Source organism: Leiobunum rupestre, chromosome 3, assembly GCF_980474605.1.
Source record: "Leiobunum rupestre chromosome 3, qqLeiRupe1.1.hap1, whole genome shotgun sequence".
Classification (NCBI taxonomy): Eukaryota; Metazoa; Arthropoda; class Arachnida; order Opiliones; family Sclerosomatidae; genus Leiobunum; species Leiobunum rupestre.
This window is the reverse complement of record NC_143386.1, coordinates 67,748,537-67,820,625: the sequence shown is the minus strand read 5'-3', so window position 1 is coordinate 67,820,625 and position 72,089 is coordinate 67,748,537. Positions and strand designations below refer to the sequence as shown.

The following is a 72,089-nucleotide window of genomic DNA, read 5'->3' as shown; positions in this document are numbered from 1 at the left end:
CTCGCCTGCCATACAACCTCAATTGATAAAGTCGTTGTAAGAACCAATAACAGTAGAGTTACAAAACCAGCTCGAATACACAAATAAAAGAAAAATAGAAGCGTATGTATGGGTCGCGGAGAAAATACGTTTTTTTTTCAATCACTCACATATCAACGAATAAAATCAGCTGACAGACCGTTGAAGGCACGGAGCCAGCGCCGAAATATTTTACTTGAAATTGTATTCCAGGGAAGCTAAGGGGTAACTTTTGGATCTTACTCGGGCTTTAACTGTATCCTACAAACAATTTTACGGAGATGATCACTATGAAAGATCCAACGAGGTTGCTTTAAAATCATTCTTTGCCTTATTAGAACTCTGGGAAAGGCCTAGCTGATGGAAAAATTGTCGAAACCCGACGATTTAAATTTTGTATTGCCAATGGTGTGTTAATGCTGGATGAAAACTGGGAACAGCTCCTTCTGCGTATAGTTTGCAACTTCTTTCCTCACTGCTTAAAGGGGTTTTCCCCGAGTTCTTCTTTTTCCCCTTTCCATAAAAACCTGTAGAGGTTAACGGTAATAGTACGTCTACGGAGCTGTTGGTTCGCGTGGTATGAAGGGCTTGCCAACACCTTACTACGCAATTTAACCCTGCCACCTGAGTTAAAGACAATAATTGTCACTAGATGACTTGGGCCTAAGGTGGTGCCAAGGGTATTAGCGTAGCTGATTATTATTATTATTATTATTAAATTTCAAAATTATTATTAATTCCCTAGCCGGCGATGTATAATTTTTAGGGCGATTTCTTTCTAGAATAATGAGACATTTTCGATGGCCTAAAGCATTTAGTTTAAAAGTCGCGCGTGTAAGCAGCTGTGATATTTTGCTTTTCTAAGGGAAGCGACAAAACATAACAACTGCTGATTGGCGCACGCACACTCTAAAAATTACAGGTTTAAATATGGCATATAATTCGTTTAAATGGAAATTGTATACCATGAATGGCGAAAATTATGGATGTATAATGGTTTGTAAATAATTTAAACAACTTTAAACCATAAATGGATTACCTGCTGTACTGGTTCTAAACCATAAATATAGTTAAAATTCTTCCATTATTGGGTAGCATTTAGTGTGCTGCTGAAAGCACTATATTGGTTTAAAATTAAGCCTTTAATATACTAGCAGGAAGCCTTTATTATACTGTTGAAAACACCATAATGGTTTAATGGTAAACTCTTTTTATATTTGAAATAAACCATTATTGTGCTATTTAAGTCAGCATAATGGTGGGAAGCTAACCATTATTGTGCTATTTAAGTCAGCATAATGGTGGGAAGCTAAACTATTCTTCCATTTTTGGGTTACCCTTAGTGTGCTGCTGAAAGCACTATACTGGTTTTGAAGTAAGCCTTTAATATACTGGCAGAAAACCTTTACTATAAAGTTGAAAACACCATAATGGTTTATAGTTAAACTCTTATTATATTTGAAATAAACCATTATTGTGCTATTTAAATCAGCATAATGGAGGGAAGCTAAACTATTCTTCAAATATTGGGTAACCCTTACTGTGCTGTTGAAAGCACTATACTGATTTAAAAGTAAGCCTTTAATATAACAGCGGGGAACCTTTACTATAAAGTTGAAAACACCATAATGGTTTATAGTTAATAGGGGTGCAACGGATAACCGGAACCGGAACCGGAACCGATAATATAAAAATTTGATAACCGTATCCGGAACCGGAACCTATATTTGTAAAAAAATGATAACCGAAACCGGAACCGGAACCGAGTTTTTAATTGTTTTAAACGGTTCTATAACTTTATTTACCAACATTTAGCGCATGTTGAAATTTAGTAATTTAACTTCCTAATTTACTATTAGTAAAAATGTCAGCTGACAACTTGAAAGATTTTTGTCGGACGAACAAGGCGGGTAATGTGAACGTGTCAGTTGGTTAGTGTGAATGCAAAATAAGTCAGGCTGACTAGTCTGCCTAATTTGGTCAGCTGACTAAAGTTGGATAGTTAGAATGAGCCTTAAGGGTGATTTCAAAGTGAACTGATGAATAAAAACAAACATTTAGAACTTTAAATCAGTACAAATGCAGACCGAGTAAAAGCACAGTTAACGCGTAACGTTCAAGTCAATGAGGCAATGTAGAAATCCACAAAAAATGCATAGAAAATGTTGTCAATAAGTAAAATAAAAAGGAACTGTCCAAGCCTAAATATAATTTTCACAATCAACTATTACTATGTAAATCGTGTTAGGATATAAGACCGTTAAAGGTCTTTGTTATGTACAGAAACGTCAATTAAGGCCGCTAAATTCAAGACCACACTGACCTATAGGCCGAATTAGCGATCGCCCTTTTGCCCTGGTCTCAAGAAGCAGTTTTGCCGACCCAGTTTGAAACCCTACTGCTGACTACAGCAACTTTCACCTGAGTCTTTACGTACCCAGTCCAACCCTAGCTTAGGCAAGCTACACTAATGCAATGAATACATTTAATTTAGTGCTCCAGGAAACCACATTTGTTTAAACGATTTATTGTCTGGGTTTAAAATAAAGGCCAGCTATAATGTACAAAACGTTTTATATATTCATCACCATCCATGATTATCGCTGAGCAACCACCTGGTTGCTCCCACCCCCAAAGAACGTCCTTGAATGCCTCAAATATAATACAGAATAATATGAACCTAATATCCATTTTTAGAAAGGTGTTACGATATGCGTTCCTTTAACCTTAGAAAGTAAGCTTTCGAGCTATTAAACAGCGAGCCAATGGTTTTTTCAAGCGAGGTCACCTGATTCGTTTCAGGGCTCAACGTTTTAGCTCGTAGTTCGATGCGTTCGCCAAGAAACTAGCTCGACTCGTTGCTCGTTCGCCACGAAACTAGCTCGACTCGGTGCTCACTCGCCAAGAAACTAGCTCGACTCGTTGTTCGCTCACCAAGAAACTAGCTCGACTCGTTGTTCGCTCGATATGACATAAGCTCGGTTCGTGACACGGTTCGTTTTATGCTGATGAACGAGCGAGCTCTAGAACTCGGCTCTATACGTTTTTGCTCGCTTCGACACTCGACTCATTTATAATAATAATAATTATAATAATAATCAGCTCGGCTCGTTGACACCTCTAGTGGCGTCGTTAGGTTAACGTAAGCCTACCTCTTTTGTTAATTATTAAATTTAGGTTTCTGTATTTAAATGGATTAAATTTAATTATAATAAAGATTAAAGTTGTTTAAATTAGAATCACCTACCTTACACTAGCAAGGAGACTACCCGAAGTGTAACTCACCGATTTTGGTTAAATTCAGGGATTAAGTAGACCTTCGTTTAACTTAAAAAACCCCAAAGGGAAAAAATGCGATAGTATTTAGTTTTACCATGGCAAATGAAAACGTTTTTGACAACTAAAACTTATATTTCACTATGTAAATTAACATGGCAAAATCGAAGATTCCTAAGGGTCCCCCTTATGAAATTATTAATTTTTTTTAAACAAAGGTGGTTAAATTTGGGTAAATATCAAATTTTGGGTAATTGTCTCAATTTGGGTCGGTATTTAAAATTGGGTATATAAATTTAAATAATAATTAGGGTAAAATCTACTTTACGTTTTCTGGTAAATAATGCTAACAGAACAACCATTACTGTGTTATCAAAAGCGCAGTAAAGGTCTCCCGCCAGTATAATAAGAGTTTAAACACCAACCATTAAGATGCCACTAGAAGCGCAGTAAAGGTCTCCCGGCAGTATAGTAAGAGTTTAAACAACAACCATTAAGATGCCACTAGAAGCGCAGTAAAGGTCTTCCGCCATTATAGTAAAAGTTTAAACACTAACCATTAAGATACCACTAGAAGCGCAGTAAAGGTCTCCCGGCAGTATAGTAAGAGTTTAAACACCAACCATTAAGATGCCACTAGAAGCGCAGTAAAGGTCTTCCGCCAGTATAGTAAAAGTTTAAACACTAACCATTAAGATACCACTAGAAGCGCAGTAAAGGTCTCCCGGCAGTATAGTAAGAGTTTAAACACCAACCATTAAGATGCCACTAGAAGCGCAGTAAAGGTCTCCCGGCAGTATAGTAAGAGTTTAAACACCAACCATTAAGATGCCACTAGAAGCGCAGTAAAGGTCTCCCGGCAGTATAGTAAGAGTTTAAACACCAACCATTAAGATGCCACTAGAAGCGCAGTAAAGGTCTCCCGACAGTATAGTAAGAGTTTAAACACCAACCATTAAGATGCCACTAGAAGCGCAGTAAAGGTCGTCCGGCAGTATAGTAAAAGTTTAAACACTAACCATTAAGATACCACTAGAAGCGCAGTAAAGGTCTCCCGGCAGTATAGTAAGAGTTTAAACACCAACCATTAAGATGCCACTAGAAGCGCAGTAAAGGTCTCCCGGCAGTATAGTAAGAGTTTAAACACTAACCATTAAGATGCCACTAGAAGCGCAGTAAAGGTCTTCCGCCAGTATAGTAAAAGTTTAAACACTAACCATTAAGATACCACTAGAAGCGCAGTAAAGGTCTCCCGGCAGTATAGTAAGAGTTTAAACACCAACCATTAAGATGCCACTAGAAGCGCAGTAAAGGTCTCCCGGCAGTATAGTAAGAGTTTAAACACCAACCATTAAGATGCCACTAGAAGCGCAGTAAAGGTCTCCCGGCAGTATAGTAAGAGTTTAAACACCAACCATTAAGATGTCACTAGAAGCGCAGTAAAGGTCTCCTGGAAGTATAGTAAGAGTTTAAACACCAACCATTAAGATGCCACTAGAAGCGCAGTAAAGGTCTCCCGGCAGTATAGTAAAAGTTTAAAAACTAACCATTAAGATACCACTAGAAGCGCAGTAAAGGTCTCCCGGCAGTATAGTAAGAGTTTAAACACCAACCATTAAGATGCCACTAGAAGCGCAGTAAAGGTCTCCCGACAGTATAGTAAGAGTTTAAACACCAACCATTAAGATGCCACTAGAAGCGCAGTAAAGGTCTTCCGCCAGTATAGTAAAAGTTTAAACACTAACCATTAAGATACCACTAGAAGCGCAGTAAAGGTCTCCCGGCAGTATAGTAAGAGTTTAAACACCAACCATTAAGATGCCACTAGAAGCGCAGTAAAGGTCTCCCGGCAGTATAGTAAGAGTTTAAACACCAACCATTAAGATGCCACTAGAAGCGCAGTAAAGGTCTTCCGCCAGTATAGTAAGAGTTTAAACACCAACCATTAAGATGCCACTAGAAGCGCAGTAAAGGTCTTCCGCCAGTATAGTAAAAGTTTAAACACTAACCATTAAGATACCACTAGAAGCGCAGTAAAGGTCTCCCGGCAGTATAGTAAGAGTTTAAACACCAACCATTAAGATGCCACTAGAAGCGCAGTAAAGGTCTCCCGGCAGTATAGTAAGAGTTTAAACACTAACCATTAAGATACCACTAGAAGCGCAGTAAAGGTCTCCCGGCAGTATAGTAAGAGTTTAAACACCAACCATTAAGATGCCACTAGAAGCGCAGTAAAGGTCTCCCGGCAGTATAGTAAGAGTTTAAACACCAACCATTAAGATGCCACTAGAAGCGCAGTAAAGGTCTTCCGCCAGTATAGTAAATGTTTAAACACTAACCATTAAGATACCACTAGAAGCGCAGTAAAGGTCTCCCGGCAGTATAGTAAGAGTTTAAACACCAACCATTAAGATGCCACTAGAAGTGCAGTAAAGGTCTCCCGGCAGTATAGTAAAAGTTTAAACACTAACCATTAAGATACCACTAGAAGCTCAGTAAAGGTCTCCCGGCACTATAGTAAGAGTTTGAACACCAACCATTAAGATGCCACTAGAAGCGCAGTAAAGGTCTCCCGACAGTATAGTAAGAGTTTAAACACCAACCATTAAGATGCCACTAGAAGCGCAGTAAAGGTCTCCCGCCAGTATAGTAAGAGTTTAAACACCAACCATTAAGCTGCTATTAGAAGCGCAGTAAAGGTCTCCCGGCAGTATAGTAAGAGTTCAAATTCAAACCATTAAGCTGCTATTGGAAGCGCAGTAAAGGTATCTCGCCATATTAGTAAGAGTATAACTTTAAACATTTGTGGTATTTGCAGTAGCATATAAATATATTTAAAATGGTTTATATACAAGCCATTATTAAACTCTAATATTAAATAAATAGTTTTATATTGCTACAGTAATGGTTTAAAATTAAACCAAATAAATAAATGTTAAATTATCTGGAAATATAAATGGTTTAGAACTAAACCAATTAAATTTAGAATGGTTTTTATGAAATCCTTCGATGGATTGGATTTTGGATAAAAAGTTTATACACATTAATGGTTTAAATTTAAACCCTTAGTTTTTAGAGCGCACCGGTTACGTTTTTACTTTCCCACTAAAAGTGCCGTAATTAGGCATTGGTTGTTTTGGCCCCCACCAAGGGTCCGTGAAGGGAAAGGGTGCCGTTTGGCATTCTAAAAGCTTAAACATATTGCCAACTAGACCTACTTTAAGCCCGATATCCGTAGCAAAACCATGGTGGGGTTGACTCCCGCCAAGGGCGCAAAAATGCAAGGGGCGCCATTTAACACTCAAACTATCTCTAAGTTCACCATTAAATATTAATTTATGGTTAGAAATAGGAATTTAAAATTCAAATTTCGCGGGCGAGCTGAACCGATTCCGCCAAAATGTTATGTGGGCTTTGTACTTGTCTACACGTTTCAGAGGTCCGTCTTTACTTCATTTCATGTTAGCTGGTCTACGAGCCAAGGCTGCTCAATATTAGATTAAATAAACAAGGAAATCCGAATCCACTGCGGCACTGCCACATTTTTTTCTAGAAATTTCCCACTGAAATGATTGAAGCAATGGCCTTTGATTCTTAAAATAAAGACAAACACGAGACGAAATCCAATTAATTCCATTCGTGGAACTTTCAGCGAAGCTAATCTAGAGGTTGGCGACCTTTATTCGACTAATTTTAAGCTGCTTTTAATTTTTTTTGAAGTTTCCAAGAAGTGTAGATTTAATACAATAGACTTCACTAGCCTCTAGAATAGCTAGGCTAATACCTTAGGCCTAAGTCATCAAACGACTTTTAAAGTTCCTAGACTTAAGTCAAGATCCGCTTTAATTTTAATTCGTCACGTGTTTGTCTTTACTCTAAAAGTTTGTTTTAACAAACGTTTTAAATTGAGATATAGCGCACGTGAATCAGCGTTACGACGTTATCTTTAAATTGCTTCGTTCAATTTTGGTGCGTTGGATTAGTTGACTAACTGTGACAAACTATGTCGCACAATGTCGGCTTTTATTAAATTTTATTTATAAAATTATTTATATATTTCCATTTTTTGTTGTTATTTACATTTATTATTCATAAACGTGAAATGATTTTAAAAATGAGAAAAGCGGAGAAGGAGAGCAAAGGGCAAAGAAGTTTCTGAAGGTAAAAGGAAGCAATTGTTTTTGGGCTTGAAGCTAGAATGGGTTTGGTCAACTAAGTTCTAGGAAAAGGGAACGGCTACGAAAGTAACGAAGACGTAGCAAAAACGTTGGAAGAGATTGCAGAGGAAGTGTCAGCCGTTGGTATGGAGTCAAAAAGAACTGGCCCACAAACTAGAACAAAATGGTCTGACTACAAAAGCATAGAAAAAGGCCCAAGATGAAGAAGAAATCATAAGTATCAGAAAAGCGACAGGGGGTGGACCCCACCAGCCAGAACAAGTTATGTTTTTATTGGTATGCCAAGTGCGGGGTGTTTTCATATTACTCCTATGAATACTCCACCGAGCGTGTGTGGTAATACTCCCCTTAATTTGGCGTGGTCAAATATTTCTAAAAATAGAGAGTGTCACTATTTAATTGAAATTTAATTAAGCTTCCTATATAAAAAAATATTGACAATAAAAGATATTGTCAATGATTTGGGTATATAGGGTGTTACGGAAAACTATATCATAAATTATAGGGCGTATTCTTTGGATGCTACTGAATTGAAAATGTCTCATGAACATGGGTCCTAAAGCGTTTCGTTTCAAAGTTATGGGCCCTCGAAAATTGGCCGTCAAAACACAAAAACCACTTTAAAAGTGAAGTCCTCTATTCTGCCTTGATCCCAATTGTTTTCAGTTATTACACATAAATTAGTATCAAAAGCGAATTATTTCATTAGAAGTAGGCTACGTGTATTATTGAATTTAAAAATGATTATGGTCAACGCAGTTACAAATAAAGAAAAAAACATTAGACCCCGTCACCCGGTCTGTAGTAAATAATCAAGAATGATTCTAAAAGAAATGGTAGCCCAAAGAGAGCAAAATGCACAATTTTCTCTCGCCTAAGTTTCGAGTCATTCGGACAATACCAATACCCACTCCGTCTGCGTTGAGTTTGCAAGTTTTCTCCCCACTGGTTTAAGGAGTTTTCCCCCGAGCTCTTCGGTTTCCCCTTTCTTGAGGTTAACGGTAATAGTTAGTGTAGGGAGCTGTTGGCATTGTAACCCGTCTACCTAAATTAATGGCTTTAAAAGTCGCTTGATGAATTCCCTTACGAAAATTAAAACTGTATTTGTTGATCTTAAAAAAGACTGCCACAGTCCCAAATACATCCTTAAGTCAGACGTAATTCATACATACTTTTATACTAAATTTAGATTTACATTCGGTTGCACGATATATATGAATTTAAGTTTTAAATAAGTTGGTTTAAACAAACTTCGCTAAGACGTTTTTAAATCTGCCATATTCCCAAATACATCCATAATTAAGTTTTTATTAAGTCTTAGATTTAAAATTCAATTATTTGTGAATACCTTTACCAAAAGCGAAGTTGCAATTTTTAAAAACAGACTCCTTTTAAGCTGCCAAATATATCCTGCCTTCAGAGATAACACATTCATATTTGGAGTGAAAATCGAGACTTATTTAAGATTACTATATTTTGGTTTGTTTAAGTTTCAAATTAAAACTTGGTTTAAGGGGTTTTACCCGGGTTCTTCGGTTTCCCCTTTCATAAAACCTGGCGAGGTTAACGGTAATAGTTAGTTTTGGGAGCTGTTGGCTCGCGTGGCATGAAGGGCTTGCCACCACCCTCCAACGCATTGTAACCCGGCCACCGGAATTAATGGCTTTGAAAGTCGCTTGATGACTTAGGCTTAAGGTGGTGCCAAGGGTATTAGCCTAGCTGATTATTATTATTATTATTCCTTTTTGAAACTGCCACATACAACCTAATTTAAGATTTATTTCAGCTCTGGGATAGTCTTATTTAAGACTCCTAATAACGGTTAATTTCAGTTAAATTGAAGTCTGATATTTCCCCTCTAAATTTAGTCTTGTTTAAGATGAAAAAGAAGGCATGTTTAAGATTAAATTTAAGCGTATATTACTAGGGTTATTTTAAACTTATTACTAGCTGCAAATATAATATTAATTTTATTATCAATTCTATGCAAAACAATGCATATTTTAGTCTTGATTTAAACTGCAAAAATAATGCATATGCTAGTCTCAATTTAAACTGCAAAACTAATGCATATGGTGGTCTCAAATTAAACTGAAAAACAATGCATTTGAAAGAATCAATTTAAACTGCTTATATAATGCACATTGTAAGAACAAATTTAACTGCAAAACTAATGCATATTTTAGTCTCAATAAACATTGCAAAAATGACAGCAAATCTGGCCTTCATTTAAACAATAATTTAATTTATTATGTTTTAAGATATTAGCTTCAAATCCATAAATGTGTATGATGACGGCTTGTAAGCACATTTATTTCCTACTAAATTCGATACTCATTTAGGATTTATGTTACAATGGACATAGAGCCAATAAAACCACACTCTTCAAGCCGTTGATCTTCTTATTTAGCGATAAACCTAAAGGAAACAATACTAATATTTTGGTTTCGAATTCCTTAGTATAAAATAAAAAACTATTGGATTTGATACCAAATTGTGTATGGGGCACTGTTTATACGAATGGACATTCAAATAATAATTTCTTGAAATTAATCGGTTTTCTAGGAACGAACTAAGTTGTGCGATTTAGAGCTAATTTATACCAATAAGAAATTGTTAAGTCCATTATGAATTTTTTTTAGGTTATAAAGAAAACCGTTTCGGCTTTACAAATTTTGCTTTTAAATAATAAATCATAAATGGTTTGAATTTACCCACAAAACGGTTTACGCAAATGCAATAAATGTAAAGGTTCATAGGTGTAAAAAATGGTATGAACATTAAGTTGTGTCAAAGGTATGCCCAAAGGGGGTTGGGACTTGGAAGACCCCCTTGTCTATGCCACTAGAGCTTAACGAAAATCCTAAGGCACAAAATGAAGAACAATTGCTGTAACCAACAACTTTTGTTGAAAGTGCCAAGAGAAACATTTTGTTAAATTCATTAATTGAGCGTCAAAGTTAGTTTTATAAACAATGTACTGCCAATCTTATATAAAGAATATTTCAAGGTTTAAGTAAGGATATTTTACATTCCATTTTTGTATTTCATTTATGTTATTAAGGCTGTATTTTTAAATCTAATTCAAGACTCTTTCATATCTTATCTTTTGAGATTTATGTTTAAGTCTTATTTTACACTTGATGGGAAAGAATAGAAAAACAGTCGTAGTTAATAGCTATTTAAGTCTTATTTGAGTTTTAAATTTATTTTTAAAAACGCTGTAATGCCAATCTTATTTAAAGACTACTTTAAGTTAAAAATAAGGATATTTTATACTATATATTTATTTCATCCAGGTTCCTAAGTTTACTTTTGAAACGAATTCAAGATTTGTTTTTATATTCATTCTTAAGATTTATGTATTCCTAAAATCGAGGGGTAGGGCAGTCTCATATAATCTGTACACCGAGTTCGTGCATTTAGCACTGTTAAAGGTACATATTTTCAAGAGTTCGTGAGTTCCATTTAGCACTGTCAAAGGTACGGCAGTGTACACCGAGTTCGCAGAGTGTCTTACCCCTCGCCTAAAATACTCATCTTCCAGTGTTATACAAGTCTTCTTTTACACTTGATTTAAAACAAAGAAAGAGCTAATTAAGTCTTTTTGAGTGTCAAAATTGGTATTTCAAAATATAACTTGTTGAAATTTTATTTTCAGCCTACTTTCTTTCTTAAATCCCAATTGATTCTTATTACAGCCTAAAATAAGTCTCCTGTTTTGGTAAGGGCGAACCATGCAAAATTATCGAAGGGAATTAAAGTTGATAAAAGATAGAATTGACGGAACTTTTATGTAATGTTTAATTCAGAAACGAAATTTCGATTCCAACAACCAACAATATTAATATTGGTTAAGACCAATGTATTTTATAATTTATTGTATATCTTAAATTAAGACTTTACCAAGGTTGAAATAAGAATAAGTTACACTGCGTGATTTAGTTTTCATCGAGTGTAATTAGACCTTTTTTAACTTAATTCAAGACTTGTTTTAAGCTTAGCTTTTGAGATTTATTTTACACTGAATTAGCTTTTACTACAGTACATTTCAAATCTTATTTAAGACTTGAATAAAACCGAATGTGTACTTAAACCTCAGACATTTTTAAGAATAAAATAAGTCTTATTTGAGCCTTAAATTAAATTATAAAAATGCTGAATTGTAAACCTAATTCAAGACCATTTTTAAGCTTAACTTTTCTGATTTATTTAATACTGAATATACTTTTTTGACAGTACTATTTTAAATGTTATTTAGGAATGTTTACTAAAAATCAGGATCATTTAAGAATGAAATAGGTGTAATTTGAGCCTCAAATTAAATCTAAATAAGGATAACTTACACTGCACATTTTATGTTTTATCTAAGGTATTTAAAACGTTTTTCAGTCGAATTAAAGGCAGTGGCTGCGCCGTGGGTAGGTTAGGCAGGCAGTAGCTTATTTTCATTTAATTAGAGGCCCACAAATCGACTTTAGGGACCCCGTATCTGAAATTTGTAATGACACTTTATTATTATTACATTCTCGATCTTGACATTCTCGGTACTCCTTAGGGGTCGGAGTGTGCAATAACTGGTGGCTTTACCGGGGAGTCGGGGTCCGGCTCTTGTAACCCATAAGTGCGGTGGCGCACTGAGAGATGTTAGCTCTGATCAAATGGTCATATCTCCACCTCCGACTTCGGTCAGGTTTGGGCTGGATACTGAACTTCGGCTCATGATAACGGAGAGGGTCCAGGCAAAGTGGCCGCCTCGGCGGATTGGGTAGCCTGCTGTGGGGCGGCGGGCCTCCAAATTCGGGCACGGCGGTCCTGTTTCTCGGCTTTTTGGGGTCCACTGGGATCTCCGGTGCCAGCTGTGCCGGGTTACTTGGGCTGCTGTGTGCTCGTCGTTCCTCTTTAGGAGCTCTCTCCAAAGGGTTTGACTCTCTCCCTTCATAGGTAGGGTGTCGGCCGGAGTTGCTAGAGCATCCGCTCTCAACGCCACTGCTGTGTGCGAAGTGGCGAGTTCGTCGAACCATTGCTGCACCTTCTGCTGGGTTGAACGGCTTGCGTCAAGGGTGCGACCATCAGTAGTAGAGTTCTACTGCCCATTCTGGTTTTGTCACCTGTCAGGGCTTGTGGACGCTGGCGTAGGGCATTCTGATGATAGACCTCCGGTGGTGTGGTTTCAATCTTACCGGTACACCGGGCTACAAATTCTGATACATGCTCCTTAGTGGTTGATTGAGGATTGAATTTCTTAATTTGTTTGGGATTATATTCCCTTTAAAACATAAAAGGGGCCCCATAACTGATAACAATTATTAATCTACACTGTTATTCCAAAAAGTTGACAACTTAACCATAAAAGGTACAAAGCAGTGAAACCTATACTGCACCTTTTTCGGTTCGAAATTGAACTTTTGAAACTGCAGATAAACTATTCAGATTTGAACTTTTGAAACTGCAGATAAACTATTCAGATTTGAACTTTTGAAACTTCTTCAGATTTGAACCTCGAAAACTTGTTCAGATTTGAACCTAGTAAACTGGTTCGGATTTGAACCTAGTCAACTGGTTCGGATTGGAACCTAGTAATCTGGTTCGGATTTGAACTTAGTCAACGGGTTCGGATTGGAACCTAGTAAACTGGTTCGGATTTGAACTTAGTAAACTGGTTCGGATTTGAATCTTACTTTAGGGTTCTATTCTGCCACTGAAAACGGAACCATTTAAGTTCACATAACCACCCATAGTAAGAGCACCTCTAAACCTCTTCACCCACCTTCAGCAGGATCAATAACGAGGCTCCTGAAGTTCAATTACCCGCCTTTAGTACGTTCGATACCGAACCTTTCGAAGTTCAATTACCCGCCTTTAGTACGTTCGATACCGAACCTTCCGAAGTTCAATTACCAACTCTAAATAAGATCAACGCAGAACCTCATTCGGTGCAATTATCCACCTTCAGCAGGATCACTGCCGAGCCTCCTGAAGTTCAATTACCCGCCTTAGTACGCTCCATACCGAACCTTTCTTAGTTCAATTACCCGCCTTTAGTACGTTCGATACCGAACCTTCCGAAGTTCAATTACCAACTCTAAATAAGATCAACGCAGAACCTCATTCGGTGCAATTATCCACCTTCAGCAGGATCACTGCCGAGCCTCCTGAAGTTCAATTACCCGCCTTTAGTACGCTCCATACCGAACCTTTCTAAGTTCAATTACCCGCCTTTAGTACGTTCGATACCGAACCTTCCGAAGTTCAATTACCAACTCTAAATAAGATCAACGCAGAACCTCATTCGGTGCAATTATCCACCTTCAGCAGGTTCACTGCCGAGCCTCCTGAAGTTCAATTACCCGCCTTTAGTACACTCCATACCGAACCTTTCTAAGTTCAATTACCCGCCTTTAGTACGTTTGATACCGAACCTTCCGAAGTTCAATTACCAACTCTAAATAAGATCAACGCAGAATCTCATTCGGTGCAATTATCCACCTTCAGCAGGATCACTGCCGAGCCTCCTGAAGTTCAATTACCCGCCTTTAGTACGCTCCATACCGAACCTTTCTAAGTTCAATTACCCGCCTTTAGTACGTTCGATACCGAACCTTCCGAAGTTCAATTACCAACTCTAAATAAGATCAACGCAGAACCTCATTCGGTGCAATTATCCACCCTCAGCAGGATCACTGCCGAGCCTCCTGAAGTTCAATTACCCGCCTTTAGTACGCTCCATACCGAACCTTTCTAAGTTCAATTACCCGCCTTTAGTACGTTCGATACCGAACCTTCCGAAGTTCAATTACCAACTATATTTAGATATTATTTTGTATTTCGCGCGGTTTTTTCGAATTTCTCGCGTGCTTAGTTCCCTTTTCGTAATACAGATGGCGCTCAATGTTCTAAATACCTTTAACAAAATGTAAACTGCTTTTCCAAAGAACTGCACTGAACTGAATTAAGAATATCATCGTCTGCTTATTGATCTGACTTCACTGAGGCTAAACTTTGCCTCTTATATTAAATCAAATTTAAATTTTATTTATGCATATTTTCCAATATGTTCCTTTATTATCAAAGATAATACTCCTATATTTTCCTATAAATCGACTGTTGAATTTCCTTTATTCCTATAAATTTTATGGTGTTTTACAGTCACCACTCTGATAAATCAACAATTGTTAAAAAAATCTAAAGCCCTTTCAGTAGTCACAGCAATTTCTGCAATTGGGGCATAGAAAATTGGGCATTAAATAAATCCGAGAGCGTGAGGGGAAAAATATAAATGTTAAAACGTTATATATTCCGCTAAGGTTCGCCTTTTCGACTTCTTCGGTGGGTATTACTTATTAGAACTCCGAGGTGATATACATAAATTGTAAGTTGAAAAATCTTATTCATAAATGGGAAGCTTTGCCGTTGCCAGGGACGTACCTTTGGGGGGGGGGGGGGAGGGTCCGGTTGGAGGCTCCCCCCAAAGCTTTGTAGAGTTTGCAAATGGAGGTGGACTTGGTAAAATGAAAATTATTAAACATGTTAGTTATTAAAAACTACTAAATTGATTGTAAACGATGTTGCAACAAGTCATTTAGAATTTCCCAGCAATTTACTTCCCTGAAGTCATTAACTATGTTTGAGATTTCTATGTAGTTGCTTCTCCTTATGTATAACTTACAAGACCTGATTTCTATGCTAGTATATAGTTCCCTGAACTCCAGTCTATCAATTTACATTCAATCCTTCGGTACTTCGCGTGTACATCCCTAATATCAAAACTTACAACTTTACGAAAATGAATGTACGTAGGTACACTAAGTATAGTAATTTTAAGAACCATTTATTTGTAAAGATAACATTAAAGATGCAATTTGGATATAGTAGCGCTCGCGAAAAATTAAAACTAAAAAATAAACAACTGTCGCAGAAAAGTGACTCGTACCTTTGAAAGGAATAAAAACAGCAGTGTCGTTAAGCCAATCACTCCCATTGAATATTGGAAAATTAATAAATAAATAATAAATTATATCGCAAACAAATTACAGAATTTTCTGATACGAAATAATTTGGAGGCCCCTTAAGACGACTTTTGGAGCCCCCTACCAAAATTTCAAGTAGGCCCAGGCCAACCCCGGCTTGTTGCTGGCGCCGCTACTGCCTGGAATAACGGTTTTCTTGGGGCCATAATTACTGTTTACCGTCGAAACTCATTGTAATAAACTTAGTCGTCCTTCAACCTCGATCTGGCTTGCACAAGGCTTCGCTGGAATATTTAATTTTATATTTTTGCTTTGGTGTTTAATTTCTAAAGCGGGTTTGCAACCCCGGACGTAAGGCGTCTTTAATTTATAATGCGATACTTCGGTACTTTTGATAACTACAACGATTAAGAAATTATAATAATTTAATTGGATAACAATACGACTATTTGTCACAGTCGGGTATAATAATAATAATACTAATAATAATAATATTTATTTCGTAAAAAACCAACTTTGCAGGCAACCACAGAGGCAAAGCCTAAACGTGATGGTTACCGGACCGGGACAATACAAACAAATAAATTAGATTACAGAACGCAAAAAAAGTTAAATAAATAAAATCAAAATAAAAAATTATTAAATTAAACATAAGATAGATAAATTTAAAAAATTTTGTGAAAGCCAAATGCCAAAAAGAAATTCTTCCCGATGTCGGCGGGCAACGAGTTCCATGTACGAGCACTCCGGATGAAAAAGGACTTTTCCAAGGACGAGCATCGGGCAAAATTTACACAGTACGTAAGGCAAGACTTCCGGGTACTAAATGTCATGTAATCGCAAAGATTGAATGTCGCTGACCTGGTCAATTTCAAGAGTGTGATCATATCACAAACGTCTCTGCGAACAGTTAGTGGTAGTAGATGAACGTCAGCTAGGCTAATACCCAAGGCAACGCCATAAGCCTAGTCATCTAGTGACTTCTAACGCCGGGTTACAATGCGGAGGACGGTAGTGGCAAATCCTTTTCGCCACGTGACTCAACAGCTCCCTACACATACTATTACCGTTAACCTGAACAAGTGTTTATGGAAAGGGAACCGAAGAACTCGGGGTGACTTAAATATTGCTCATAATCAATGAACAGGGATTTTAATAAAGCGTGGTCATAGGGGATTTTTAGTCAAAATTGATCTAATACCGAAGGTACCACCTTAGGCCTAAGTCATTAAGCGACTTTTGAAGATATTAATATAGGTGGACGGGTTACAATGCATGCCTATTACCGTTAACCTCTACAAGTTTATATGGAAGGGGCACCGAAGAACTCGGTGGAAAGCCCCTTAAACCAATGGGGAGAGAACTTGCAAACTCAACGCGGAAGGAGTTGTTCCGAGTTTTCACCCAGTGCCACAAGCTGGGATCGAACCCGGCTCCTCTTGCTGCGAGGCGAAAGTGCTAACCACTACGCTAACCCCACTTAAACAACAAATGATTGAGATTCGCGAAACGGGTATAGGTGGCGCCACAGTCGTAACCCCTGCAGCTTGTTTGTCTGCGTACTTTTTTGATCAAAACAAACGATTAATATGGCGGATTTTAGGCGCTAAGGTTTCATAAATTGCGAAGTACCTTTTTGTAGTAATACTGCCCTTAAAAATATTACAATTCGAGTAAATGGTGAGAAAAGAACGTTGGAGTTATCGTTTCACAATTTTCCGAAATGCAAAATCTTTTTAATGTGTGGTTAACTAATATAAAATCAGGGAAAATGCCTAGTTAGTGGGCACAGATTTGCAGCGCCCATTTTAAAGATAAAGACTTTTTAGAAAGAAATGGAGATACACAAATTTTACTTGTTATTACTGATTTTAAAGTCAATATTATTAAATATTTATCATAATAACTGTCATTTAGATGAAGAGAGTTCAAGACACGCGTGAAATGCAGTGCCATTCCAAGCAATAATTTACCATGTAGACTTATTACAAATCCACTGTAACTAAATGAAAAGATAGGACCCTACGTTTTGTGAATAGTTTTAAGGGTTATCTGTTTTATAATACACTGCAAAATAAAGAAATGCTAATGAATTAAATTAATTTTAGGTCCAGCCATTCCATTGTCATTATCGCTGGAAAATATTACATTGAGGCTCACAAAATTATGCGTTAAAAGGGCATATTCTTCTATTTTGTGTTGGACCCCAATTTTCCTATCTTTGCCACCCTGATGATTTGGTATGAGGTTTCGAGTTGATTAATAACATTTCGAGCTATTGCCGCAGATCCTAATATGATTAAAAATAATACTGTAAATTCAAACGGGTTTTATTTTTAATACTTATTTGCATATCTTAACATTTTTATTGATCTAGTTAAGTGGTTTCTTCAATGAATTTCAATTGCTTTTAAATTCGAATTAATTCTATAATACATTTGTTTTTGCCTTTTTAATTACCATTTTTGACTTTGAGTAGAAAATTCATAACATAAATAGTTCAGTTCATTTGTTATCTACAAATACTAATTGGCCAAAATTTAAAATATTAACTAATTTAACATATTAAAAATTCCTTCCTTTCCAACTTAGTTTATTTTGTGCCACTGCCCCTTCAATTGATATTATCTTCGCTACAAATGGACTCTCCACAAATATTTCATCCCGACTAAAGGCTAGAAATAAATTTTTGAGACTAACAAAGTGACCAAATAAGAGTACATCCACCTTTTTAAGCCAGGCAAATTTAACCCTCAAAACTCTAACCATTTTATTTCCGTACAAAACCCAAGGCACAGTTAGTTCTTTTCCTTTATTTTCCCCCACTTCTAAAGTCAGAAAGTTGGGATAGCTCTCAGTATCTTTATATATAAAATAGACCAGCAACTGCATGTTTGAAAAAGCCTGAATTTCTAGAATAATAAGTAAAACAGGTTACATTAAACAATTGGGTTTTAATAAAAAAAATATATTTACCCACTATTGCATGAACAATGGACACTTTCAATGCTGTGTTTTCCATCACGGACTTCAAATTTTAACTTTAAAGAATGTGGATCCCCTTTTGTTTGGCTCGATTGTATTGCATATCCTTCAATAATAACAAGTCCATCTTCTTCGTTTGAAAGAAAAAATTTCAAAGATCCTTTCGGACTTCCTTTAAGCATCCGCACACCTTGTTCTATGGATCAAGAGTAGACTACTCTCCAATATACTTAAAAATTTCAAGCATGGAGCGATTCACTAATATACCAAATAAAATTATTTAAAATACATTATACATCATATTTGAAAATGCTAAAGCTACTAGTCTATGAAATTAGAACAATCTGGGCTTGTTCTAATGAGAATATAATAATTTAATAAATTTCCTACATACCTTTAAAACTTTAAAATTCAAACTGATCCCGTGTATGAATTCTCCAAGGCCTACTCATAGTATTATTAAACTCTATATTACGAATTTAATACCTATTGACAGGTCAAAATTAATAAATAAATGTCGTATATACACCTTTGCTAATACGAAACATTCGAACACGCTTTAAAAAATATGCTAAAATCGTTAGTAAAATGTTTTAATTGATGTTATAAAACGCGCATTTTCGCATAACGCCATTACCCGTATCACCCAAATATAGTTCTAGGCAGCTGTAGTTTTCGGTGGCGAATAATGTTTTTAATATACCGGGTGGTTAAGAAAACCCTGATTTTCGACATAATTCCTCTTCGGTTATTATAGTACATTTATTAAGTTAATGTACAAGATGATTAAAAATTGGTATAAATTTAAATTTCATATTCGAAATATATTTAATACATCGGAAAGATTGGGTGTACTCAAATATCCGTGACATCTTGTTGTTACTGGAACCTTTCGAATGATTAAAAATATTAATGAATATAAAATACTAAATTTAATTTTTTCATTAAACAAAAATTTTAAATTTTGCATCAATTAAAAACTTTTAATTTAATATAGAAATCTCTTGGAAAGGTTTTAGGATTCGGATGTGAGAAAATATAGGATTCTGCACAACTTTAACTTAAATTTTATAATGAAATGGTGATCTTTGAAATAGGAAATTTGGACCCACCTGTTTTATGAAATTGCGAACGACATGTGTCTATTTCAACTACGCTTGAATCGAAAATTGGTTCTAAAGTGCGTCGGATGACGTTGATTTGTCATAAATTTCCCGTACAAAATCCCACTTTTTTATTGAGCATAAGACAGAATTATCTCTAACATAATCTTCTAGATTACCGACGTTATTAATTAAAAATGAAGAAAGATAGAAAGTTTGAACTAATATGCAACAGAAAACCAATTGCTTAATAACCACAAATTTCTTACACTATAATTTTACCTTTATAATTTTCTTTAATATTTTGTGAGTTAAAGCGTTGATAATTTTTATATTTTATATTGTGCCAATTTACCTCACCCTGATAACTTATATTGAAAGCTAATCTGATAAAATAAGCTACGAAAAGAAAATGTGGGAGTGTTTGGTCTTACCAGAAGTAAATCACTGCATCTAGTTGCTGGTAACCTAACCAACTACCTTATTAAAGTAAATGATTATTGTTTATTTTAAATTATAATTTTGAATATTTGAAATTTAAAAATTTGTTATATAATGCACCGATAATTTTATTCTTAAAAAGATTATAACCTCAACTCAGGCCAAACGAGAAGAGGGGGTGAAACCGTTACCAATTACCGGGACCCGTAATACCTCGGGGCCCCGCATTTGAAGACTCCTTTAAAGTTTCTTTAAGTAAACGTAACAACAGATCCCTTGAGGGCAGGAATTATTGGTTTACCAAGGCTCGGCCAGCTTTCGGCGGCCAATCTTCGAACTAAAAGACCCCAACAATTTTAGCGACCACCATCGTGAAAAGAGAGGACTGAAAATTTTAGCGCTCAAAAAGAGTGAAAAGAAAGGAGGTACCATTTCGCCGCTCAAAATTTCACAAGCGTAAGCGGATATCACACGAGTTAGCGCAAACGGTGTACTAGTTGAGCTGCTCTTTAACAAAAGTGCCCATCACTGACTACTAATTAGTGCCGATAATCTCAAAAGTCATAGGATAGCGACTACCATTGGAACCCTTTGGACCCGGCAACATAAAAACTTAAGGTAATATTTTTACTTGGTTATTTTGTCATTGATGTTGTAGTCTTTTAAACGTAGTCTAATTATAGTATCACAAACTAGCTCTATAAAAAAATAAAAAAATATTAACTAATTTCATGGAATTATTGGATTAGGAGGCCAAGGTGGATATTAATCGTTGCGACAATTGGGGTAATAAGGCTTGCTTTTAACACGCGCTATTTCACAGATAAGGATAATCTTATTTTCCATGACCAGCGAATTTATTTTCGAATTACCGATTCTTTGAGAACTAAAGCATATGCGGTGAGTGATAAGTGGGAACGTATAAAAGGACCTAATGTTGTTTCGCAAAGGAACACGAATAACAATGACGCGCTTCGGGCTGTGTCTGTTTCTGTGCCTCGTGGCGGCCGTGCCCACGATCAGGGCCGATGACGAAGAAAAAGTTGATTATACCGGGTAAATATTTCAATGATAATTAGCTAATTTTTATATTCTACGTAGTGATAGTGTGTATTTAAAAACCTTTAAACAACATTTACAATGCAATTTGATAATTTTATTTATGCAATATTAAGATTAATGAAATATAAAAATAATTAGTTAATTATTTAATCTTGATAAAGAGGATGGTTTTTCATAAAGTGGTATTTCATGAACTTCATTTTTGGCAAAATGTAATTATTCGATATTTTGGTGTTACAATCAGTTATTTCACTTATTTTGATTAAGAATGTTACGTTAATTATAATGGTATTTTATGAATTTAATTTGAAAATAATTATTAGAAATTGTTGTTTTAAAGTATTGTCTTTTAGTTTAATTAATCATAATTAAATAATTAATTAATTAATAAGTTTAAAAAGATTTCGTTTATAGCAGTGTTATTTTTAGAAATTAATTCCCGACTAAAATATAAATATTCTATGTGTTCGGTGATGAGCTTTAAGAATGACCCGCAACCATCGTAATTTTGGTTGCCGCCGAGAACGGGCCAGGGCCAAACAATAATTCCAGACATAAGAGTGCCGACATTAGTGTAAATATCATAAAGTTTTCAGGGAGCAATTTGACAGAAGCATCAAAGGCTGTACGGCCACCGATAGTTTGTAGAAGTTTCGCAAAATATAACTAGCGCCAATTTCTTCTTGCTTCTCCTAAACATTTTGTAAGAAATTATAAATTTTGTTAATATTTAACTTAATACTCCGTTAAAGAAAGGAAACAAGAATCGTGAAATGGCGCTTAGATCGAGCGAGTGAAAATGTAATGGTCTAAGCGATCGACCGCTATCGATAGCTGTTAACTCCCTATTTACAAATGACGCAAAGCAATTTGTAGCAGCGTTATTAAATGATACAGGGGAAGGGATCACGCAAATATATCACTTCACATATAATTTTTAAATACTGGAATCGAAATTATCAATTAATTTAGAGTACACTAGCAACTTTTCTCATTTTAATAGAATGTTAAGCTTCGTAAATCAATAAAAAGGATTTAATAATTTCAAGGCTTTGGGGTTATTATATTAGCGATTTTATTTAGGGTGTGGGTTCTTTCCAATTTTTACTATTCGTAACGAGGGGGAGTGTTTATGCAGACAATTTTTAGAGTAATTGATTATAGACTTGATTTTTACCAGCTGAAATATAACTATACTTTAAAAAATTAAAACACTTTTATCGTAAAATTATTTTAAATTATTAAATTTATATTGCTATATTTGTAATTTTTAAAGTTCTTGTATAATTTTGTTATTGGTCATTTATAGATATATCGTTGTGAGAGTGACAGTTTCGAGACAAGAAAATGTCAACTTCTTAAAGGACATGGAAAAATATTTCCTTAATGAGGTAAATAATGAATATCGATACATCAAATGAAATTACAGTTAACTTGACGCACCCCTGGTGAGCCACTGATCTGAACTGCTGATAACCTATTTTTTTTCTGTAGATTACCTTCTGGAACGAACCCAACCTACATCAGGGGTACACCTTGCTTCAAATTCCACCTCAGCACAGGCAAAACGTTCTTCTCTTGCTCCAACAGAACGAACTGCCGCACGAGATTGTCATTCCGGACTTACAAAAGTAAATCACGTATAATATCATTTTAATTCCTATAGTTTCCCGTAAGAGTATTTACCCTACTGTTATTATTGGAACTAATTAAGAAGATCATCAAATTAAAGGGGTAAATATTTAAAATAACTCTTTACGGAAAATGCCAACAATTTTCGGGATTATCTTCTATTAAGGGGGAAGACTGTGGCCATTGTCTACTTTCGCGCTATTTCAAGCTAAACTCTTTTAATTTTGTATTTTAACTTATAAAATTAATATTTAAAAGAAATTAAGTTATTACGTTTTAATTCGGACCCCCGGAGCTAAACAAGTTGGGCAAGCACCCAAACTAGCCTTTAGTTAGGACCTTATATCTCGTTAACTATTAATATTAGAATTATCAAAATTATTTTAAGCACTAGAGGAAGGTTCAGCCTAATTAGAAAAATATAATTCAATTATGTAATTGTTAAAACAGAAACGTTCAGCTTGAACAAAAAGGAGCTTTTACTATATTCTTCCCCCTTCACTTCTTCTTATTAACAACTAAGCACCTCCGAAAATATCCAAATCCTTAGGAAGGAGCGGCCAATATTGAAACCCTTTAGGGGGTGACAGAAATACTAGTGGATATCTTTATTTTAAGAACAAAGGAAAGTACCATTGTTCGTTAGATTACTAATATTACCACAGTCACAACGAAAATTAATACTTGTTGGATAAGAAGCAAATATAATTCTTAGGTTTTTTGTACTTCATCCTTTCAACAATATCGAAATAAGCCCACCCAGTAGAGACTTCCGGGAATGTAATCGTGCCCGATTGCTTGTTTAAAAGTGAGCCTAAGGGTTAGCTACATTTAAAACGCTTTGAAAATAAAAACTGATTCGAAACATTAAATTGTCCTTTTTTCTCAGTGGCGCGAAGAAGTATCGAAATAGTGGCACTTGGCAGCCACTTCGTGACATATGCTTCAGAAATGTTATCGCTTCAAAATGATGACAAATTTTTATTCTGGCTAAACAATATATAAATTAATAAATCGGAACGTAAATTTTATGATTAAAATATTAGCTTTAAGATTTTTGGTAACGAAAAATGTGCCGTTGTTGGAAGCGTGCCGTTACTTTAACCTTATGACGGAAGCGATGATTATTAAAAGCTACGTTTTCTCCAGGGCCATTGACGAAGAAGCGAGGGCCAACAAAGCAACACCCGAAGATCTTTCGTACCTCGTTCAAAGATCCGTGGCTAGCTTCAACTACGCCAAATACTATACTCTCGAAGAAGTAAGATTGACTTCGTTACTTTCGATCGCCGCACATCCAATTTAAAAATAACTATCACAACTTAAAAACTTGCTGAGGTTAACGGTATAAGTTAGTGTAGGGAGCTGTCGGAAGGGCTTTCCACCACCTTCCTACGCATTGTAACCCGGCCACCGGTAAATCAGGCATTGAAAGTCGCAAGCTGACTTGGGCCTGTGGTGGTGTTTAGGGTATTATCCTAGCTAATTATTATTATTATTATTTTAGACTAATTTCACGCCATCAGTGAGGTCGTTTGATGTAATAGTAAGATCCTCAACTATTTCCCCCTGACTGTCCTTGTATTCAACATTATTGAAGTCATGTGGGATGTGGGAGAGGGGGGAAGCATTATCTATTAACGTTTTCTTTAATTTGACAAAATTAAGTCATTGCCAATATCATAATTTTATGCCAGAACCTATATAATAAATTAATAAATAATTAATTAATTAATAAGAATCGCAATTTGAAACATGTTTTCTTAATTATACAAGTATGATTCTTAGACAATGATGTAGTTAGTCAAATTAAATTATAATTATGACGCGACAATAATCAGTAATTTAGATGTGAACCAGTTAATCGTGATATCCATCACAGTTCTTACAAAATAAATCAAATTCTTTCTATGATTGTTACTATGGGAAAATGACAAGTTTTAAGGATTCTCCTGTCAAAAGTTTTAAAAATTGCAAAAAAAAAATTTTTTAGAAAATCATTAAAATAGCATAAAATAAAATTATTGGATTTAGTTGAAATAATTCTGGATAAATAACTCCGAGATATTTTCGTTTTCAGTTGTTTAAAACCATTTTCAGTTTTTAAACAACGTTATGATCTCGGAAAAATAATGAAGGATCGAAGTTGTTGTAAATCAATGGTCCAACGCTATAATGTTCTCAATTCCCACCAGTGAAGCATTATCGGAACCCTTTTACTTTCAGATTTATAGTTTCTTGGACACCGTTGCAGCTGAATTCAGCCACTTGGCGCAAGTTTTGACCATTGGAAAGACTTACGAAGGGAGAGCCATCAAAGGAATTAGGGTAAGTTTTATTACTGTCGCTTCTACCAAGAGTAGATTTACGGTACTGACAAACGTACGACCTAACCAGTTTACCGAAGCAATAAATACTACCGATTCCAGACTGAATCCGTAACGTCATCTGTCGGATACTTAAATATATCTTATTGATATAATGAAAAATAATCTATTATTTTACTATTGCGATGAATTTAATTAATTTTAATGTTAAATTTAGCTTAGCTAATTTTACGTGTCTTTACTATCGAAACAGGATGGTGCTATACAAGTGGGAGGGTCTCAGTTTGAGAGATGAGCTGAACGTTATCAGAAACCGAGATACACTTTTCTTTCTACCTCATGCCTTAGCGAATCTTCAACTTAATTCTCGTTTTGTTTGGTTGTAATAGATCAGTACCGCCGCACCAGGAACCCGGCCCGCCGTTTTCATTGAATGCGGAATTCACGCCAGAGAATGGGTCAGCCCCGCTACTGCCTTGTACATCATTGGACAGGTAATATTTTTCGCTCTCAATTTTCGTTATCGTCTGTTAAGCAAAAAGAAAAGAGAATAAAATAGAAATAAAAACCAAAATTTATGAAAACAATCCCGCAACGAAACGTTATTTTTTAAATATCCTGGATATTTTAAAAATTCCTAAACATACAAAATTAAGAAAAAATATCTTCATAAACTCTTTTTCAAATCTATTTGATTTTTGAAAAATACCTGAAATCTTCGAAATCACACAAATCTTTACAAACCCATAATTAAGACAAACACCCAAAGAAAAACTCAACGAAATTCTTGTAAAAGCTAAATAAAATATTTTTAAAATACATATACAGAAGAAAATTAAAAAAATACTGTGCATTGTTTTTCTGAATGTGCGATCCCATCGGTTTTCTTGATTCCCTGCTTACGAATTGTTAGATAATGTTTAATATTTGCAGTTGACTGCTGGATATTCGAACGACACCAGTGTGAAGCAATTGTTGAACAAGTACGAAGTCTACGTTATTCCAAGCACCAATCCCGACGGATACGTTTACACTCACAAATCGGTATGAAAGTAATTTGTTTCCTCAATTTGTTCTCCGTTTAGAATTTCTTGCGCATCGCCTTCAGTGTTTAAAGAGAGTAAAAAAATATTGAAAATAGGGTATAAAATTAGTGGGGGAAGTAATTTAAAGAAAGTTTAAATGCATTATAAGTCGCTAGATGACTTGGGCCTTAGGTGGTGCCTTGGGTCATGGTTTAATAATAACTCACAGGGATAGTTCTCTTCGAAAATAAGTTTGATTCAAACGCCATTGGTCCTAGCGGGTGAAATCAGAACTAGGCCTAAGCGGAAACGATTCAATAGGCGAAACTATAAAGTCCAGGGGGGCTGAAAAGATGGTAGTCAAGCGACTTTGTGGAGAACCGCAGCGCTATCTATCCTAAGAAATACGAACTATTATTCATGTTATTTTTCTAATTTTGGTTTAAATTTTGATCGATTCGTCTAAATTATCTGTTTATTATTATAATTTAAAACATTTTGTAATAGAAAAGTGTAAGTTAATTAGCTGTCTGCAGTATATGGAAGGAATAATTTTTTTCTTTAACTTCGCACGGCCAACTATGAACACGAGTTAACGAATCGAAGTTGGCTGTAAAAAGGTAGTCACGTGATTTTGTTTTCCCATTTTAACAAGCTGGTTAAGACCAAATTTACTTTATAGTTTCGCCTATTCGGCGAGCAGACGGGTAGTTTTTTTGGCGCCGCGAAATCCAAAGAATTTTTGCATCGCGTTTCTGTTTTTAGTTTTTTAAATGTTTGCATCAGATAAATAATAACTGTTAAATTTTTATTGATGTAAAGCTAATTGCTATTTACCTATGTGATATAAAAAAAATACGGCTTAAACAATGACATAAAAAACCATGGTGTCGATTTCAGATACGAGATGGCGTTACTATATCCGGATTTGAATCGTTTTTGGGGCGGAAAGTGGGGAGTGTAGAGCTGTAAGGGGGGAAGAGTTTGAAGCAAACGTATTTTTGGCTGGCAATAATAGTTCTATGTAAGAGAACTATCCCTGTGAGTTATTGTTAATCCATGCTTGGGTATTAGCGTAGCTGATTATTATTATTGTTATTATTAAATTTCAAAATCCCTATTTTACGCTTTGGTATATTGCGATAGAAACTTTCAAAAATTTAGGAGGTGAGTTGATTAGTAGAATCTTCTTTGTACTATGATGGAAGGAACGCATACGGAATAGGCGCAAGTGCCAGAATTTTTGGCTCCTACTAATCTTTCACCTAAAAACTTGATAAACGGCTCTACTAGTAGAAAAAACTTGAAATTTGTCGATCTGCCATTGAACAACTTACTTTATACTCCCTTTAAAACTTTTCTTTCCGACCCAACTAAATATTTTAATCTTATTGAAACAAAATAATTTCTTAAAGAACCGTAACTGGAGGAAAACCCGTTCCAGGAGCAGAGTCGTCTCACTGTGCTACGGAGCAGATGCCAACAGAAATCTCGATGTTAACTTTTGCGGTAAGTTATTTATTGAACAGAATAAGTAAAAAAATAAGGTTGGTGAAAAGGTTAAGAACCTCAAGATTTTAAGAAAGCGAAGAAGTAACAAAGAATAACATTAACGGGAGACAACTAAAATAAATAATTAAAAGACTAACTGAAAATTACATTCAATATATGGTTTTTCAGATAGTCTTAGCAGTCGTTTAAACCGATTATATTATATCTAATGATGCAAGGGTAATATAAGCCTTCCTGACATATGAAACCAATATCGGCATTCTTAAATAGTGCAGACAAACGACACAAGTGAGCTTGGCACTGTGAGTAATATCCAGGGTAACAAAGAATATCCTTCGGCAGCAAATATTTTGCCCGTTGAAAATAAAACGCTTTCAAAAAGAAAATAAAGCCGAAATCATGATAAATTATTGAATTGGAACATGATATTGACGGTTTTTAATTTATTTTAAAATTGTTTTAATTTGTTTATGAAATAATAAAAGCCCTGCTTATTTTGAAATTTGTTACAAAAAACTTGTTTTATCTGATATTGATCGCAATCAAGCTAACCTGGTAGCCTAATATCCGAAATACAGTTATTCGTCTACTTGAACGAAAGGGTTTCAGAATCATTTGAAAAATTCGACCCTACTTTTAAGAGGCTTTTCCTTGCGAAATAAAATCCGACCAATGAAATTCGGAAGACTTGGGCAAGAAATTAATGAAACTAGAACGATACCGTGTCCCTTTAAAAACCATTTGATTTCGCCAAAAATTAATAAAAGTGAAGACTAATTTAACAACAAATGACTTCGTCATTGCAGGAGTCGGAAGCAGCAGCAACCCATGCTCAGACACCTACTGCGGAGACGGTCCGTTTTCGGAACCGGAAACCCAAGCTTTGAGGAACATCACCCACAGCATTGGGTCTCGCTTGAAGATCTACTTCAGTATTCACAGCTTCTCCCAGCTTTGGATGTATCCCTACGGATACACCAAGTCCTTGCCCGCCAACTACGCTGACTTGGTCAGTTTAGCATAAGTCTATAATTAAATTCCATGAGTGTGTCAGTTATTCGAAATAATTGCTAATAGCTATGTGGAGAGTGACGTATAATTGACGTCATACCATTACGATTAGCGTATCTTCAAAAATAATTCAAAACAAAATCAACGCCCTTCGAACACGTCGGCCCAACTATGGCAGCGAGGGAAAATTGACGCGTATTTGGCCTAATGAATTTAGCGTGATGTCCCGCGAAAAAGTGTAGTCGTTCTAGAAATGACTCTCAGTAAAGATTTAACACGTGGAAGACGGAGAACTGACACACTTATGTAAAGGTCTATTCACACGAGCCAACTTTTTGATCCAACTAGATGAGTCAACTTTGAGTTGAGTAAACTAGTTGGTTCGTGTGAATAAAAGTTCGATGAGTTGATCCACCAAAAAAGTACGCGAGAAAAAATGGATCACTGATCCATTTTTGCTGACTCAGCATTTTGATTTGAAAAGTTGGCTCGTGTGAAAAGGTCTTAAGACGAAATAATAAAGTCGTTGTTAACTATTTCCCAGAATTTGAGAATTAACTGGGCGAGAAATTTAAATATAATTTTTATTCAACCTCTTTCGTTTATTTACAGGATAGGGTTTCTCGAATTGGAACCACTGCTCTCCGAGCAGTTCACGGAAAAACTTATCGACATGGACCAATCGCCACAGTCATTTGTAAGTAAACCAACTTTTTTAAAAAGATCAATCTTTTTCTAGTAGCATGGGTCCTAAACAGTCTGAAGACACTAAATAAACATTAATATGTTTAAAAAAATACCAGCTTATTTATCTCTCTGTAAATGCAATACATTTATTGCTTAATTAAGTCTAAAGCTAGATTTGCCCCGTCAGGTATCCCGCAAACACTAAACTTTATAATCTTTTAATCAGAAAGATAATTGTATGGATTTCCAGAGCTGCTTAAAATTATAATGTTAAGTATGCGTCAGCGCCAAGAGTGACAGAGTTCCACATTAATAAAATGAGGTTATATTCGATTTAACGAGATGCACATTGGCTATAAATGTCGTGTTCTTAGCAGATATCATAACGCAATAGTGAAGATAAATAAATATTTCCACCTAGTACAATCAGACGTGAATAAATAAAGTTCTTGAAAATATTATTAGCTCAATTGATGTTGAAGTACAGCCTGAATTGCGGGTGAGTGTTTTCGGGTATAAATTTTAATTGTTATATAAAAGGGCGTCAAAATTTTAAGCGGTGGGTGAGCGCATCCAATCTAACCTTCGCCACTGCCAGTTTCATCTGGGGACTACGGGTATTTTTACGCAGCCAACTATTAGGAAAAGAGAAGCCGTTAGGTGGCGATAGTAAAATTTGTAAAATCCGTAGCGCGTGAAATTTGTAGGGCAATGATTCCAGTATGGGAAATGTTAGAGTTATAAGTCGTAACATTACCAAGACCTATTTTTCCAAATAAAAGATTAAAAAAAAGTTTTAATTCCTTGATTAGCCTAATATTGTTCGCAAATTTAAATTTCGCAGCCTTTTCGCCTAATTATTTTGAATCCAAAAGTAAAGCAAAACCTCTAGACTAGTCTAGAAAAAAAAACAATGAAAAAGTAAAATGTTTAATTTTTTTTATTGGTCCGATTTGATAAATTTTTCCGCATTTAATTTTTCCTGAAAACTAAAAACTCTAGGGAATATAGTTTCAGATAACTAGTTGTAGTAGTATACTTTTGTTTTTAAATTTCAGACCAAGCAAGTGGCTCGACCATCGACTACGTGTACGACCGGCTCCAAACCCGATACGCCTTCGCTTTGGAGCTTCGTGACACTGGGACCTTCGGATTCTTGCTGCCTCCGGGACAAATCTTGCCAACTGCCAGGGAATCCTGGGCTGGCATGAAAGCCGCTATTTTGGCGATTTAAGTGCGAAAATAAATCATTCGTTTTTAAAAATGACTTTTGGTTTGTTGATTTAAATGCTAAAGATGGCGCCATTAGAGTCAAATTCCGTCGAGCTGCTAAAAAATAGGAATATGAAAACCTCCTAGCTAAAACCAGGCTGATTAAATGGGCTACCTTTGAAATTTACGATGTGGAGCTTTTAAATGTTGATCTAAACCTTCAAATTCCTCATCTCCAAAATCTAATAAAATTTTTCAATTAACAATAAGTACTATGGACCGGGCTTTTTCGAATTAAAAATTTTCCCTCTTTCAAACTGGAAATTTATACCTTTTTAATACCGAGATGAAAATGAGTTACAAAGAACCATTTTGATATTAATTTATACTTAGTACCTCACACTTGCATTACACAATGGCGTAACTACCACCGGCTTGGCAGACACGTTTCCGTAGGCCCCGCCAGGTAAGGGCCCACAAATCTATGAACCATAAATAGAGGTCGGCGTTTGGATGAAAATTAACCGTTTATTTGGATAATATCCATAAACAGAAATTATCCAAAAAATAATCAGTTATTTTTGGCTTTTTCCCATATTTAATTGTTTCTATCCATGGATAATATCCATGGATAAACGGCAATTTTTAGGATTAATCAAAATTTTGCCAGTTAATTTATCTGCTCCGCCAATCTCTAACCATAAAGAATCTATTCTATGAATTTCATGTAAATAAAAATAATATATAATTATACGAATTCGAGAGCTTTTCCGGCGAATTGACGTACACTAGATTCACTGTACACATTGAATTGCGTATAGTTTTATCTACCCAGAAACACAATTATTTTCTTGAGACATTTCCAGTTGTTCTTGAATTTATCTCCTAACAATTTATTATTAAAGAACATCTTTTAGTTTGGGGTAGGTTAGGCTCGCTTTAATTTTAAAAATGTTTTGGTTGAGGGCCCCTTTTTCATGTGCTCCAATAACTATAGCTACACCACTGGAATAGAGGTCGGGGACGGTTAATCATTATCCATGTTTAAATTGATTTTTTTCGGGGGAAAAATGTAAACAAAGATATTTACCGGTTAATATTTCGGAAAATGATTAAAAAACATGTATTATTCGTAAAATTTGAGCTTTTTATCGAAAAAAACGTCGTTTTCCGATTAATTTTACAAATTTATCAAAAAATTGATCGGATATTACAGAAATATAAATTACTTGATCAAAACATTTTAGGAATAATTTTGAGAGCTTTGTCTATTGAATAAAAGTTAACCATCTCCGACCCCTACACTGGAATTGAAAAACTACTAGTATTCTTAAAGATGGTCTTCGCTACAGCAAGGATAATAACGACTAAATGGTAAGCATGAAATGGAATCCTATGAGCTGTTTAACATTGCTGTAGGATCGGAAGCCGGGTAAATCTACAAATAAAATTATTATCACCCTTCTATGCGCTCTATATCGACATCATCATAAATTATAAATATTTCGCATTTGTAAATATTGGAAGGAAACCACATTTGGAAATTATGTCCATTTTGAATCTTTATTTTTAGAATATAAAAACAATATACTATATTTTGTGTCCAATCTTTAACTACGTGCACAGAGAGATGTTAAAGTTAGATTTATATGTGCGTACTTTAATGTAAAAATATAATAAGTACATATTTATTATATACGGTACACAAAAACTCCCAATAATGTATTTAAATCTTCTCTTTTTTCGGACCTGAATTCCACGATATGAAATGAGATGAAACAATAATTAATTCGTTACTACGTAGATGCACGAGCTTAAGAATCAAGAGGGTTATAGATATACCCCCTCCCAAAAAAATCGAGAGTAGCATCTGTAGTAATTGCCAAACCCAACGTTTTGGCCGTTTCAAAATTGAATCTTAAATTAACCCCAGACAAAATATATGAAAGCCTCTGGTTATTTAATACATGTATTTATACTACCATGAGTAACATAATAGAATAGAGAAAGTATGAAACTTTATATTATCCCACCACCCAAAAATCATAACATGAAGAGGAACTGATACCTCTACTGAATCTACGCCAAGTAACGACGGCGAGGAATCAACTTTGATAGCTTACTTTCACTGAAGGGCAAGGCTTATTGAAAATTAAACCGATATCAAAAGAAAAATAAAGCCAACTTCAGCGAAATAACGGTTAATTATATTGAATTATTGTATTTTAACGTTTTTGAACATTAGATTCGTTTCGAAGGATATTTTTCCAAATGGTTGAGGTCAAAAAGGCGATTTTATGGTTAGCTGGTGGTCATTTTCGAACTAAAGTCAGGTCAGACTAGACCTTAAACTAAGACTTAGTCGGTTGGAATGCCAGTTTTTACCAATAAATTTAGAAAACTAAAAAACTAATTTCAAACAGTAGTGTGACCGTGCCTTAAGTGCAATAATCTTTTAGCTTACTCTCAGAAACCAGTCTATATATGCTTTAAACATAAGGTCTAATAATTAATGGGAATTTGGTCTGACCATTTCTAAATTTTTTTGGTTGAAAATACTAACCGTACAGAGCTTGAATTCCTCTAATATCATCTTCATCGAGCTCCAAATTGTCTTTGCATTTTGTATATTGGAAAAACATGATTGCTGACTTATTTTCAGAATGTCCCAAGCCAAGCGCATGTCCGATTTCGTGAGCTGCTATTGATAGAAAACAAACACCTACAACAGGGTAAAAAATCCATGTCAGATCACGAAATTGCAGCAACTAGTTACCATTTTTAACAATCCCTAATAATAAATTACTCGCTAAGTGGAAACTCCCACTCTATCTGTCAGCGATTTTTTTGTAAGCTGGAAAAGCAGACTGAAAAGAACTAGCGCCGTCTGGAAAGCTTAAGGACCGAAGTTTATTAGCAGTGCTATAAGTTTCCTTTCCTTTTTGTATCCATGGTTTCATCGCGGTTTTTTTTATCTATTCGGTCTATCATCTTACTTAGCCTTTGACAGTGCCTCGCTATTTTAATAATTACTAAAATTACTATATTTGAGGAAATACCATAGTTTTACGCTAATGGTTTTAAGGTGAGCTTCGTAATTTTTGTCTTTATATTTGTTTCCCCAACAATTTAAGGGAAAACCCTGTGGGTGTGACGATTTTTGTCACGCATTGATTAGTGTTCCTGCCGTTTGCTTTCTTCCTTGGAGATCTATTCTCAAATCGATTTATTGCAATTCTTTCACTTGCACACCTAATTATTGTTTTAGCCAACTAAAAATCATACATTTTGACAGTTCATAAATCCACATTTTTATGAAGATGTGGTCGTGATATGAATTAATTAAAACACTGCGTTCATTTGATAAAAAATGCGAAAAGGTGGCTCGTATTACACGTATCTGAACATTTTGTTTATTTATGCCTATTTTTGGTCAATACATCTCTATACGGGGGAGTTCTCACCCCATTTCATGACGGAAAACGTAACGGAACCTTTCAAGGAATTGCCAAAATGTACATAACGTAAATGTAAATTGTCGTTATATGAAATTCCTTGCCATCTGTCACGTTGAATTCCCAAGTCTCATCGTCGTCGAAATGAATGTCACCGTGTGGTGGGATTGAAGAGTGCGCCAGAACACCGTGCTCACCATCGAACGGATGTCCATCGCCGTGGTCTCCAGTTGCAAATTGGATATCCAAATCATGTTTTCCGCTTTTCGAGTATTGGAACTGTAAATTGGCGTACTTACTCCACATCTGTAATGCAACGTAGATAATTTCCAAAGGTGATTAATAAAAGACTTTCAAGCGCAGTACGTTAAAGGAAAATTGGACGATATTTAAAATACATTTTTGTTCCTCAACGTTTTTTGGGTAAAATAAACTCAATTTATATTAAATATATATTTGTTTAATTATCTCTATTAGTTTAAAAATATCAAAGATTATAGACTTGCCCCAAAAGATATGAACTTGATGGGCCCCTTATTTATTTTCATCATGCAATGTAAGAATAAAAAAAGCTATCCAGTTTCTTTTTAGCCAAAACATCTATAGGGTCTTTCCACGGCGACGTCACGTGCCATATACCATGGGTTAATTAACTATTTTCGCAAAACAAAACCCGTAAGTTTGGTACTCTGAACACCACCAAGGGGAAATTGGAGAAGGTTCATTTGTAGATTTAACAAAACCATGTTTTGAGACGAAGCTTGAACTTCACATCCACTACGTCAGGTTAAATTATATTAAATGTGATGTGAAGATCAAAGTTTTGATGTTAATCATTCAGATAAGCTAGTCAATAATTGATTAATCCCTTAAAAATAAATAAATACAAACCGCAAAAGCCTTCTTAATTCCTTCTAAGACCTGAATCTTGTCATCCAACTTTTTCGAAAATTTCGTAACTCGGTAGGTCAGCACGTGTTTGCTCCATTTTTCATCTAATACAATTCAATCAATTCAATTCAATAAATGCAATTCAACCTTAAGAATGTATACTATTGTGGCTAGCCACTAGATGGGGTATGAAGCCCGCCCCTCAGCTTAGCTTTATATTGACAAGATAGGATAAAATAAATAGTCTCCAGTCCTATACGAATAAGAACATGCACTCATATCTTTCCTATCTCTTTCCCTGATCAATTAAGTTTATTTTGGCTTGCCCAACTTGTCAATTTTTCAAGTCACGTTTTTCAGTGAAAAATAGTTCTTTTTCCATCGCACCAAAGATATTCTTACGTTTCAGATGATGCTCTACAAATTCTCAATTGACAAAACTGATCTAGCTCCTAGTGGTGAGAAAATAATTTTACGAAGTGTTAAAGTATTTTCAATAAACGATGAAATTTCCCAAATCAATGTCCCCCAATGTATTTACTTAACTATATAAATTTAAAATTTATACCTTAAGCAGAAATACCTTAAGTAGTTTTCGTAAAAATCACTTGTCAAAACAAGAAAAAACACCCGGTATATAATACATTAAGGGTTTCTCAATGTTAGCTTGCTTTCCAATTTATTAATTAAGTTGCCACCGAATCGTCACGATCAAATCTGGGCAATCCCGAGATGTTTCTAGTTTAGCTGAATAAATTAAACGCTGATTATGTTTATCTTTATATGGTTATATCGAAATCAGAACTTAATGATAGACTATGGCTCATTGAAGTTTTGTTTATCTTCAATGCACCACAGTCAATTCCGTTACGAGTCCTAGACATCCATGAACTCATTACTGTCCTGCGTCAAATACAGAAGGATATCGTTCGAAGCATCATCACGTGGACCCAAATAATCGTAATCTATAGTTGGGGCCCATGAAAAGGGAAACATATGCGATTATTTTGTCTATTTAACGTTCATTGTAAGAGCACTATTAAAGGTGATTAATTTCGCACTTAAGCCAACATCTTTGCTCGAAGGTGAATAACAATAACCATTCAAAAAGCTATATTAATTCACTTTCAGAAGGTACCATAAAGGATTTGCCTCTAAAAACCTTTAAAGGGATAATGAAAAGCCTATATAAGCTATATTTTATCGATTCCTACTCGTGAAAGAAGTACAAAAATGATACTCACGTTACGAGATAATTTAAATTCAATTTTTAATTAATTTTTAATTTCGTTAAAAACGAACCTTGGCTATAACCGGGTTTTCTCAAATTCTCCGCCACTGATAGTTCTGTCAATTGGAGAGCGCGCTTTATCTTCGTTTCTGGAAAAGACGGGAGCCATCTCGGGAGCCACCCTAAAAGCCGCTGCAGCTCGCTAAGCCTAGCTCTTGTGTTTTGATATTTTTGAAGGTTAATGAATAGGCCTTTCTATAAAGTAACACTGGCCTTCTTGTTTTGATGTGGCTGCTGCGTCACGGGTGACGTATCGATGACGTTTCACTACACTCTTAAAAAGGTTGGGTTAAAATTCAACCCAAACCTGGTCCGTATTTACCCAGCCCAAAATTGGGGTTGTTTAGAATCAACCCATGAAAGGTTAAAAATTAAACTCGATTTTGGGTCGAAACTTTATTAAACCCACCTTCTGTTGAACACTACCCCAACTTGGGTTGAAAACTACCCCACTTTGGGTTGAATATTAATCGCGTGTTTTCCCGTGCAGCTAGGTAGGAAAATTTTAGACCTGGAAATTTTCGTCTGCAAAATGAATGTCCCTCTTAGATAAGAAATTTTTAGAGGATCCATGGAGAAATTATAGGAATGAAATTTAAACGAAGGACACATGGATTATTATTTCTCAAGGTAAAAACTGTCTTGAGCTTTCGACCCGCGGTTCTTTATCAAACTAAATTGAACGAATCCAATTTTCTTCTATATTTCATTTCGTAAAAACCTACAAAGTTATCAATTGTTAGAAATAAAATTTTTTTTTACAATATTGATAACTTTGTATGCTTTTTGCGAAACGATATATATATAAGAAAATTAGTTTCGTGCAATTTAGTTTGACTATGACCTGAAGGTCGAAAGCTCTAGACAGGTTTATACCTTGAGAAATAATAATCCTTGTGTGTCCTCCGTTTAAATTTTATTCCTATAATTTCTCCATGGAAAAAAATTCATATCTAACAGGGACATTTCTTTTTTCTTATATAGGCAGATGAAATCGTCAGTTCTTAAAATTTTCTTACCTAGATGCACGGCCAAAGACGCGATTAAAATTCAACTTAAGATGTAGTAATTTTCGACCCAATATGGGTTAGTTTACAACCTAAGGTGGGGTAGTTTTCAATTCAAGCCGGGGTTAATAAAATTTCAACCTAAAATCGAGTTGCATTTTTAACCTTTCATGGGTTAGTTCTAAACAACCCAAATTTTGGGCTGGGTAAATACGGACCCAGGTTTGAATTGAAATTTAACCCATTTTGGGTTGAAAACAACCCAACCTTTTTAAGAGTGTACGAAAATTCGACGAGGCACACTGTTTTTAAATATAAACTGAGCTGAACTTCTAGGTATTTCGTGACGAATGGGCTACATAAAAACCAGTTCAGCAAGCATAGTTTATTTTAGGAAATGCCTATTGTACCTGGAATTTCTCAGGTTACAGCATAGATATAGGAAAAATATATAAAGGTCTAGATAAAATATTTCAAAGGGAGTGAATACGGAGGTGACAGCTAGCAAAAACGCGTAATTTCTGCAGGCTATCCTTATAAGGCGCTATCTAAAGGTAAGAAAGCTAGTGCTATCGTCGCGAGAGCCATTGTCTCCTGCTTTAACATTATACTAAAAGTCACCAACAGATGGTGTCTAAAGACTACGGCCTGCGGAAAGGTCAAGCACTTAGTACTAAAATGTTAAGAGCCATTGTTCACGTGCCTTCCTCGGTGTCTGCTAGGTGTCAATTCCGTATTTTATGTCAGGCTTAGACGCCCCGAAATTTATCTAGACGTTTCTATACATTTCTTATATCTATGGGTTACAGTCGCTAAATTTCGGAAATTTATTACAATTATTCGGTTCGTTTTACCTCCTTTTTTTACGTGGTTGTACTAAACAATCTAAATAATAATCGAAAAAGTTATTCGCCAAATTCACTTACCGAAGAAATCCAAAAAAGTACTAATTTTAATAAAACAATATTGCAATATTGAAATCGTAAAAACGAAGATGATACCAAAATCATACAAAAATGAAACGATCTAGCTATTATTTATAATAAATTTTAGGATGGCTCCCGTCTTTTCCGGAAACGAAGATTAAACGCTCTCTCCCATTGGTAGAAGTAACGTTGCGCCAAAATAACTTCCCATTGGCCGTAAGAAAGTGAGTACAAGAACTAATTTATGTATAAGAACGATCTAGGAGCCATATTTTCTAGGCGTCAAGTACTACTTGTTTTTATTTTATGGGCGGAGTTTCGTATTTCGGCATTCGATATCGCCATCTACTGAGGAATTATGGCCGCCTTCCACAAAGGCATTCTTTACAGCGCGCGCACTTCTGGCGACCATAAGATCGTAAGTTTTCGCCCGGCTCCGGACGGAACGGTTTTTACTATAAAGTTTTTCAAATTAAATTTTATAAAACTGAAATTAAACTCTTCTAAACACTTCATAATTATAATTCTCTAAAATATATAATGTTTAACAATGTTAAATTTGTTTCATAAAATATAAATTAATAAAACTCTGTAGTAAAAACTGTTCGGTCGGGAGCCGGGCACGAACTAACGATTTTCTGATTGCCATAGGGAAGTAAAAATGGCACCGTCTTGTTATTATTATCGCGAAACTGTTTGGAATTTCACAATTAAGAATTAACTTAACATTTAAGTCATTAAAACATATATCACCATTTACAAAAAGAAACGATAAAGCCGGAGTTAACGGAATAAAAGATCTACGGATCCCTCCTTGTTAAATCTTGTTTAATAGTTCCACAGTGGCTCGGCAGATGGCGGTCTGTACATAAAATAAAAAGGGTGGAACTACAGTGTGGAAGAATTTATAGCCCGGTGTACCTAGTAACAGAGACCATACCACCGGAGGCCTATCATCATAGTGCCCTACGCCAGCGTCCCCAAGCCTACTACTGATGGTCGCACCTTCGCCGCAAGCCACTCAACCCAGCTAAAGGAGCAGCAATGGGTGGACCAATCCCCACTTCGCTCACAGCAGTGGGAGTAAGAATGGATGCTGTAGCAACTCCAACCGACACCCTACCAACAGAGGTAAAGAGTCAAACCCTTTGGAGAGAGCTCCTAAAGGGGAACGACGAGCACACAGCAGTCCAAGTAACCCGGCACAGCTGGCACCGGAGATCCCAGTGTTACTCCAAAAGGCCGGGACAGAAGAAATATGTTATAGTTAGGAAATAATATAGGATTAATTAAAAATCAACTCATGGGGGGTTGGCGGAGTGGTTAGCACTTTCGCCTTGCAGCAAGAGAAGCCCAGTGAAAATCTGGAACAACTTCTTCCATGTAGAGTTTGCACTGGTTAAAAGGAATATAACCTCTAGTATTTCAGTCACCCTCCAAGGGTTCCAAGACCAATTAGGGATGTGCAAATACCTTTTTTAGGGACCAAATCAATTATCAATTTTTTTTAAAGATCATCAAATACCAAATCAAATATTTGAAAAGTCAAATAATTTGGTCAAATAGTATTTGGTTAAAAATATTTGATCAAATACCATATAGTATTCAAATTTCATATACTAGATCAAATATCAAAAAATTTGGTTTTCAAATAATGGCTAATAATTTGACAATTCGGTTCTCAAATAGTGTCAAATAATATGCATATTTGGTTTGCAAATTAACAAATTGTTAAAATTAAGCGATAAAATTAATGAAAACACTACGAAAGTTTTATTTGATTTGGAACTATTCGACCAACTACCAAATGATTTGATATTATCAAATATTTTATAGCTATTTTGAAATATAAAATTTTGGTCCCGTGTCCCAGTCATATGCCTTTATAAATGCTACAACGTACTTGAGTGCAGCTAGCTTCAAAGGTACAGTAGATCGTTTTTATACATAAATTAGTTCTTGGTGAGTATCATTTTTGTACTTCTTTCAGGAGTAGGAATTGATAAAATATAGGTAATATAGGCTTTTCATTATCCCTTTCACACTGGCAATTGTTTTACATTATATTTAATTTAACTCCGGTAACATCTTATGAGAAAGTACTATATAGAATAAATTTTAAACAAAATGCTATACAGAAATTAATACAAACAAAATATTAAGTAACTTAATAAAGATGTTCAGATGGTGGCGACACTAATTTCGACGTATTTTTCGTCAAATACATTATAAATATTGATTTGATTAAGTAACGGTTTTTCTTACCGAGAAGCACGTAGTTATTTGCCATTCTCGTTCGGTTTGGACTAAGTGCCCGTTGATTTGGCTTATTCAAATCGTAAATTTCACACCTTGGTCTTATTGCTATGACTGAAGAGTCACCTTTCGAAATAGCTAAGAGGAAAAGTCAGAATAGAGTTAACAAACAGGTTAAGATACATTATAAAACGTATTTGGGTGAGGATGTTGCGTTACTGTACACAGACTGTTTACCCTCCACGTTCTCTATACGCATTTTCTTTGACGGGTCTAATCTGTTTATTATCTTCATATTTCGAATTGCTTTTAAATAAGCTTTTTAAAAGGAAATTTTTAACAAAAGGCTGACGCTTTGAGGCTTATTGTAAGATCCTGATCAGTGTTCCAGCTAGGAAAATGAAGGCTACGCATCCTAGAATAGAAAATTGTACTCCCCCAATACGGGCTAAGGTGAATAAAACATTTGGACACACTATTTTTAGCGCTATCCCATGACAGCCAGAGCAACTACCTTTTTTTTTGGAATTTTGTTCTAAACTTTGGAATTTTGAATCTCCCAGGCCGTAACGGATTTAAGTCGCGAAAAAACTCCGAACGGATTTAACAGTGTTTAAATAGTTTAAGTACGTATAATGCGTTTTATGGGAGTTAAATAATGGTTAAATACTGCTGCTTTGATAATTGCCTTAGTGATTATAAGAATGTAACTTTTTACCCTGTTCCTAATCCTGGTAGGAATAAGAAACATTTAAGTGTAACCAAAAATGGCTTGAAATTATTAATCGTGTGGAAATTAATAATCCGTTAAAAAACAAATAAACATTCCCACTGGTTTTAGACTCCCAGCCCGATTAAATGAACCCAAGCAGAAATTTTTTTAAAGTTGCCAATCTTCTAAGCTGGATGTCAGTTTTGAACTTAGGTCCAAGAGTTTGAGGTTGGCATTCATGCTGAACCCCTATTTCCACTCCAGAAGTCTACTTTCATCTTCTTAGATTCCAGCCCTTACCAAAATGGTGGATTAAATTTGATTGAAAACTTATGCCCAAAATTGTGTAGATACAAATTCGACCAAATGTGTTATTTAATATAATTTCAATACAATTTAATTCCGATTTGATAAAAATTATTTGACACAAATTTATGTTGTATAGTTTTATTCCAATTTGATCCAATTTGACAAATGGATCAAGCCATTTTCATAAGGTAGTATAGTCGGCGTACGACAATTTCATGTGGAAGTTACTAATTGGTAGAGCAACAACATAATTTTTAAAAATAAAACGTCAAAAATAGGGGAAATTAAAGTTTATGGAAATTTGCGAGACACCTAAAGCTTATTTTGGAAGAGGGTGAAAAACATAATTATTTTATCATCAAATGCGAAAACGTACATGTATTTGCTACTTGCCTCCTAAATCACGCGTGTCAACCATTATCACGTTCTAAAATTGTACTTCATTATAAAAAAAAAGAAATGAACTCACCAATAGCATTTGATGAAATTTGATTTCTTCCTAGCATGATGAAAATACATACAATAACTAGAAAAGTACCTTTACACATTTCGTGGCACTCGGTTTCTTTTCAAAAACTTTTATCAGAGTTTATATTTAAGTGAAGTACTAACAAAAGTTCATATATATTCTCTAACTCTCTTGCTGTGTGGGAATTTAATGCCTGGTTTAAAGTTTGTAACAATCGAATGTACAGATGAAATAAATGGTAGCAAATACGCGGATGAGATATGTATTGCGCGCGACAATATTTTTCTTGTCATTTTTAAAAGAGATGCCTGTTACAGTGGCAATGTTTGAACATGCTTTAATTTAAATAAGCGTGATAACCTAAGGTGTCTTTACTTTTAACAGAAGTGTATAATATATATTTTAGAGAGTAGTATACATCGCTCTACAGATACTTCTATTTGACTCAGTAGCGGCGCTAAGGGTGGGCTGAAGTGGGCTTTAGCCCCTTGCATTTCTAAGAGGGGCCACATATTTATATTAAAAGGGCCACATATTTATATTTAAGAGGCCACATATTTGAAATTTCTTTATGTTTTTATTGCCAAGTAAAGTTTTTCGGGGGGAAAAATCTTTAAAAGTCAACTCGTTTACTCAAAAGATAGTAGACCATAAACAGATAGATTCGGGAGGCGAAGGGAGCGGAAATGGAGAGAAAGTTTAATCAAAGACTATAGAAGCTTACGCTACATAGACTGGAAACTTAATGTTCCAGAAAGGTTGACGAAATAACTGGTAGCGCCACGTAGTGGTGGTGGAAGGAACTAAAACAAATTATCCGTCCTGCCATCTATCTTTAGTTTAGAGAAACAAAAAAGGGCGGGATATTTCATTTTGTTTATTGAAAATCGCTATTAGAGGCTAAACAACTTCGATTTGATCCGTTTTTTTCACTGATTTGTGAAAAAGATGAATCAATATTACAGTTTTCGGTTACAACATATTAATCGTTTATGTTATTGACCTTATTTTAAAGTGATTAAAGTCTGCTGAAAAAAGGTGTGTAGTAACTAACACATGTAATGTTTAAAATCTTGGAAAATATTTATTTGTTTGAATTTGTACTTTGTAGGTTTTGCTTTGACATAAAATAGCAATGACAAAAATAACGATTATCGCAAATTATGCTGAAACCGACCACAAAAAACCAAACTTGGAAGTTTGCTTTTTGAAAATTTGTACTTTTGATGTTAGAATGAAATTCATTGAAAAGTTATCACAATTTTGATGAGGAACATTTAAGATGAAATAAAAAAATAAAATGAGTCTGTTATTTCAGATAGTTTTTATTTTTTTAACTTGCAAGATGTGATACTTTCAATAATTTTGAATCACGTTTACTATCTTTAGCCATTTTGTTCTTTTTCCTATTTTTTTATCTCTCCTCGGCAATCTCCCAATTTAAAAATATAACAGCATAGTATATTCTCATTCTTAAATATACTTTAATTATTTTTTCTTTAAAACCAGGAAATATGTCATTTCCCTCAATGTTTTTGGTTTCGCTTATTAGCTTTGCTAAGATGGCAGGTTCGTGCATCTTTTCGTTGAATGTTTTAATAAAATTTTTTTCAATTTGAAGCATAAACGCTGTGACAAAATCCGAGGGAGAAATCAAACCCCCAAAATCTCCCTTTTTAGAGGAATATGCCTTTAGGTGTATGAATGTCTGACTTTGATCTTCGAGACATTCCGATTCCGTGAAAAAGCGACAAATAGTTTTATCGCTTTCGCAATGATGTGAATACCTAACTTTTCTGATGACACTTCCTGTTACATAAGATAAAGCATTCATGTCAACAGTGTTTCCGAACGCCTCTGCAACAGTTTTTCCATCAATTTCTATCAGACCAGAAACCCTAGTTTTCTTCTTGGGATTCGAATTTGTTGCTTCTAACTCATCTGTAAAGGTTATACTTCGTGTGGGTTGTTTCAGGGTCTTCAAACTAAGAAGTACTTCACCAAAATCAGTCTCACAATTCTGTCCATCACTACTCGGTAGAAAAGACTGAGTTAACAGCTGTTTGAAAGTGTCCTGGAACTGTGCGGAATTTGGATTTTGTCGGTTTCGTCCTTTTTGCCGAATGGAACAAAAAAAATTTTCCAACGGATCCTGTGTGAAACGTCTCGTAAACAGGAAATTTGTACCTTCGACATGAAGATCTTGCCACAATCCTTTTATCGATGCAATGGAGATTAGCCATCCATCAACGCAATATACTCTGGTATTTGTTTTGGGCAAAACAAATTCGATAGACTTCAGCATCTTTATTGAATTATCTAAGACTTGGTGATGAGAAGAACTCTTTGTCATCATTCTTCGGAGATCTTTTGAATCGTGGTATTTGGAGGAATTAACAGCATCAAACATCCTGTCAACTTGACCGATGAACTCAGCGGTGTAAGCAGCTTCCGCTTCAAGGATTCCTTAAGTTTGAATGAAACAAAAAACATTATTTAATTTATTTAGTTTTATATTACGCTGAATTTAAAATTTACATACCAAATGAAATACACGTTGACATACCAGCCGATACTGTATGAGAAAACACTTGAGCCGCATCCTTAACTCTCATCTTGGAGAAAGGCGTCGGATGAATGTGCCAGTTTTTTAATTTTGGTGCTAAGCGAAGAGGTCTAGTTTTGTCGTATTTGAAAAATTGATTAACATAATGGAAACGCACCTTTTTGCCATTTACTTTCATCAAGTATGTCCTAAAATTGTTTCTGAGACTTTTCAGTAAGTGCGGTGGATCATATATTACATATATTTTTTTCTCATTATGCCAAAAAAAGGTTGTTCTTCACTGATTTTTAAGCTGTTGAAGAGACTTCTATTTGAAGGCCCTTGATCAGAAATGATTGCTCGCACATTAAGTCCAATACTTTGTAATTTTGTAAGGCATGTTTTTAAAAACTGTTCCATTTTCCTTGCATTGGTGGATCCTCGAGCAAAGGTAAAGCTTATGACCTGTTTCCATGGCTTGAAAATCCCATGAAGCATGATCACACAAGCTTCATTAGCCAAAACCTTTTCCCTGTCGCCTGCACCATTGTCCAAAAAACCATCAACTTGGTCTTTAGAAGGGTTATATGACATACCAGCCATTAATGCCACTTCATCCATTAAAAGTACACAGTTTTTATTCTTTAGGGACATTTTCTCGGTTCTCTTACGTACTGCGTCAAAGATGTTGTCGTTCAAACCTGGTTCGATTATAACATCTTCAAGCCATTTTCTTAAAGTTCTCGGGTTTGGTAACGCAAAAAATTTCGATAAAAGTCTATAAGTCCTCGGACTTTGATAAAATACAGACAGTGCTATCTGTTTGTCCATGTCAGACCATCTTCTGCCTCTTTTCGGACGACCGTTGTTTTTAAGTTGAGATTCAAAAAAAATTCTAATTTTTTCCACCCGAGTTTTGGGTAGCTTTGATTTTAAATGTAGTAGCCTCTTTTTACTACGACTAAGCAAAGTAATTTTCACCCCAGTTTCTTTTTCAACTTGACTTTGCGTGGTGTATCAGCGGGTATTCTCCTTTTCTTTTTCATACTTGGTGTAGTTTTCAGGCTTGGAGTAGTCTTTTCCGTGTTTGAGGTAGTCTTTTCCGTGTTTGGGGTACTCTTCTTTTGCATGCTTGGAGTACTTTTGCCTAAAATATCAAACTATTAAATCCCAAAGTAAATATACATTTCAATGGACCTAATACCCACCTGTTGGCAATTTAAACGTAGATTCCCGAATGTTGGATGAAATCGCATCATTATTCAAGACAGATTCATCTAAAAATTTTCAAATCAATTATTTAATTTACATTGCAGTTAACTAATGAAAACTTTCAAAGTACTTACTAATGGAAATTGTTTCATTTAGTGCTATTGGCATTTCTACATCGACGCTACTACCCATGATACTAGAATCTAACATGTCAGCGGAGTGTTCAATTCTTGCTAAAACAGTTCTACGAATAGGAACTCTTGGTTTTCTCAAAACTAGGTAAAAAAAATTGAAATAAATTAAAATATAATACATGTTAATGTATTGTAACAGTAATGAAATTACAGTTCTCAGTGTCTTGCTCGTCCTGTTTGAGATTTGGATAGTTTTTCAAATAATATTCAATTATATCAATCAGCAAAGGTGGACGGCCCTCCATGCTGTCGAGTTTTAACCAAGAATTATAGTCCTAAGATAATGGAAATGAAATGCCAGTGATTTGTTTAGACACTGTGATTTTTTTTATTGTTCTTACTTGGTCCTCATCAATGAAGTATTTTACCGTGATAAAAAGGCCATTCTTTACTAAATACTCCTCAACTAAGCTTTTAGATAAGTTTAATATGTCAAATGTATCTTACGGAGAAAAAATACACAAACAATTAATAATTTTCTTTGGAAAATTGAATGTCAGAAGATATTTATTAATATTTTATTACCTATGTTGTGTAACTTTGGAGAATCTGTTCTGTTGACTGAATACAGTGAATTAGTATTTTCCACTTTCCTTCGAATTTGTGGGGAGTATTCTGTCAATGAGTCTCTCTCAAAACTGCGTTTGCCAATAGGTGAATTATGTACACCTAAAACATTTTTATACATTAATTTAGTTTAGTTTTTTTTCCTTTTTCTCAAAGTTACCCGTCTTAACGGGTGTTGAAAAGATAGTGTTGTTACTACCGGAAACTTCAACTGTGGCCACTTGCACTACTGTTGAATCCGAAGTCTTTGTAGGAGAGCCCGTGTTTATTATCGGCATTAAAGATTTAGGAACTTCCTTGTTAACAACATTCGTTGCTAATTCAATACTTTTATTCACAGGAGTTGAAGAGATCATTGTTGCTGCAGGAAACTACAACAGTGGCCTTTTCTTTAATAATTAAATTAAGTATTTGTTAGCAATGCGGTGACTTTATTAGTAAATAAATAAATAAATAAATGGTAATCAAATTAATTTAGGATTAGTTAGCTACCAAAAAAATTGTCTACTTCACCATTAAAATCCAAAGTGGTGTTTATTAGTGGTGGTTCCTCGTTAACAACATTCGCTGCTAGTTCAGGAGTTAAAGATATTACATTTCCCTTAAAGGAAATTTCGGCAGTGGTCTCTTGTAGCACTGTTGGTTCATTAATAATAAAATTAATTCAGAATTAACTAGTTAGCCACCGAAAAGTTAGTTACTTCACCTTTTGAATCCAAAGTCTTTGAAGGAGTAGTAGGCGTAGTGTTTACTAGCCGTGGTAATGAATTGGAAATTGGCTGCGTAACTAATTCAGTGACTTTTATGGTTGGAACAGCATTCCAAACAAGCCTCTTTTTCAACTTATTCATAAAACACCTGTCTTCAAAATGGTTAGAACAAATTGTGTACGAGTTACTTAAGGATTCAACGGGTATTCCTAACAAGTCATCACGATCAGCATTAGTTACCCACAATTTACACCTTAAAATGAACACGACATTAATAAATAAAACAAACAAGAAACAAATAAAAAATTTACAAGCTTACCTTTCTTTGTCTTTTGGGAACCAAAACAATGTTAATGTTTTGGTTTTCTTTCTACCATTTTGGCAGTTATGAAATGCACAAAATGAACTACTAATAGTTTCGGAAGTTTTTTCGCGATCCATTTCAAGACAGAAGGGAGGAAAAAAAGAAAACTTAAAAATTATCATATACACGTGGCTTTGTCCATTATCTTGGCGAAGAGAAGAACCGCGAACCAGCTGCTTCTATAGTCCATATGCTGCTGGCGTGGCCTTATTTTAGTAATGAATAGTTACTTCCACAACTACTTGGGGCGCTGATGCTTGAAAAAAAAAATGGTCAACCTTTTCTCCGTAGCACAAACCAGTCTATGTAGCGTAAGCTTCTATAGTCTTTGGTTTAATGAACAATTGAAAGAAAAGAAAGGGGCTTTAGGGAATTTCGGGAAATACCCCAGCGGGCATGCACGTCAATGCTCGGAATCCGACGCTCGGATACAAGCTCAGAAGGGGGTCCAGTAAACGCGACGATAGCCACAACAATAAAACGATCTTGCTCTTCTCGCTTCCTGGAAAATTCTGCGGTTTTTCGATTTCACCACTTTTGCGAAATATGGTCAATGCCAGGCTCGACCGCTAAGCTGCTTTTTTTAAACATTTCTTTCCATTTCGTCTTGAGCTCCAGAACGAGTCAGGTCTATTTTGAAAGTCTTCCTCGAATTTTAAGTCTTTAGTCTTTCTGTTCTATTATTTTGGCAAGAGCGGACTTCTACCTCCTCGAGGTTTAAAGAAGCCCTAATGCGCTTTTTTAAAATATAAACACTTAGCTAAATGACTAGTTGATAGTTTAATTTTATTTCAAATTATTTCAACAGCCTTTTAAAGGCTAATTAACTTTAAATAATTAATTTTTCCAAACAGCCTTTTTCAAGGCTAGCTAACTATTAGTAGATATATATTTTCCAAACCACCTTTGTCAAGTCAAATTACTATTATTAGTTATTTTTCTAATATCTTAGAAACTTAGTCCTATTATTTACTAAGATAAATATTCCTCGAGAATTAGAAGGATTTTAGAGATACATTTTAGATAATTATATCCGGTAAATTTAACTATTTAAGTATTGACAAATTAAAAAAAAATGTAGAAATGAGTGGGAGAAAATTTCCGTCCGGAAGCCAAAGTCGCAAAAAGCGAAAAGCCAGTCAAGAATTTTTAAATTCTCAAAAAGGGGCTCTAAATAAGTACTTCAAAACATCAATTCCAGTCTTAGAACAAACTAAATTAAATGCAATTGCGAACAAACTAAAGTAAATGCAATTGCGAACAAACTTGACTTACCAACCACTACTGAATCTTTAAAAAATCAACTTTCCCACAACGAAAACAATACGCTAGAATCCGAACCAAAACAAAATAGTACTGACAATAAAATAAGCTTATTGAAGGACGCTATAGGGGTTCATGTTGAAAGTAATCTTTCAACTAATAAATCGAACGATGTTATAAATAAACATTCTATGTTGCAAACGAGTCAAAATGTTTTCGATAAAGTTGTAGAAGGCATTGAAGAATCAGTTATTGATAATATCTTAATAGGAGCTCCTAGTGAAAGTGAATCAAACAATTCAAATGACATTGCACTTTCATTTGTCGCTTCCAGGAATTCCCGAGAACTCCACGAGAATAGCAGTATCGTGCACCATTTAACTCCTGCTCTATCTGATTTAAATGCAACTCAAATTATTCCTGACATTAGTATCGACATGGATTCTCCACTCGCTCAACCAAGGCTCTTATCATTTCCCCAAACGATTATTAGGGGTCAAAAACGAAGTTTCAAAACTATTTATTATGTAAAATATCCCTTTTTGGAATATTCTGTAGAAAATGACATGGTATACTGTTTTTGCTGCCGTCATTTTCCAAGCAGTGGTAAAAAAACATATTTCACAACTGGTTTTAAAAATTGGAAAAATATTAATGAGAAATTTCACGAACATTTTACTTCCGACCCACCAATTAGCGGAAACGAAGTACATACATTTTTTACAGTCTAAGAAACGAGGAGCTATAACTTCACAGATAAATAAGCAACACCGTTTAGATACTATTCGAAACAGAGAAGTTTTATCCGCCCATGTGCAAATTGTTTTAACATGCGCTCAACAGGATATCGCGTTAAGAGGGCATCGAGAGAACGACGATCAGCAAAATCGTGGAAATTTCATTGAAATCCTAGAATTGTTAAAGCGCATTTCACCTGACTTAAAGAAAAAAGTAGATAGCATGCCCAATGTAGCAAAATATACCCACGGATCAATACAAAACGAGCTTATTAACACTAGTGGTGCACTTGTTCAAAGAATGATTATTCAGGATATTAATGATTCGGGTGGTTTTTACGCAATAATTGCTGACGAAACTAGGGACAAAGGCGGTGTAGAACAACTAAGTGTTTGTGTTCGATTTACCACCACTAAGGGAGGTTCTTGAAAGGTTTTTGTCTTTTGTTGATTTACATAAATTTGACGCTGAATCTTTATCTTCCGCGATTATTAATATTCTTTTATCAAATGGGTTAAAAATATCAAACTGTGTAGCGCAAACATATGACGGAGCGAGTGTAATGAGTGGAAGTAAGTCGGGAGTGAACATTAGGATTAAGGATGCTGTGGGTGGGATGTGTCCATATGTGCACTGTTACGCCCATCGCCTAAATTTAGTTTTGGTGGATACCTGTAAGAAGGTACCAATAATTCGTGAAACACTTGGTTTGTTACAGGCAATTTATACATTTCAAAGTAATTCGTCACTTCGAAGTGAGTATTTTCAAGAGGCCCAAAAAGAGCTTGAATACGATGTAATATTAAAATTACCCCAGAGTTGTGACACTAGATGGTCCAGTAAAAAAAATGTATACATTTTTTTTAGAACTAGATATAATGCTGTAGTTTTAGCTTTAGAAAACTTAATTGAAAGTGGCAAATCTGAGGAAGCAGCCGAATGTAGAGGGTACCATTCCCAGCTTCAAAATTTCAGCATTTTATTAATGGTCGAAGCATTAGATGAGATTTTAGGCGTAACAAATGTGTTGTCTGAATATTTGCAAAATCCAAAAATAGTTATAACTCAAGCCGTAGCAATTTACGGTGCCACAATAAAAAAGTTAGAAACAGACCGAAATTCTGAAAGATTCGATCAAATTTGGGATGTTGCGAAACAATTAGCTCTCTCAGCCTCAATTCCAGTACCAGAAAAGAATAGTTCCGTCAAAGTACCCATGAAAAGAAAAATTATTCAAAACAAAAGGTTAAAAGGTACCATAATAACGGGTACTATAGGAAGTCGGGGAACTATTGGCGACCAACTTAAAGCAACTTATTTTGAAATTTTAGAGAGATTCGTATTAGAAATGAAAAAAAGATTGTTAGAAAATTGTTCTATTTATGAAGAACTTTGCGCATCAGACCCAAATTCGAGCGAGTTTTTGAACGTTGAAAAAATTACTTGCTTTTTGTCAAAACTACAAAAGATTTAATTTTGAAATGGAGTCTCTGAAAAATCAGGTCAACGTTGCTAAAATGTTATTTAGTACCAAAAGCGGTGAAAACATAAACACAGAAAGTTTGCAAACGCAGCTTGAAACCAATGAATATCTTAAACCTCAAAATTTGCAAAATGTTTCCGATTGCTATAAATATTTATTGACATACGAGCAGGCATTCCCAGATCTCGTAAAATAATTCCAAATTGTATTATGCATACCTGTTGCTAATACTATTTCAGAGCGTAGTTTTAGTACACTTAATAGACTCTAATCATTTTTAAGAACAACAATGTCTGAAAATCGATTAACAAATTTAGCCTTGCTCTCTATAAATAGAGATTTATCTAATAGGTTAAGAGGCAATCCTTTGTTAGTTGTTGACGAGTTTAGTAAAAAAAAGAGAAGAGTGCAATTTATACTTTGAGTTAAATTTTCAAATTTTTAAATATGTAGAAGCTATAAGAGACATATTGGAGGGCAAGCCACAGCTGCCACCAAATTATAAGGGGTAACTAAAATGGGAAGAGCCACAAAATTCTTAGGGGCCACAAAATATTTAGCCCACCCGTGAAAAAACCTTAGCGCCGCTACTGATTTGACTTCGTGAGCGAAGACTATACTGCTACACTCGAAACGTATTTTTGTGTTTCTGCATTTTGATAAGTAACCTGTAATTTCTGTAAACGGTTGAAATTGAAGCAAATCTTCTACTAATTCTTGTAATTCCGAAACATAATTTTTAAATACTGGAATAATACATTTATGTTTGGATTGCCTGAGTTTTCAAAATATATGAATTTCTACACATTAATTTTATGTATGATCAAAGTGAAGTGTCTTTCACATCAACTTAGAAACACACCTCGCCACGTTCCGCATTAGAAGAAAATTGACCCGTTCGATACTTATTCGCTCGGACTAAAAGTGGTATTGTAGAATCAACTAACTGCAAATAAATTCAAATGTGAATTACATAAAATCAAGATATTTCCGAGGCGAAATGCATCATTAGAAACTTTCTAAATTCTAAAACTATCACATTAGAATTTTTTGTTTACAAATAAAGTAACGCATGTCGTAATAGTCGATATTTAGTAAATATCGATCTAGAATTTGTAATTTACCATCTTGACCTTCAAAATGTATTATCGAAAATATACTTTAATTCTAAAATATACTTTAATTCTAAAATATACTTTAATTCTAAAATATACTTTAATTCTAAAATATACTTTAATTCTAAAATATACTTTAATTCTAAAATATACTTTAATTCTAAAATATACTTTAATTCTAAAATAAAATGTACCTTCAATAATATACTCATAGACATAAATAAGGTCATCTCTTCAAATTAATATTATACAACGTATACTTTTGGTTACCATAAGTTGGAAAAACAATTTCCGATTTTCAAACAGAAAAATCGGTTTTGCAAAGCTTTTTAGTACGGTGCATTATTATATCTTAAAATTTAAAATTTAAACAGTTTAAAATAAATGTTTCATCAATTGATAAAGTGGAAACACTAAATTCGTCGGAAGTTCAAAATAAATTACTTTCAAAAAATATTTATTAAAATGTAGAAAACAGTAAAAAATTGATGTAAAATTTTTTATTATTTTTTAAATTATTGAAAATTATTATATATCAAATGAAAGTATAAATTAGTTAAGTAACTTTAAGCAGCCGATATTAAGATTCAAAACTTCATGAAAATAGTGAAGGGACACTTAATTATTTTTATTTTTTCTTAAACAATTACAACAATATAACTTAGTTATTTTCAGCATTCAATTGATGATTCGCCTTCAGTGGATACAAAGATTTCGCTCCATTAGCTGAAAATATGCAAAGTCCGTTTCAACACGAATTTGAAAAAATAAGTTAGTATGAATTACCAGCTTTGTTTTTCAGTTCTAAATGTTTGAATTTAGTTGATAAAGAAGCGGGCGAACATTGAACGGGCATTGACACACGTCTGAAAAACCGAAAAATTATATAGAATATAGTCAAGGTTGGGTTCTCCATTAGGCACAAATAGCACATTTCTACAGTGCCATTTTTAGCAGAGGTTAATTTTATGTGACGAAAACAAAATGTTCTAAAATCTTCAAAAACTAATAAGTAAGTTCAATAATTAGTACGATCTTGAACTTGAAAATTTCGGTTTCAACTTTAAAAATGTTTATCTCGAAAACATACTAAAATCTTATAACAAAAAATAACTACATTAATAAGGGCGATCTTCACCTTGAGAACGCCGGTTTCGACCTTCAATATGATCATCTTGAAAATAAACTAAAATCTTATAACACAAAATAAGCACAATAATTAGCAGTGGCGTAGCCAGGGGGGCACAGGGGCGTATGGTTGTACGTTCAAATATTTTTAGTTTTTTACTTTTTTTCAATGGTGTGCCCCCCCGAAACAAAATCCTGGCTACGCCACTGATAATTAGGAAGGTCTTGACCTTGATCTTAGTAATACTACCCTCGAACAACCAACTTAGCCTATCTTTTATACATTTAAAACATGGATAATTAATAAGGTAATACACTAATTAAATTAAAGGCAGATGATTTCTACTTGTGAACAAAATGTTAATCATAATGTTAAAGATAATAACAATTATTAAGAACAAAATATAAAAACAAATTAAATCATCAGTCCCTAACCAAATATTTACTTTCCAGCTAGCTTACTTAATAAACTACACCCCTTAGAATATTCCATTTAACAAACTAGAAATTAGTACTAACTATGGCCAGTAGCTGTATTTAATTATTTGAGTGGGTTAACCCTTAACCGCGACACTACGACTAGTAGTTTACGTTAAACATTCCTTATGGAATTAAGAATAATACATGGCTCCTTATGGAGATGATTACATATTACGTCCCTCCTTACTCGAGGAAGATGCTAGCTAGCGCGCTTAGATTGAAGGTTGGTTTACCGCAATAAATAATAGTTTCTTCTCATCGCTTTAGTTAACTTGATCCAACTCGAGGGTTTGCGTGGGGTCAAGACGTCGCTGGTGGTGGCTCGCACACATTTCTTGATTTCCGTTCACTTAAGTTAACGTGGCGACCGCGACTTTCTAAGTTTTTAAAAACTGCTCGGGAACATGTCCAAATGAAGATGGTTGAGGAGTCGAAGTCATCGTTGTGGACGAACCAAAAGCGCACTTTCTTGTTATCGTTTCTTATTCTTTTTTCCCGCACGTAGTCAAAATTCCATTTTTCACAAAACCCTCAGAAAGCGGGGAAAATACCCTTCCAAAAACCCTTGCCTCGAAAATATATATTTACAACTATAAATCCTCTACTCAAAGCTTAACAATAGAAAGGAAATTGGTAGCTTGAGGCATGTTTCCAGGACCCCGCTATGGTTCTTGCAAAACCCTCTCTCTTCAAAGATATGCCTAATATTTATTTTCCTAATTACTTTAATGATGTTCATTAATAAAACCACTAAAGGTCGTTACACTCCCCCACGACCAGTTCCGAGCGATCCGAGAGGAAACTAAATTACTTCCCTGGCGAAAAAAAACTGATATACATATATTTACAACAAAAGATTAATTAAACTGAATCATATGAAGATTTACCAGGAGAGCGTAACACCATAGGATGCTCGCTATGGTTAATTGCCTCTGGCACCTTTGGCTTGGCCTTTTTCGTAACTACGATAGGGGCTTCATTTACACGACTATGGAACAACTTCAGCTGGTCTATGGAAAACGTACCCCTTAAAAGTTTATCAGAACCACATTCCCTGATCCTATAGGTAACCTTAAATAGTTTGTCACTAATAACATAAGGACCATTCGATTTCTTTGCTAATTTAGCTGAAGTTTTATTGGCTGCTGAGGACTGGATATGGGTTTTCTTTAGGACTAGTTGGCCTACGTCATATTCTAAATCCTGCCGTTCTTTATTGTAAAAATGTGCCGGTTTTTCTTGGGCAGAATTTATATTTGCTTGAGCTATCTCAAGTCTAGATTGAAAACGTTGGACGAGAGCCTGAGTGTCTCCTTTGTAAGCCTCAAATCCATGCAGGGCTTGCCACCACCCTCCTACGCATTGTAACCCGGCCACCTGAATTAAAGGCTTCAAAAGTCGCTTGATGACTTAGGTCTAAGGTGGTGCCTTGGGTACAGTGGCGTAGCTGGTGGTCCGCATGGCCCGCGGTGCGGGGGGGGGGCCTCGAGCTTTAAGGGGGGCCTCGAGCTTCGGGGGGGGAGGCCCCCGCTAACCATAAAAATAATTAAAAAGGGGGCCCTCATAGAGATTTTTTCGGGGGGGGGGTCCTCTGTGGTCTCAGCTACGCCACTGCTTGGGTATTAGCCTAGCTGATTATTATTCTTATTATTATTATTAATAAAGGATCTGGGCCTGGACATGGCTCTCCGGGTTCTCTAAGTTCCCTCTCTAACGTAAGTGACGCGGGGGAACAACCAGTTGAGTCATGTAGGCCTGAACGCATTACCATCGCAAACTTCTGTACATCCCGGACATCGTGAAAATCCTCAACATAGCAGGCTATCATATAAGAAAGATTCCAATTATTTCGCTTAGCCTGGTTGGGCGGCGGATGATAAAAGGATGTAAATTTTTGCCTAACCCCCATAGCTCCTAGGGTAGTGTTCATGACATTGGAGGCAAACTGGACCTCGTTATCGCTGGTTACAGATTTTGGAAGGCCGTACCTATGCGAGCGAAATGAATAGCGTGCATTGGGCCTGATGTTTTGTCTTTATTTGTTTGCATAAGAACACAGCCTAGACCGGTGGCCGAGGCGTCGCACTGAATTACGTACGGAAGACTAGGATCTTGCGCACTCATTACTGGGACAGATATGAGGGCTTGTTTTAACGTAGCAAATGCCGTTTGCTGCATCGGTCCCCACTTACACTTCGCATCTTCGCATCTTTCTTTAAAAATGAAATCTTGGTCAGAAAAAGATTTAACAAAACGACTTTAATACTGTGCCATTCCCAAGAAACGACGCAACTGTCGAAGTGTTTTATAGGCGCGGGATAATTGGATATGCAAGTTTATTTTTGACGGATCGACCGTGAGACGATCTTGACTTTAAGATAGCTATCTCGGCCTTCAAAAGGGTTGTTTTAAAACTGGGACATAAGGCCTCCCCAATCTATAAAAATAAAAATAGTATTCCCGTCTGTAATGCGGTATTTTCTAAATTGACAACCAGAAGCGATTTAAAATCTGGACTATTTCAAGTACGTCTAGGCAACAACCTTTTTTAAGTACACGTAAATTGTCAATAAACCTAAACACGTTATTTTTCGTTGAATAATAAATAATATAAATACATTTAAACATAAGACTGATACTTCATGGTTTATTAAAAAAATTAAAACACATTTGTTAAAATTGACCAGTTCTCTTTCAAAATATGTCACGAAGAACCGTTTAAAAAGGGGTCTCGCACCCAAAAGCTCGCGAATAAATTATTACATGTTTTTTTTAAATAATTTAATAAACCAGTCGTGAGATTGAAACGTATTTAAATTATTACCGCATGGTGACAAAATTTAAATTTAAATGAAGTTTAATAATCAATGAATTTAATTTTTCTATTCAAATCATTAGTGTCCCTTAAAAATAGTAATGTAGTATATTCTATTCAATAGTTACTGTCAATAATGGTAGGTACAGCGAAGTCCAGTAAACTTCTCAATTTACCTGATAATCATTCCTAGTATCATTTATGAATAACTAATCTCAAAACGATATATACCTTTTGTTGTTGTTGAAGGTCTGAACTTTGTAGAGATAGTTATTGTCGATATCTTTGTTGGTAGCGGTCGCAGCGAAGAGTTTTCGTTTGTTTTGAGCTTCGGCGCTGTTGCGTTTGGTTCGATCTCTGAAAATGAGTTGCTCTAGTTTCGGATCGCTTTCAACGGGCACGCTACCTTGGCGCAGTAATTGCCACTGTATATCCGTTGACAACTGCCGTTCAGGTTCCTGTTTCGGCATCTCGACAACAAGTGACTCCGTTAAACTGTGGTCCTTCCTCGAAGGCAATTGGGTTTTCTTAGAGGCCTTGGGTGGCAGGGAAATCGACCTCCTTCGGCTGGGAGGTGGTGTACCCGCCGGACAAGGCGGTAATATCAGATGATTATTATTACAGTCCTCCTTGGCACTACAAACAACAGTTTAAAAAAATAGATTTTTTGAGAAGATAATCTAATAATCAAGGCATCACCATAGGCTCAAGTCAGCTCAAGCACAGTCAACGCAGTGTATAAATATTGGAGATAAATATAACGGTATAGCAAACGATATTGTGTTTTTTTTTGAGATACACAAATCGGTGTCGACCTGAGGCCTTAGACAACAGCACAAAATAACTGATTAATCAGGGTGAGATAAGTGCAACGGCCACGCCAACGGGGGGATAGGGGTGGGGACACCCGTGGCGGAAGTATTCCGACCACCCGTTGGGGGATTGGTGGTCTTCCTCACACGACCATCCACAAACTGTGCCTCCCAGACGCCCAGGATTACAGGAGTACGCCAGTACTCCCAGCTATAGCAAACGATATACGGACAACAAAAAGACATCATTTTGACTTGGAAAATGGCGAGATTTTCTATAAAGAACAACATTATTTTAAAAGAGATTTTAAAGAAGCAGTGGCTATTAAAAATATAGGAGAATTAAATTAAGATAAGGGGAAATTTGCATTAAAAATCGGGGTGGGGGGGAGTTACAAATAAAAATTAAATATTAAAAACGTTGTGTACATGTATATAAAAACTATTGTACATTGATAAGATAAATTGTTGACGAAAAATGACAACGCTGTAATCATTCCAGAACGTACGCTTGACAAAGGATCTCGTACACGAAAGTTAGCGAAAACTTTTAAGAATAAAAATAAAGGTTTTTAAATTACCATGAAGTACCAGTCGTGATTCCAAGATTTTATTTAATTATTAGGGGACTCTCTTGACATTGAAAATGCTGATTTCGACCCTGAAAATATTAATCTCGGAAATATACAGCAATAAAATATAACTCGACCTTCAAAAATGTTATATTATGGATCATTATATACATTAAAGTTTTGAGTCATGGTTAGATTATATGATTAAAATTGATATTATATTTAGGGACACGATACTACATGACTTAGATAAAAGGATTGGAATGTAGCCTGACGAGGAACCACCGTTCGAAAGCTCGCGAAATGTAATGTTTTTAAACTACGGTTTTAATTAAACAATCATTTTATCTAAGTCGTGTAGTATCGTGTCTCTAAATATAATATCAATTTTAATCATATGGATCATTAACTTGGTCAACCTGGTGTGAAAAGATTATATAGTGATTGAAATTATGAAATCGTGATCAGGTCTTTAGCCATAGCGGCGAATTTAAGTTGAGTTGGTGAAATTGAAAGTTCAATAAAGCTTCTCCAGTTAAGAAACGGTCACTAACACAACCTCCGCTCGAGTTGCAGAAGCGTTCATTTTGAATTCAAAGAAAACAATAAAATAGTCTTCGTTGCGCCCCTGATCCTGATTGAAAATATTATTTAATGCCCAAATTGATAAAATGGTGATTGAAATTATTGTATCGTGATAAAAATGATTAAATAGTGATTTGAATGATTAAACCGTGATTTGAATGATTAAACCATGATTTAAATGATTAAAACGAGATTTAAATGATTAAAACGTGATTTAAATAATTAAAACGTGATTTAAAGGATTAAAACGTGATTTAAATGATGATTATAATGATTAAATGGTGAGTAAAATGATTAAATAGTGAGTGAAATGATTAAACCATGATTAAAATGATTGACAAGTGATTAAAATTATTATACCGCGATTCAAATTATTAAAATGATTAAACCGTAATTGAAATGTTTAAATCGTGATTAAAATGATTGACAAGTGATTAAAATTATTAAAACGCGATTAAAATGATTAAAATGATTAAACCGTAATTGAAATGTTTAAATCGTGATTAAAATGATTACACCGTGATTTAAATAATTTAATCGTGATTAAAATGACTAAATAGTAATTATTTTTTCATTTAATCATTATTATTAAGAGAACCTAAAGCCTAGTGACCTCCTCCTCCGGGCTTTATCAGTAGGGTTTTGTTTTCATATCATAGTCAACAAAAGATGTTAATTATAATTCTAAAAATTGTGTAATTTGGACCAAAAGGTGGTGTAGTCGATCTAGTCTGTAGAAAACCGGTCGAGTGCCCCCTCCTATGGAAGGAAATGCAACTGGTAAAATGTCCGCTACTGACTTTACGAATTGACTCTACCAGATGATATTTTGATTTAAAAATACCTGTTTGAAATGAATTGATCCCATCTTACTTAGTGTTGCGTATAATTTCCCGGACTCCTTTCAACATGATGAGCGGAGTTCGTCTTCCCCGGGTGGCATTCCCATTTTCGTTTCTGAGAACTGGAGGAGGCACGCTATCCAGAATTCCATCTTCCATACCAATCATCTTATGTTCTTTTGGTTCGGCTGAAACGATAAAAAGCATTTAATTGGAAAATTCACAGTTAACCAAATGTTATGGAAATCATTTGAGCTAAAACTAGTTTTTATGAGCCCTTAAACATTAATGTGATAGTTTACCGTTATTCTCAAGACCGAATTTAAAAAATAATCTTGTCCCAAGTTGGAAACCTTTAGTCGTATAGTATTACCGAGATTTGAATCTCAAATATTTACCTGGTTTTGTTTGTAGACAATCACACAACGTTATTTTTCAGCAGCTTGAATGTTGAAGTTACGCACATGGACTTCTTCATACCCATTTAACTTATTAACATGGTCAAACTGTAGCCTTTAAACCTTTTTTTAAGTAACACTGTATGAATCAATTAAATTAAATTAAACTGGGATGTTAATGATAGTGTGAACATATACGGCACCAAAATTCACACGAGAATCGGCGTATTTGAAAAGAAGCAATAAATTATATTTTTGTCGAAAAATCATGTAAAATATGTTAAACCCAATGAAAACTGTAACTGCTTCTCAAACTAAGCTTACTATCAAATGAAGCAATGTCAACTAATAGTATGAAGAAATTGGAACCCGTCGCGAAATGAAAGGAAAAAACAGAAAAATAGGCGTAGGTCTAGTCCGCTAGCAAATTACCATCCCGATCACGTAAAACAGCACTTCTCTAGTAATGCGGAGAAGCAAAGCTTCTAGGCTGAAACAAAGGACGCCAGGCTATTCGCTATTGATTGCCGCTTCATTAGCTTCGGCCAAAACCATTTCGTTGTAAAACAAAATATTCTCCGGTTTGTACTACTAAAGACAGCGATGTGTTACCCCGCACGCTACTTCGTTGTCATGGTAACCTCGCGCCAAGTGAACTCGTCTCATAACGATTTTGCTATATTACGGTGATTTAAAAGACAATTTCTAAACAACGCGTACTCGTAAACGCGTTGTTTTTCAGTAACAATGAGAGTGTCAATGGAAAAGACGTTTTAAACTAAGTTGCAAGATACGTTTACACCTATTGAAAATTGTTCCAACCTTTAATATGGAAATATACGCGTATAAATATATTTATATAAATTCAAATACATACACATATATACATAAATACGTAATGTCAATGCCAATGAGAAAGTTGTTTATACGCTTGGCCTTATAGGAAGGTACGTGTGCACCTTATGAAGATCTAATATGCAAATGTATGATATGCATATATTTATTAATTTATTTTACACACACCCTTGGATTAAGAGCCTTTTTAGCAGCCGCCAAAAACAAACAACACTAGCAATTAGATAATGTATATGAGTAAAGTCCTTTAAGTTTTACCATACATTAGTTAAAATAAACTTCTCAATAGTGTAATGAAAGGATTCAAAGGCATTCAGTTCTATAAACTCCAGTGGATTTCAATTGCGAATAAATGTGGGGTGGTGGAGTGGTTAGCACTTTCGCCTCGCAGCAAGAGGAGCCGGGTTCGATCCCAACTTGTGGCACTGGGTGAAAACTCGGAACAACTCCTTCTGCGTTGAGTTTGCAAGTTATTTCCCCACTGGTTTAAGGGGTTTTTGCCCCGAGATCTTCGGTTTCCCCTTCCATAAAAACTTGTTGAGGTTAACGGTAATAGTTAGTGTAGGGAGCTGTTGGCTTGCAGGGCTTGCCACCACCCTCCTACGCATTGTAATCCGGCCACTTGAATTAAAGGCTTTAAAAGTCGCTCGATGACTTAGGCCCAGGGTGGTGCCTTGGGTATTAGCCTAGCTGATTATTATTATTATTTATTATAAAAACCGCTGAATAATCATTTTGTCGGACGGACAATATGCCAATTTAGTGTCGAATGATATCCACCATACAAAGTAACGGGGAAAGTAACAAATAAGCTTTTAAGAGAAGGTACAATTCACCATTTTCTTAGCAGATATTACCTTAATTATTGTATAAGATTTTAGAATACATGTCATTTTATAGTCTTCTACAAAATTTAATACATACACGTTTTATAAAGATTTAGGCTCAAATTATCATAAGTACCTTTTTTCACTTTGAGAAGGACTGAGTTCAGTAACATTATTTTCTAATTTCCTTAATATTATATATGATAAATAATCTATGATAACCAGGAAGTACAAATACACGAATTATTGCGTAAGTATAAAATTTTTTATTAACATAATAACAGTCCAACTTACAACCTTGAAAATTCTTAACAAATAAGTTACATATTTTAAAAACAGAGCATAATTTTGTGTGTAATAGTAACACTGATTTTATCGACAAACTAAAAAATCACTATACCCCCACCGAATGTAATGAACTTATGACTTTGATTAGCTCCTATTTCACCTTTGACAAAAAATTTTTTTCAAACAACGCAATGGTCTCAGTATGGGGAGTCCACTTTCCCCAATACTTTGAAACACACGCTTTGGCCACTTCTCAAGTTTCTCCTTTACACTAGATATATGGATGCCACTTTTACCTTATTTCCTGAAACTGGTCACAATGAAGATATATTTTTTAATCACCTTAATCAAATGCATTTGGACATAAAATTTACAATTGAAAAATAAATTGAAGGGTGTATTAATTTTTTAGACGTTTCAGTTTTGAAATTAAAAGGTAAAAATGGTTTTAAAACCAACGTTTACAGAAAACCATTTAGTGTTAGTCTTTTCCCCCATAAAAAATCATGTCACCACCACTCCCAAAAAGTAGGTGTATACAAGATCCTAATTCATAGGGCCTTTAGAATCTGTAGTGATCCTATTGACATTGTAAATGAACTCAGTTACCTCAAAAATATTGCAATTAATCATGGGTTTATCGCTGGAATGGTACAAAGGCTCTTTAATAAAATTAGAAGAGAATATATAAAACCTAAAACTAATTTAATTCCCATAAAAGAGCATATTAAAAAAACCTTTTCAACCTTGTCCTTTTTTCCAGTAATATCTGATAAAATCGGTAATTATCTTAAAAAAAGGCATATAAAAATCGCGTTTAAGCCCCAGAACCAACTAAAAAATAATCTCAATAACGGAAAAGACCGTCTCGAGGATGACAACAGACAAGGGGTTTATGAAATACTATGTATGGTTTGTGACCAAACTTACATAGGTCAAACGAAACGCAATTTCAAAAAGAGACTTTCGGAACATAAAGGTCACCTAAACCGATGTGAGTGGAACAAATCAGCGGCAGCCTACCATAGTAAAAAAAACAGTTCACGTGATAGATTTTAACAACTCTAAAATTATTGCTCAACGCAATACTCGTGAAAGTATTGAGATTATGAAACGAAAAAGAACCTTAATTCTGCGTGGAAATCAATTTTTTAGAATCCTCCCCCCTTTTTTGTTTTTAATCTGTATTGTCTGTATAAAATAAAAGCCGGGAGTAGTGGCTCACTCCTGTAATCCCAGACGTCTGGGAGGCAGAGTTAGTGGATGGCCGTGTGAGGACGACCACCAATCCCCTAACGGGTGGTCGGAATACTTCCGCCAAGGGTGTCCCCACCCCTGTCCCCACGTATCCCCCCGTTGGCGTGGCCGTTACACATATCTCGCCCTGATTAATCAGTTATTGTGTGTGTGCTGGTGTCTAAGGCCTCGGGTCGACACCGATGTGTGTGTATCTCAAAAAAAAAAAAAATTGTCTGTATAAATGGTGTTGCCGCGACAGAACTTTTGTTATTCCTGATGCTGGCACTAACACTGCCGAAACTGGTCGTTTTTAATATTATGTTAATAAAAAAATTTATACTTACGCAATAATTCGTGTATTTGTACTTCCTGGTTATTAAACAGCGTAAGGCTGGAACCACACCAACCTTTAATTATGAATAATCTATGACTTAGAATACATAACAAAACATGCCATTTTTAATTTTCTATACCAATTTAAGAAAAATAAACATTTATACAGGGTGTTTCAAACGGTTATGCAAAAAAATTTAAGGAGTTGTAGGGGGTGAGTTGAGAAGTATGCCTGTTTTTTCCCCCTTTTCCTACGAAGAGCGCCAGACAGCAAGTGTGGCCTACTAGCCCCTGGAAGTAGGCTGCAAGTAGCACAAAACCAAGAAACAAGTCTGGCCAAATACGGAGTGTCTATTTACCCCCAGCTTTCGGGGGAAATTTTCCAATTCTTCAATAGGCCAGGAAATCGCCAAGAAGTAATATTTCCGAGAGCCAGGAACCGCGAGGTAATGTTTATATAGTGCTTGTGGAAATAACGGAAACTTTTCACCTTTAAACAGAACGTCGTGTTTTTGCTAAGCCATAATATGAAAAAAAAAGCTACCTGGTTAAAAGGGAACGATTGTTGCTGCTGTAAAGGTGAAAAATTTCCATTTGCGTCCCCTCCCATTCCCTCTGGTATTGGGGCTCCTCTCCGGAGTGTGGCCCATCTCTGGTACCATGCTGCCATCCTGGCCTGCTTTTTCGCTTAACTGCGCGTATCTCGTACATTATTAAAACCAGAGGTGGGCAAAAATTGTGAGCGAATTCTGAAATGAACGCTCAGACCTTTTTAATTTGAGTGATCAAGTAAGCTAGTGCTCAATACTGGCGATGCTATTTTCTCTCTCTTAAACTGAACCAGCTCAGGCCGAGCGAAATCGACTGATCGACACGCTAGCCTGCTCAATTTGAAGCGCCACGTCCTCCAGCGGCGGGATAATTCGTTCACTAGAAAGCGCTGACGGCGGGCTGGGTGAGATCGCGCCGAGAGAAGCGCTAGTTTTTTAATTTCTCAACGCACTGAGCGACGAGATAGTCTTTTTTCCGGAATTCGCTCACAGCGCGGTGAGAATAAAATATACAAATAATATTTTATTGTCGATTTTTTTATTCAATGCACTTTTTTAAGAAATAGTTTATAAGAACTGAAAATTTTTTCTCACAGCGGTTTGAGCGAATTCCGGGAAACAGTCTACCCCGTCGTTCACTGGGATGAGAAATTCCAATGTTAAAAAACCAGCGCTTCTCTCGGCGCGATCTCACTCAGCCCGCCGTCAGCGCTTTCTAGTGAACGAATTATCCCGCCGCTAGGGGAAGCGGCGCTTAAAATTGAGCAGGCTAGCGCGTCGATCGGCCGATCTCGCTCACCGCGCCGTGAAAAATCACTGACTGAGCGAACTAATCGGCGATCACCCTGAGCCGAGGGGTCGGACACTTGCCATTATTTTGTACGGGATTTCGGGATTTCGTAGAGATTTTGGCGATTTTATCATTATTTTTTGAAGTGATTTTGGGATTTCAATGTTAATTTACCATAGACAGAGTTGAAAGATTTGGCGATTTTAGACAAAGTGTACGGGATTTTGGTAAATGTCCGACCCCTCGCCCTGAGCTGGCTCAATTTCTCTTTATCGCTTAACAAGACCAACCGACCTTCGTATTTGAAGTGCTCACTCGTTTCGAGAGGATTTCAAAAATGAACGCTCACAATGTTTGCCCACCTCTGATTAAAACTCACTAATTTCTTATGACATTTCAATACAATATTTTTTACGTGATATTAGTCATATAAAGGTTCAAATAGATATAAAAAACTGCATTGTATATTTTACGATTATTATTTCCAAAAAAATTGTAACGAAATTATTTATATAGTCAATTATCTGTTCAATAAACATAACGTTAAACATAAAGATAAAAACCACATTATATGTTTAACGATTATTTGTTTCAAATCAAATTATATTGAAATTATTTATATATTTATTGTTCTCAAAACATAACGGTAAATATTGAGATAAAAAACCGTATAATATCTTTAACGATTATTTTTCTAATCAAATTGCAATGATATTATTTATAAAAAGAATTAACCGTTCCCTAAGCATGACGGTAAAAATGCGGTTAAAACTAAAATATTTTTCGATTAACCACAAATAACCGCGTATAAAACGGATAACGGTTGGATAATGCCGAGCTCTGCCCTCAGCTCGCCCGATAGGAGAAAGTGGGGCCACGGTAACCCCGCAGATCTTCTCCAAATTGTCATCCTCCCGAAATATATTTAAACTCAAAAACCACAATTTAGTTATAACTCGTTATTTGACGTTAGAAAAAATAGCGCCATCTGCATTAATGTGTGACGAAATGGCAGACGACTTTTAGATATACATGTTTATAGGCTGAAACATTCAGCTGTTGTACAGATAATGTTTCTTATCAGCAGAAAGCTTTTAAAAAGTAAATTCCAAACTAGGTTCGTAGGTGGCGTTAACTCTCCCCAAAATGTCTACCAACAACGGACGAAGCCTATATAAATATTTGTTTTTTAATAGTTCGCCTTTTCAGTTAACATAGAGCCACCTAGTAGCCAATGCGAGAACCTCATACACTGTTGGATTTTCATCTGTTTAGCAGACGCTTTTGTATATCAGCTAGGCTAGGCTAATACCCAAGGCACCACCTTAGGCCTAAGTCGTCAAGCGACTTTTGAAGCCTTTAATTCAGGTGGCCGGGTTACAATGAGTAGGAGGGTGGTGGCAAGCCCTGCATGCCACGCGCATTAAAACGACTACTATATTCATTAAGCACTTATATTTCCGAAATATCTCATAATGGATCTTAGAGGCACTAAACATGATCAGCTTTGATCGCATTATTCGCGCTATGGCTATAGAATTATAATCTATTCTTTCTAGACAGGCCCGACACTTTCGGCTCGCGTTAGATTTCCATACGAGAATTGACTCTTGAGAAAAGGTTTTTGGCATTTTAAATTTGTCGGAGGGAATACAAGCATGATAATTTTAAGGAGGTTACTAAATTATTTCACGTAACACGTAGAGGCCAATAAAAGCTTTGTATAAATTTTAATAAATCTATAGAATAGCGCTTTTCAACAATTATGTTAATTATAATTCTATCTCTAGTTCAATCACCATGCGTGAAGAAATTGTCTAGTGAAAAACCTTTGGCATGTCCAAAAGTGTTGCTTGTAAGCCCAGTTAAATTCATTTAAAAATATATTTACAGGGGCGTTCCGAAGAGAGTATGTTTGGGGGGGGAGGTAGGTGAAATTTGCCAAGTAAAAAACAAAGTTTGTCAAGTCTTCTAGGTTTGGATTGTTACGGTAGATTTCAATTTAAATGTTTTATTAAAAATATTATATATTATATTTCGTGCAATAATGTTCCAAAAAAATGAGTGCGCCGACTCGAAATTTGTTTCGCGAAACCACAACTACCGAACGCGACTGTCATTCTAGCGGTACTATTCCCAATTCAATGGCGTCTAGTTATTGTGAGTGAAGCATTTGCGTACTCTCTTTATATATAAAGCGAGATACACGAAGAAGAAAATAGAGATTGAACGATGCTACAGCAATTTAAAAATCCCATCAAACCCGCTTACTATTTCCTCGTCGTGTTTCCCGCTGTAGTAAAAAATAGATACATTTCATCCTGACGAATACTAGTTGTTGTTTAACTGAACTGCTTTGAATAACTGGAATTATTCATACCCAAATATAACATAAACAATTCAAACACTTATTACTGAAATATTAACATAAGAACAACTGTATCACACGTTATCTTTATTCTTTACCCAACGCAACTATTAGGAATATTGGCTTGTAAAATTTTCACTTTCCTAAAGAATATCACTATAATATTCACGACTTACCTAATGTTACCCCTGTGGCGCCATGTGGCGAGAAGTTTTATTTTTTTTATATATTAGTTCTTGTTTAAATGCCCTCCATCGAGGAAGAATATTGGTTTTTGATGATGTCTTTTTTATTACGCCATTTAATCTTTTTGTTTTAACAATGAATAAAAACCGAGCCCCCAACCCATAACAGTATCTTAACCGATTTGTATCGTCACCACGCCAGTTTGAATTTTTAGTTACTCTCCCAATAAGTTTTATTAAATCTCGAAGTAAATTTAAGCGCCTAACGCAAGTTCTTTTTCTTAATTTTTTTTACCGCCCCCATTTTAAGAGGATACACCCGATTTATGTAAGAAGTCCCATTTTTGATTTTCTGTTATTTGGCATTTTTCTTTGTTTTATTTTGAAATCTATCAATAAAAACATTTCAAACAAAACTCGTTGAGTATCCTAATCACTGTCCGATATCATCATCTTTCTTTTACTTATTATCATCAACGCCCTGCTACGTCGTAATATAAAACGATATGCGGGAGCGAAGGGGTAATATAATGGCGCCACCGGATGGACAGTGATTAAAAGGGACTGATGAGATTTATTGTTTGGAATGTTAATTGATATTTCTACCCCTCTCCCCCGTAAGATTCCCGTATTACTTTATTTGGTCCTAGAGAACACGTATTATTTTTAAAAGTATACTTATCCCCCGTAAAAGTTATCCAGAACTTTTAGTTGCCGTAACGAAACCAAAAGGGTACCCCCAAACTTTTTTATTTGCACGTATTTCCGCATGTTTATTGTTTAACATTTAAGTACCTAGTTTGTAAGCTGATATAGGTTGTGGCGAATGAACCACCACTTGATTGAAAATTTCCCATTTTTTCCAAACCCCGATAGTGTCGGATATTTAATTGATAAAGAGATCCCCGAATTAAAAAACAAAATGTTAGCCTATGACGTAATAGAGAACCTTTATTGGCTGATAATGGATATGTCCCCCTATATGGCTGTTTATTTCGTGAGTACATTAATGACCGCCGTGTCGTTAATTTGGATTAAAAGAGGCCCCTTAATCAAAACTCCGTGTAGATTTATGTAGGCGATAATAAATAAAATAATAGAACAGTTAATAGCTAAAAAACCACCCCCGCCTCTTACACCAGACCCAGCGTTACAAGCATTAATGCAGCAGAATAGAGCGATGCAGGATATAGCTTATCAGCAAAACAGGGCCTTAAATGAATCGCTGCGTGAATTAGCTTCCTCAATTAGAGATCAAAGAAAAGCCCCAGCAGCGTCCCCGGAATCGTCGGAAAACGAAACCGAGCCCCCGAACCAGAGAGTTCAATCGGCCACTTTTACAGTAAAATCTCCCAAACCAGAGTTAGTTCAATATCTCCGAGATTTAGCCCGTCAAAATGACGAGAGCATAGCGCAGTTAGGCCAACAATTATCCCAGCAAAATACCGCCGTTTTACAAGAAGTAGAGAGAAAGACCGCCCGAATAGAGTCGATCGGAGAAACCCTAGTTAAATCCATCGGAGAGAACAACCCTACCGTCCCGTATCGAACTTCCACCCCAGACGGTCCGAGCGATCCGCGCCCCCTCAATTTTTATCCCCGAGGTAATAGGATAGCTGACCCGCAAGGAACCATCCCGAAAAGCGCGTACGACCCGTACTCCGAAGAAAGAAACCGCTACCGTAACGAGATAGAACGCGGGTTAAGAGAATTAGGCAGGGCCCCCCATTTTACCCTAAACGGGGAAGGAGAAGACCCACGGCGCGAGCAAAGAACTCCCTTAAGATATGCGAATGTCAACCCCCGCCTCCGCCCGCGTCCGAAAGAATTTCCCAACGAGAAGATCCCAGTTATTTTAGACAGCAGAGCTCCCTAAAACTCCCCGCGATAAAAGTCCGATTTAATGACAGGCAGTGACGGAAGTGACCCCATAGATTTCTTAAAAACCCTATATGAATACGCGATAGCGGCCCAAGCGTCGGCCGATGAGTTATTAACTAACCTCCCCATAGTGTTAGAAGGGAAAGCAAAGTTATGGTATCGGGAAAGCTATAGCCAATTCCAAACCTGGGAACAATTCGAAACTCTTTTTAAAGAAACCTTTATGGATGAAACCTATGCCCGTAAAATTGGTAGGGTTATCCAAAACCGAAAACATAGCCCCAATGAAAACCCCGTAACCTATATAGAAAATGATGCAATTATATGACCAATTACCCCATCCACCGCCGGAAAAGATGAAATTGCAACAGATAGTGTTTGGATTACGCCCGGAATATGAAGCCCTTCTGAACCTTAAAACATGCGAGAGCGTAAGAGAATTAATGTTAGTTTTGACGCAATTGCAACCGGTAATGGTAGTCTTAGAAAAAATCCCCCCGGCTGGGAAAGAAATAGTAAAACCTCCCCAATTAAACCAACCTTCATTTTGTAATTATTGTAAGGAAGAGGGCCACCAAGTATTTGACTGTCCGAATAGGAAACCCCGCTATCAGCCGACGAATCGGCAAGATACTCGGAGACCACCTTTTCAACCGCAATATACACCCCCTGACCCAGCTAATAGAGGTACGCCTCCAAATGTTGTAACGTTGAACATTTGCAACTCTCCTGATCATTATGCCCGAGAATGCCCCACTAATTTAAGATACCAGACCCAAACAGGAAATCAAAATTTAAGCGTCCCCCCTATTAATTTGAATTCAAATCGGAGCGTAAGACCAATTAAGGATCGTAGTAGAATTACAGCCTGGCGAAACGAGTATCCACACAGTCCAATATCATATCCCCGGTACGACTAGCCTGGCCATTTACAACCCCCAGGGCCGTATTTCAGCGATTATAGATACAGGAGCGGCGTGCTCATTCGTAATGTTAGAAGTAGCCCGGAAGTCTTATCCCCATCACGATTTCAGTAACCTCCCCCGCGCAACTTTCGCCTCCGCGTCGTATGGCAACCCTCTAAAAGCAAGAGGTCCCATAATGTTACATCTCCAATTGCATGACAGAGTAGGCCCCAGTCTCGATTTCCCATTTTAAGTGATGGATCAATCTAAATTCGCCATGGTCTTAGGAGTAGATTTTTGTAATGCTATGCAGGGCATCCTCTCAATTCCCGACGGAATGTTAGCCATAAATTTACATGGGATGAAATGGAGTTTACCCCTAATAGAGACAACAGCTCGAGGAAGACCACCCCTCTTCCCCCCACTAACGCGACCTTGCCACCCAACCCCAATTTAAATAATTCTCAACAAGAGGAGTTGCAGGAATTAATAGATAGACATCCAGAAGTTGTAACGAATAAACCAGGGAAAACTCATTTATTAACCCACAGCATAGACACAGGAAACAACCCCGCCTATAATTCAAGCCTCCTATAGAGTTTCCCCGGCGAAACAAGCCATCATAGACGAGCATGTAAATCAAATGTTAGAAAGCGGGATAATCCAAGAATCCTACGGTATCTGGGCAAGCCCTGTAGTATTAGTCCCCAAGAAAACCGGAGATACTCGTTTCTGCGTAGATTATCGCAAATTAAATAAGATTACCACGAAAAGAACGTACCCCTACCCAGATGTAGATGAAATTTTAGATGCCATTGGGAATCCCCCTTTATATTACCTCACTCGATCTCCTTAGCGGATTTTGGCAAGTGGGGATGGAATTAAAATCAATAGAAAAAACAGCCTTTGTCACACATTCAGGAAAATATGAGTTTCGCGTTATGCCCTTTGGTTTGGTTGGAAGTCCTTCTACTTTTGCCCATTTAATGGACCAGGTTTTTCCCCACACCGAAAGAAATAGATTTAATACCAGCGTTTATAGAGATGATATCAATACAGCATCCCCCTCTCGGGAAAGACACCTTATAGATAAAGAATACGTGTTTACCCGCCTCCAAGCAGCAGGCCTAACTTTACGTTTAGATAAATGCGTATTTGCCCAAATCGAAGTCAGAATTTTGGGAAATATGGTAGGAAGAGACGGAATTAAGCCCGACCCAGATAAAATAAAGGCCTTATTGAAATACCCCGCCCCCACAAACGTGGACGAATTGGCCCGTTTCTTGGGTGTAGTCGGATGGTTCCGAAGATATATAAAGAACTTCGCGAACATTGCAGTCCCACTTAATGTATTACGTAAGAAAGATACCCCGTGGGAATGGAAAGAGCCACAAGAAAGAGCGTTCGCGCGCCTCAAAGAATACCTGATGGAACCCCCCATTCTTGCCGCCCCCAGTAGGGAGGGAAAATATCAAGTCTTTTGTGACGCTTCAGCCACGGGACTCGGATGCGTTCTCGTTCAAGAACAAGACGGCCACCCCCACGCTATTTATTACGCTAGTAAAACTCTCCACCCTCGCGAGAGAAACTATTCGATAACCGAAAGGGCATGTTACGCGATAATTTTCGGGATTTAAAAATTCCGCTCGTATTAAGAAGAAACCCATTATACGGTCGTAACGGATCATGTCGCCCTACAGTACCTACTGAATTTGAAAGACCCCCACGGTAGATTATTCCGGTGGGCATTAAGTAAGAGAAAGAGGCTGTTGCTTGGCTCCCGCCGTTCATCCTTCTCGTTCACCCGCTCCTTCCCCCATTGCTTTCCTCCCTTCTTAATCACCAGAATTTCTAATCACCAGATTCTCTCTCGTTCACCAGCTGCTTTCCCCCATCCCCATTCACTGGATACTTTTATCTCTCGTTCGCCAGCTGCTTTCCCCCATTGCTATCCCCATTCACTGGATACTTTATCTCTCTCTCTCTCTCGTTCACCAGTTGCTTTCCCCCACCCCCATTCTCCAGAATTTGTTTTGCTCGTGAAGATTTTCAGAAGGATGGAATTTACCCCTCCCTCGTTAACCATAATTTCCACTATCGCTTCCGAACCCCGTAATTTCTAATCTCTAGGCAATAAAATCAAGAAATCTACATTTCCAATTTTATTGTACTTTTAATTACATGATTGCGTAAAACAGGTTCTAATATTAGACCGACAATATAAATAACGCGTTTAAATCGTATTTTATCAATATAAAAAAATTAACTCGATCTTCGTAAGGAATATGT

The 72,089-nt window shown here is 35.8% G+C and overlaps 3 protein-coding genes across 4 annotated transcripts; 1 reads left to right on the top strand and 2 right to left on the bottom strand.

The window, feature by feature from the left end:
- Nucleotides 1-17,893: 17,893 nt before the first annotated feature.
- LOC149954437 (uncharacterized) lies at nucleotides 17,894-19,595 on the bottom strand. Of its 2 annotated transcripts, XM_090170340.1 has the most exons (5): nucleotides 19,540-19,595; nucleotides 18,822-18,913; nucleotides 18,423-18,685; nucleotides 18,209-18,354; nucleotides 17,894-18,117 (listed from the first exon to the last, which is right to left on the bottom strand). In XM_090170340.1, exons 3-5 carry the CDS (start codon nucleotides 18,607-18,609, stop codon nucleotides 18,076-18,078), a joined length of 375 nt encoding a protein of 124 aa, XP_090026466.1. In that variant the 5' UTR covers nucleotides 18,610-18,685; nucleotides 18,822-18,913; nucleotides 19,540-19,595; the 3' UTR covers nucleotides 17,894-18,075. The 2 variants fall into 2 exon arrangements, 1 of the variants encoding a protein (XP_090026466.1); XR_016480107.1 differs by having other exon boundaries at nucleotides 17,894-18,354; nucleotides 18,419-18,685.
- A 1,312-nt stretch (nucleotides 19,596-20,907) lies between these two features.
- LOC149954436 (carboxypeptidase B-like) lies at nucleotides 20,908-30,494 on the top strand. The gene is made up of 11 exons (XM_090169057.1): nucleotides 20,908-21,027; nucleotides 22,343-22,424; nucleotides 22,528-22,664; nucleotides 23,815-23,926; nucleotides 24,892-24,993; nucleotides 25,382-25,486; nucleotides 25,926-26,036; nucleotides 27,433-27,526; nucleotides 28,336-28,538; nucleotides 29,153-29,237; nucleotides 30,286-30,494. The coding sequence occupies exons 1-11, from the start codon at nucleotides 20,936-20,938 to the stop codon at nucleotides 30,459-30,461; spliced, it is 1,299 nt and encodes a 432-aa protein (XP_090025183.1). The 5' UTR covers nucleotides 20,908-20,935; the 3' UTR covers nucleotides 30,462-30,494.
- A 22,113-nt stretch (nucleotides 30,495-52,607) lies between these two features.
- LOC149954435 (uncharacterized) lies at nucleotides 52,608-64,315 on the bottom strand. The gene is made up of 6 exons (XM_090169898.1): nucleotides 64,266-64,315; nucleotides 63,132-63,194; nucleotides 59,212-59,368; nucleotides 56,601-57,005; nucleotides 52,733-52,812; nucleotides 52,608-52,672 (listed from the first exon to the last, which is right to left on the bottom strand). The coding sequence occupies exons 3-6, from the start codon at nucleotides 59,346-59,348 to the stop codon at nucleotides 52,608-52,610; spliced, it is 687 nt and encodes a 228-aa protein (XP_090026024.1). The 5' UTR covers nucleotides 59,349-59,368; nucleotides 63,132-63,194; nucleotides 64,266-64,315.
- Between the last annotated feature and the right edge of the window lie 7,774 nt (nucleotides 64,316-72,089).

Bases quoted from the DNA above. Each gene is read 5' to 3' on its own strand.
- LOC149954437 (XM_090170340.1), bottom strand. From the start codon at position 18,609: ATGCTTAAAGGAAGTCCGAAAGGATCTTTGAAATTTTTTCTTTCAAAC. The intron at 18,355-18,422 runs GTGGGTAAATAT...TTATTATTCTAG, and splicing joins TGTCCATTGTTCATGCAATA to AAATTCAGGCTTTTTCAAAC. The intron at 18,118-18,208 runs GTTAGAGTTTTG...ATTTATTTCTAG, and splicing joins TTTTGTACGGAAATAAAATG to CCTTTAGTCGGGATGAAATA.
- LOC149954436 (XM_090169057.1), top strand. From the start codon at position 20,936: ATGACGCGCTTCGGGCTGTGTCTGTTTCTGTGCCTCGTGGCGGCCGTG. The intron at 21,028-22,342 runs GTAAATATTTCA...GGTCATTTATAG, and splicing joins GAAAAAGTTGATTATACCGG to ATATATCGTTGTGAGAGTGA. The intron at 26,037-27,432 runs GTATGAAAGTAA...AATTTCTTAAAG, and splicing joins ACGTTTACACTCACAAATCG to AACCGTAACTGGAGGAAAAC.
- LOC149954435 (XM_090169898.1), bottom strand. From the start codon at position 59,348: ATGATTGGTATGGAAGATGGAATTCTGGATAGCGTGCCTCCTCCAGTT. The intron at 57,006-59,211 runs GTAAGATGGGAT...TGTTGTTTGTAG, and splicing joins GAAATTATACGCAACACTAA to TGCCAAGGAGGACTGTAATA. The intron at 52,673-52,732 runs GTAATTCATACT...GCATATTTTCAG, and splicing joins AGAACTGAAAAACAAAGCTG to CTAATGGAGCGAAATCTTTG.